Source organism: Ursus arctos, unplaced genomic scaffold (genome assembly GCF_023065955.2).
Source record: "Ursus arctos isolate Adak ecotype North America unplaced genomic scaffold, UrsArc2.0 scaffold_31, whole genome shotgun sequence".
NCBI lineage: Eukaryota > Metazoa > Chordata > Mammalia > Carnivora > Ursidae > Ursus > Ursus arctos.
The window spans coordinates 27,984,557-28,056,645 of NW_026622997.1; the positions used below are offsets into that span (position 1 = coordinate 27,984,557).

At 36.5% G+C, this 72,089-nt stretch overlaps 1 protein-coding gene and 1 pseudogene across 1 annotated transcript; both read right to left on the minus strand.

Moving 5' to 3' along the window:
• Positions 1-6,503: 6,503 nt before the first annotated feature.
• Positions 6,504-51,504, minus strand: LOC130542237 (butyrophilin subfamily 2 member A2-like). The gene is made up of 9 exons (XM_057304956.1): positions 51,268-51,504; positions 43,620-43,718; positions 38,161-38,202; positions 27,110-27,154; positions 25,849-25,869; positions 25,476-25,502; positions 24,829-24,855; positions 7,398-7,424; positions 6,504-7,173 (listed from the first exon to the last, which is right to left on the minus strand). The coding sequence occupies exons 1-9, from the start codon at positions 51,326-51,328 to the stop codon at positions 6,644-6,646; spliced, it is 879 nt and encodes a 292-aa protein (XP_057160939.1). The 5' UTR covers positions 51,329-51,504; the 3' UTR covers positions 6,504-6,643.
• LOC123000237 (deoxyribonuclease TATDN1-like) lies at positions 36,898-37,484 on the minus strand (annotated as a pseudogene).
• Positions 51,505-72,089: the final 20,585 nt, after the last annotated feature.

Consider the following 72,089-nt stretch of genomic DNA (forward strand, 5'->3'; position numbering starts at 1 on the left):
TTCCAGAGTGGAAGTGGGTGGAGGATTGGGGTAACCAGGTGGGTATTAAGGACGGTACGAGCGGTGATGAACACTGGGTGTTATATGCAACTGATGAATTGTTTAACACTACATCAAAAACTAATGGTGTATTATATGTTGGTTAATTGAACATAATAAAAATAAATAAATAAATCCTTTCTGGAGATAAAAGAAAGAATTAGAGAATCCTCATTTTCAAATTTATAATTTTAAATACATATATTAATTTATAACCAAATAGAGGAATTAGGTTTATTTGTTAAAAACAAATAAACAAACAAACAAAAACCTTCTTTTCTATAATTACTTTAAATTAGGAGAATCAGGATATATGAATTTTTAAGTACTTATAGCAGAAAATGTAGAAATTAAATCCTCCAATGATTCACATATCTCTTTTGAGGATTGCTTTTTTGGCTTCCTTGTATTACTCCCCTGAATGTAGCTCTGCCCCCTGAAGCTTCATTTTCCTCCAAGGAATCTCTATGTGGGCCACAAGCAAACCTTAATGTCTTTCTCTTCATCTTCCTTTGTTCTGATTGCTGATCTGTACCCAAGTGTCTCACCGACTGGTTGTCTCAGTGAAGTTATTGGTTTATTCAGTCTGAAGCACTATAAAATGATGAAATGGCTACTGTTGTTTCAATAATTAGGAATTCAGAATATTGTAGCTTTGCCCTAAAGGATATTTGTTTATCCATAATTAGTCACGCAGGAATTCAAGCCGTTAGTACTGCTATTAGGTATTGCACAGGAAATGGGAATCTGGTGGACTTTCTGCCAAATCACCCCAGGATGTTGCCATCCTTGAGAAGTAGATCATTTCGTTCAACCAGCTGCTCCAAGCCACCAGATCACATAGTGAAAGTTCTTAAGGGGTACCTGTGTATGATGGTTCCCTTGTTAGGAATGTCTGATGTGGTTCAATGAAATGAAATATTGGATTCATAACTTCACAAGCTAGGACACATACGTGCCTTCTGGTGTTAGTAAGTTTTAATACCTCATTAATAAGAGCATGCACCTAAATCTTTTAAAATATTGCCTCAATTGGTGAGGTATTCCACATTGGTTGGCCTAAGCAACTTACTCGATCCTTGCAGCTTTTATTAAAATAATGTTTTTATTTCAGGGATATCATGTATCATATAAATTTCAAAGAGATAAAAAAAGTTCAGATAGGTGATCAGTTTTGCCATGGTAAGTTAACAAATGTCAGCACTATCAAAAATAATATGTCAAAGCATATTGGGAGAGATGTCTGGGACATGATACCAGGAAATCTAATAATTAAAAATATTTTCTAGCTGGATAGGGCAAGACAATAATAATTAGATGCCAGTGAGGAGGAACAGGAAAAGATCGAAGGCCCTAACTGCTTGATTATGGCTCATATTAAGAGGTTTTGAAGAGTCTAGGTTCCAAAGCCTCCTTGTGAGTAATGAGCAGGAATGAAGTAGAGACATACACTCAGTTGAGAATAACATTCCGTCTACCCTTTCCCCTGATCTGCCCTCATGGGTTCACTACACCTCACTGCGTCATGGGCCCCACACATATTTAAACTAGAAAATCAAGCTAAAAGCTTTCTTCTTTAAAGCAAAGTACCTCCTTGGTTCTTATCCTTTCTTTTTTTTAATGAGGTGTATCACATTGATTGATTTGTGAGTACTGAACCACGCCTGCAGCCCAGGAATAGATCCTACTTGATTGTGGTAAATAAGTCTCTTAAGGTACTATTGTCTTTGATTTGTTAGTAACTTGGTGAGAATTTTTGCATCCATGTTCATCGCAGATATTGGCCTGTAATTCTTCTTTTGAATGGGGTCTTTGTCTGGTTTTGGAATCAAGGTTATGCTGGCCTAATAGAAAGAGTTTGGAAGTTTCCCTTCCCTTTCTATATTTTAGAACAGTTTCAGAAAAATAGGTATTAACTCTTCTTTAAAAGTCTGGTAGAATTCCCCTGGGAAGCCATCTGACCCTGAACTCTGTTGGGAGATTTTTGATTACTGATTCAATTTTTTTTTTTTTTTTTTTTGCTCCTTATGGTTCTGTGCAAATTTTCTATTTCTCCCTATTTCAGTTTTGGTAGTTTATATGTTTCTATGAATTTGTCAATTTCTTCCAGATTGTCCAGTTTGTTGGCATATTATATTCCTGCCCCTGAGAGAAATGGCTATATTGAGTGAAGGTCCTGTACTTTCTTGGGCCTGGTGCTTCAGAAGGTGTTTCAGAGTGTGCACTCTGGTGGTGTGTTTTGACTGCTCTTTCACTCAGGTCAGTCCTCTGAGGAATTTCTCCTTGTCTGTAATGGGGAGTGTTGTCCAGTATGTGGCAAGTTTGAACTCGATGTGTTTGGCTTACTTGTTAAAGGAAGCTAGATTCTATTTCTCCTATAGGTGAAGATTTGCACTAGTTTCTGATCACTTGACTTGGTACATGTGAGGGGTCTGTGCTGGTCTTCTTGTGTGTGTGTGTGTGGGGGGGGAACTGTTGCACTCATTCTCAGGCAGACTTGCCCTAGTAAAGATGTAGGGCACAGGGGGGCAGGTCTTGGAATAGGTAGCTCCAGCCTCCACTGGGGGGCATGGTGTTGCTCACTGAAGTCTGTCAGTGTTGATGAGTTGAGGCAAAATGGTGTTGGCCCCGCTCTCTCTCCTCCCTGAAGCAGAAAGTTCTCACCTGCCACTGTTCAAGAAGCACTCACAGAATCCTGGCTTCCATCACATCCCTGCCTTCATCCTGTCTGTGTCTGAGCTATCTGCCTGCTAGGTGGCACAGTACCCTTGTGTTTTATCTCAGTCATGTGGCTGATTTTTAAAACTTCAGAGCTGCATTTCTAGTTTTGCCAATGTTTGTAAGATAAGGAAAGTTGCTTTCAATTTTTTCAAAGAATGGATTGTAACTTAAAATGGCATCATAGTCTGATCTACTTATCCAACTATAATATCCTCAACTTGCTTCTTTTCCTCTAGGTACACAGTTTTAATTCTAAATATTTCTGGCAATATTGGATAACCCCCACGGGGTATAAGAGGAGTGTTCAAAGAGGGTGCAAAGGAGATTGATTACCTTCCCAAAGTGCAGAGTCATTTCCAATGACAACCAAAAGAAAGAACGAACAGTCTGCATGTTCCAGAGAGGAAGAAAAGCAACCTCAGTTACACAAAAATGAGACAAATGCGAAAGTAATAACTATCCCCGGGAGAGAAAAGGTAAATAGCCAGTGGAACAATATGAAATTTTATTTTCCTCTCTTGACTGGGCACTACAGATAGAGATTCGGAAGAAGCTGATTTTGGCTGCCAGTTTTTCTGGGCTATGTTCTGCAGGCTCTGGTATTTACCAGTCTCTCCTTGGTTGTTTAAGGGAATAAAATTGTAGTTTACCAGAAAATGCCTGTTTCTTCAACTGTGGGGGGGCACAGATGGGATCCGTCTTTTGAAGGTAGATATGAAGGTGTTTGAAAGACCATTAACTTGGTGGGTTTTGTTTACAGTTCTGTAGTCTTTTCAGAGCGGAAAAACAATTCAGATAGAATTGGTGGAGTGAATACTCAAAGGAGAAAAGAGGAGAGCAGTAGCAGTTCTATCAGTCTTACACAAAAATTTTCTTGTGGTTGACAAGTGATTTAATGTCAGTCTAACCCATTCTGTGACCAACTTATCCTATTACAGAGTCTTCTTGAGATGGCAAGCATTCTAGCAGCCTTTAAATACTCAACCTACATTCACAAATTTTTGTGGCTTTTTGGTTTCCAAGATCCCCACTAGCAATAGCCTTTATCCACACAAAATAAGACAAACATGTGCACCTTAATTATTGGCAGTAACTAAGAGATGTTATTGTGTCCTCGCCAAGTCTTGTGTATACCACTGACAATTCCTATGGCTTGCTGAGGTTTTCCACCTGGGAAATTGTGGTCTGAAAAGCTAGGGGCTTGGTTCTGTGCAGACCCTTCTACCAGCACAGTTGGGGTCCAGGCAAAACTGCTGACTCAACTGGCTACAGGCAGAACTGCCAACTCAGTTGTGCTCCAAGCATAATCATCAGCCAGCTCTAGCTTACCTGCTCTGTAAAGGAAAGCCGATTAAATTGGGAACTAGAACGCAATAAGAGCAGAGCTCAGAACTGAGGGGAGCTTACCCACAGCCCTCAGAAACACGAGAAAGACAGTGAACTCAGTGGGTTTGCGAGTACCAAGCCTGTGTTTCTTGTTGCTTCCAAATGCTGCCGGAAGTTCATTTTGAATCCCACCACTGCCCCAAATCTGTCAAATAACAAAAAACCAATCAAGTAAATATTAAATCATGCAGCATCCCATCTAGCAAGTAGAGGGGAGCTTCAAAAGGCTACAGAAAAGGAAAAGCTTTTAAAGATAGAGAAGAAGTGAAAAAAAGAAATTACCAGCAAAGAAATCCATCGTTTTAGACAAGGTCACCACCTGAGGGGAACAGTAGGGGTCTAACAGTAAATTTGATACTGCTGAACAAAAAATTCCATGTCACATTTCTGGGGTGTTAAAACTATGGCTAAGTAAGGTATTAAGTCTTAGTTGACTGATTTGGGCCCTTAAACTAAGTGACACCATTTTGGGCTGTTTCTTTATTTTGAACAGTAAGATAAACTAGAAACTAACAATTTTGACTAGCTATGGAGGTGGGGTGGGATCAGAAAGAAGAATGCTGTGTGTAGATGGAATTATTGGGAGGGTGTGAACCTCCTCCTCATATACCTTTTGTATAGTTTTGACTGCTTGAAAACATGTTACTCCCTTGTATATTTAAAAACAAATCAACAAAGATGAGAAAACAACCCTAAAATACAGGCAGTAACAAATACAATTAACCATATTTCTCATGAACAATAGAAGCACACTGAAAGGAAATAAAATTCATCCAATTAACTCCTAAATACAGTTATTTTGAGTATAAACTCAGGCTAAAAATGAGGAGAGGTATAAAGATTTATTAAACTTCAGTTAACAGGTTTGTTTTTCTTTGTTGTATGGGTGAGCAATTCTGAACCTTTTCTGTTTTTGTATTATAGCATTGAACAATAAGTAAACATATTCTGGATAATCAAACCAAGTAATTTCATAAACATGTTTTCATATTTTTGGATAAATACCTGGTGGAGATATTGATGGATCATAGGTTGGCATATATTCAATCATAGGATAGGCATATATTCAATAGGCACATATTGTCCAAACTGGTTGTATCATTTAAACACTCCTTTCATCAATGTATGGAAGTTTTCATTGTCTCACAGTCTCTCAACATTTGGTGCTGTCACTCTTTTTAATTCCATCTACTGGTGGGTGTATAGTGGTATCTCATTCTGGTAGTGTGTAGTGGTATCTCACTGTGGTTTTAATTTGCATGGTACTAAATACTTTTTTTAAAGGGATATATGCACTCCTATGTTTACAGGAGCATTATTTATAATTGTCAAGGTATGGAAACAGCCTGTGTCCATTGATTGATGAATGGATAAAGAAGATTCCACAATGCAATATTAGCCATAAAAAAGAATGAAATCTTGCCATTTTCAATGACGTGAATGGAGCTAGAGAGTATAATGTCAAGTGAAATGTCAGAGAAAGTCAAATACCATATGATTTCACTCATATGTGGAATTTAAGAAACAAACAAAAATGAGCAAAGGGAAAAAAGAGAGAGAGACAAACCAAGAAACAGATTTTTAATTGTAGAGAACAGACTGGTGGTTACCAGAAGGGAGTGGGTGGAGGGATGGGTGAAATAGATGATGAGAATTAAGGAGTGCACTTGGCATGATGTGATGGATGGAATTGTTGAATCGCTTTATTGTACAATTGAAACTAATATAATACTGTATACTAACTACCTGGAATTAAAATAAAAATTTAAAAAAAAACAGTTTTTAATGTGTTTATTGGCCATTTGTATATATATCCTTTGTATATAATGTGTTTATTGGCCATTTGTATATATGGCATCCTTTGTTACATGTATTATTTGGCAGTGTATGTTTCTTATGTCCTGTTAAATTATATTGCATTTAATTTCACTTTTAAATTACCCGTTAGTGGGATACTATATATATAAAATTTGTTTTGTATAATGATGATGCATCTCATGTTCTTTCCAAAGGTCTGTGAAGACCCTACTTTCAAATAAGGTCACATTCACAGGTACCAGGGATTGGGATTTTAACATATCTTTTTTGGGGACACAATCCAATCCATAACAGATATCCATATGCAAAAAAGTTAAACTTGACTCAAACTCTATACCTTACAAAAATCTAATTCAAAGTAGATTATAGATCTGAATATAAAATGTTAAATAGTTATAATTTTTTTAAAAACATAGCAGAAACTCTTTGATTTCTTTAAGCCAAATAGTGTTTGAAACACCGCAAAAATCATGATCCATAAAATAAAGGATAAGTTGAACTTAAAATAAAAACTTTTATCTGCAAAATATACTGTTAAGAGAATGAAAAAACAAGCTTCAGGCCAGTAAAAAATATTTGTAAATTACATATCCAACAAATTCATGTCATGTCCTCATGCTTCAGTCCACACTGAAGGTCTTGGGATGCTCCGAATACAGGGGAGGGACCACAGTAAGGGTTATGCTTTAGGTGCTGGACAGATGGTCAAATGTTTTGAATCATTGAGCCAAAGCCTGAAAAAAGGCCTTACGGACCCATTAAAGGAACCTTGAGAGAAGGTGTGCATGTGGGATTCATCTGTCATATTATAGAATGAGATACGTCCATTCTCATATTCTAAGAAAATACATACTCTGGTAGGGTGCTCTTTGAGAGTAAGTTGCATTTCTGGAGAGGTGAGTGCCCAGTACTCATCTTTATAAAACCTGATGGCCCAGAAACCATCCTCAGGTTTTACACAAATCCTTCCCTGCCTCATTACATTATGCCTGCATATTCCTAGGTCCCAAGCTCCACTGTCTCTGATGTCTACTTCCCAGTAGAACCTCCCTGAGGTGACGACAGGGTGACCCAGAACACAGGGAAGGGAATTAAATCTCTGTGGGTCCTTAGGTAGATCTTGAGACTTTTCTCCACAGGTTACACATCTGTTCTCTTCAGACAAGATGAGGGCAGGATGGGCGGTAGCTGGATCTAGAATAACATTTGCTGCAAAGACAATAATATTCTCTGAAAGACAGAATAATATTCTCTGAAAAAATTAGAGTGATCCTGGAAGCAGAGATAGCTGTGTTAGCCTGAGATATCTTGGGGCTGTGGGAGGTGTATATATTCTCACTGGAGTTTTTCATCTGCCCTCCAGCAACTTCTCCTCAGACTGAGCTGGAGCATAAAGAGTAGAGGCCCTCGTAGACCATCAGGGAATGACTCACCAGCTTGGAAAAATTCTTTCCTCCAGTCTGAAAAGAACATAAATATGCATTATCAGACCTAATAGTTGAATTTATTGGCACAAGAGGTAATTTCTTCCCTCTAATACTTATTTTGTTAATGTCCCAAATTTATTCAGTAACTTTTTCTTGACCTAAAGTTTCCACTGCTTTTCTTATTAAATATTCCCATAAGAATTAATTCTTCTAACTTGTATTTTCTTTGGTATACACTAGAGATATTCCTAAGATAGTTATCCTCTTTTTAAATAGGCAGTGAAATTACATGTCTCCATTCTCCACCCCATTGCATTTAGGTGAGTTTATGTGACTGAGTTATGGTCAATAAAATGTACACAGCAGGAACCACAAAATTTATACTTTTGACAATAAAATAGTTCATATGATTTTTTAAAAATTATTTTTAAATGATTTTTATTATATTATGTTAGTCACCATACAGTACATCCCCGGTTTCCGATATAAAGTTCGATGATTCATTAGTTGCGTATAACCCCCAGTGCACCATGCAATACGTGCCCTCCTTACTACCCATCACCAGTCTATCCCATTCCCCCACCCACCTCCCCTCTGAGGCCCTCAGTTTGTTTCTCATAGTCCATAGTCTCTCATGTTTCATTCCCCCTTCTGATTACCCCCCTCTCTTTATCCCTTTCTTCCCCTACCGATCATCCTAGTTCTTATGTTCCATAGATGAGAGAAATCATATGATAGTTGTGTTTCTCTGCTTGACTTATTTCACTTAGCATTATCTCCTCCAGTGCCGTCCATGTTGCAGCAAATGTTGAGAATTCGTTCTTTCTGATAGCTGAGTAACATTCCATTGTATATATGGACCACAACTTCTTAATCCAGTCATCTGTTGAAGGGCATCTCGGTTCCTTCCACAATTTAGCTATCGTGGACAATGCTGCTATGAACATTGGGGTGCATATGGCCCTTCTCTTCACTACGTCTGTATCTTTGGGGTAAACACCCAGTAGTGCAATGGCTGGATCATAGGGTAGCTCAATTTTTAACTTTTTAAGGGACCTCCACACTGTTTTCCAGAGTGGCTGTACCAACTTGCATTCCCACCAACAATGTAGGAGGGATCCCCTTTCTCCACATCCTCTCCAACAATTGTTGTTTCCTGCCTTGTCAGTTTTTGCCATTCTAACTGGAGTAAGGTGGTATCTCAGTGTGGTTTTGATTTGAATTTCCCTGATGGCTAATGATTTTGAACATTTTTTCATGTGTCTGTTAGCCATTTGTATGTCTTCATTGGAAAAGTGTCTGTTCATATCTTTTGCCCATTTTTTGATTTGTTTATTTGTTTCTCATGTATTGAGTTTGAGAAATTCTTTATAGATCTTGGATACCAGTCTTTTATCTGTAGTGTCATTTGCAAATATATTCTCCCATTCTGTGGGCTGCCTCTTAGTTTTTCTGACTGTTTCCTTGGCTGTGCAGAAGCTTTTTATCTTGATGAAGTCCCATAAGTTCATTTTATCTTTTGTTTCTCTTGCCTTTGGAGATGTGTCATGAAAAAGATTGCTTTGGCCAATGTCGTAGAGGTTGTTGCCTATGTTCTCCTCTAGAATTTTGATGGATTCCTGTCTCACATCGAGGTCTTTCATCCATTTGGAGTTTATTTTTGTGTATGGTGTGAGATAGTGGTCAAGTTTCATTCTTTTGCATGTAGCTGTCCAATTTTCCCAGCACCATTTATTGAAGAGACTGTCTTTTTCCCACCGGATGTTTTTTCCTGCTTTATCAAATATTAGTTGCCCAAAGAGCCGAGGGTCCATTTCTGGGCTCTCTATTCTGTTCCATTGGTCTATGTGTCTGTTTTTGTGCCAGTACCATGCTGTCTTTGTGATCACCACTTTGTAGTACAGCTCGAAATCCGGCATTGTGATGCCCCAGGCTTTGTTTTTCCTTTTCAACAGTTCCTTGGAGATTCGGGGCCTTTTCTCGTTCCATACAAATTTAAGGACTATTTGTTCCAGTTCTTTGAAAAATGCCCTTGGTATTTTGATCGGGATAGCATTGAAAGTGTAGATTGCTCTGGGTAGCATGCACATTTTAACTATGTTAATTCTTCCGATCCATGAGCATGGAATATCTTTCCATCTTTTTATGTCTTCTTCAATGTCTTTCAAGAGTGATTTATAGTTTCTAGAATGTAAGTCCTTTACGTCTCTGGTTAAGTTAATTCCGAGGTAACATATGATTTTTGGTGCTATTGTAAATGGGATGGATTCCCTAATTTCTCTTTCTTCAGTCTCATTATTCATGTATAGAAATGCAACTGATTTCTGAGCATTGATTTTGTATCCCGCCACATTACTGAATTGCTCTATAACTTCTAATAGTTTGGGAGTGGATTCTTTTGGGTTTTCCATATAGAGTACCATGTCATCTGTGAAGAGAGACATTTTGACTTCTTCCTTGCTGATTTGGATACCTTTTATCCTTTTTGTTGTCTGATTGCTGTTGCAAGGACTTCTAGTACTATGTTGAATAATAATGGCGAGAGTGGACATCCTTGTCGTGTTCCTGATCTTAAGGGAAAGGCTTCTAGCTTTTCCCCATTGAGAATAATATTTGCTGTAGGCTTTTCATAGATGGTTTTTATGAGTATGAGAAATGTACCCTCTATTCCTGCACTCTGAAGGGTTTTAATCAGGAAAGGATGCTGTATTTTGTCAAATGCTTTTTCTGCATCAATTGAGAGGATCATATGGCTCCTGAGTCTTTTCTTGTTGATATGATGTATCACGCTGATCGATTTGCAAATGTTGAACCACACTTGCATCCCAGATATGAATCCCACTTGGTCATGATGGATAATCCTTTTAATGTATTGTTGGATTCTATTAGCAAGGATCTTGTTGAGGATTTTGGCGTCCATATTCATTAGGGAGATTGGTCTGTAATTCTCCTTTTTGAGGGGGTCTTTGCCTGGTTTGGGGATGAAGGTAATATTGGCCTCATAGAATGAGTTTGGTAGCTTTCCTTCTGTTTCTATTTTTTGAAATAGCTTTAGGAGAATAGGTATTATTTCTTTGAATGTTTGGTAGAATTCCCCAAGAAAACCATCTGGGCCTGGAGTTTTGTTATTTGGAATGTTGTTTATCACTGACTCAATCTCTTCATAATTAATTGGCCGGTTTAAGAAATCAATTTCTTCCTGTTTCAGTCTTGGTAGTTTATAGGTTTCCAGGATGGCCTCCATCTCTTCCAGATTGCTTAATTTATTGGCATATAGCTATTGATAAAAGTTTCTAATAATCCTTCCAATTTCAATGGTGTTCGTTGTGACCTCTCCTTTTTCATTCATAATTTTATTGATTTGGGTCCTTTCTCTTTTCTTTTGGATAAGTCTTGCCAGTGGTCTGTCAATTTTATTGATTCTCTCAAAGAACCAGCTTCTTTTTTTTTTTTTTTGCTAATAAATATTTTATTGTTTTTGATGCTATGTAGATGGAATAGATTTCCCATATAATTTTCAGATTGTTCATTGCAAGTGTATAGAAATACAATTGATTTTTGTATATTGATTTTGTATCCTGCTACCTTGCTGAACTCATTTATTAGCTCTAATATAGTGTTTTCCTTAGAATTTTCCACATGATGGATGATGTCATCTGCCAATAGAGAGAATTTTTATCTTCCTTTCCATTATGGCTGACTTTTTTTCCTAGCCTGAATACACTGGCTGGAACCTCCAGTACAATGCTGAATAGAAAACAAGTACTGACATCCTTCGTTTTTTCCCGATCTTAAGGAAAAAGATTTCAGTCTTTCATTGTTAAGTATGATGTTAGCTTTGGGTTTTTCGTTCATTTACTTTATGTGAGGAACTTCCCTTCTATTTTTTTTTTTAATGATTTTTTATTATATTATGTTAGTCACCATACAGTACATCCCCGGTTTCCGATGTAAGGCTCGATGATTCATTAGTTGTGTATAACACCCAGTGCACCATGCAATACGTGCCCTCCTTACTACCCATCACCAGTCTATCCCATTCCCCCACTCCCCTCCCCTCTGAAGTCCTCAGTTTGTTTCTCATAGTCCATAGTCTCTCATGTTTCATTCCCCCTTCTGATTACCCCCCCTTTCTTTATCCCTTTCTTCCCCTACTGATCATCCTAGTTCTTATGTTCCATAGATGAGAGAAATCATATGATAGTTGTCTTTCTCTGCTTGACTTATTTCACTTAGCATTATCTCCTCCAGTGCTGTCCATGTTGTAGCAAATGTTAAGAACTCGTTCTTTCTGATAGCTGAGTAATATTCCATTGTATATATGGACCACAACTTCTTAATCCAGTCATCTGTTGAAGGGCATCTCGGCTCCTTCCACAATTTAGCTATTGTGGACATTGCTGCTATGAACATTGGGGTGCATATGGCCCTTCTCTTCACTACGTCTGTATCTTTGGGGTAAATACCCAGTAGTGCAATGGCTGGATCATAGGGTAGCTCAATTTTTAACTTTTTAAGGGACCTCCACACTGTTTTCCAGAGTGGCTGTACCAACTTGCATTCCCACCAACAATGTAGGAGGGATCCCCTTTCTCCACATCCTCTCCAACAATTGTTGTTTCTTGCCTTGTCTATTTTTGCCATTCTAACTGGTGTAAGGTGGTATCTCAGTGTGGTTTTGATTTGAATTTCCTTGATGGCTAATGATTTTGAACATTTTTTCATGTGTCTGTTAGCCATTTGTATGTCTTCATTGGAAAAGTGTCTGTTCATATCTTCTGCCCATTTTTTGATTTGTTTATTTGTTTCTCGTGTATTGAGTTTGAGAAGTTCTTTATAGATCTTGGATACCAGTCCTTTATCTGTAGTGTCATTTGCAAATATATTCTCCCATTCCGTGGGCTGCCTCTTAGTTTTTCTGACTGTTTCCTTGGATGTGCAGAAACTTTTAATCTTGATGAAGTCCCATAAATTCATTTTATCTTTTGTTTCTCTTGCCTTTGGGGATGTGTCATGAAAAAGATTGCTTTGGCCGATGTCGTAGAGGTTGTTGCCTATGTTCTCCTCTAGAATTTTGATGGATTCCTGTCTCACATCGAGGTCTTTCATCCATTTGGAGTTTATTTTTGTGTATGGTGTGAGATAGTGGTCAAGTTTCATTCTCTTGCATGTAGCTGTCCAATTTTCCCAGCACCATTTATTGAAGAGACTGTCTTTTTCCCACCGGATGTTTTTTCCTGCTTTATCAAATATTAGTTGCCCAAAGAGCCGAGGGTCCATTTCTGGGCTCTCTATTCTGTTCCATTGGTCTATGTGTCTGTTTTTGTGCCAGTACCATGCTGTCTTTGTGATCACAGCTTTGTAGTACAGCTCGAAATCTGGCATTGTGATGCCCCCAGCTTTGTTTTTCCTTTTCAACAGTTCCTTGGAGATTCGGGGCCTTTTCTGGTTCCATACAAATTTAAGGACTGTTTGTTCCAGTTCTTTGAAAAATGTCCTTGGTATTTTGATCGGGATAGCATTGAAAGTGTAGATTGCTCTGGGTAGCATGGACATTTTAACTATGTTAATTCTTCCGATCCATGAGCATGGAATATCTTTCCATCTTTTTATGTCTTCCTCAATGTCTTTTAAGAGTGATTTATAGTTTCTAGAATATAGGTCCTTTACGTCTCTGGTTAAGTTAATTCCAAGGTAACGTATGGTTTTTGGTGCTATTGTAAATGGGATGGATTCCCTAATTTCTCTTTCTTCGGTCTCGTTATTCGTGTATAGAAATGCAACTGATTTCTGAGCATTTATTTTGTATCCTGCCACGTTACTGAATTGCTCTATAACTTCTAATAGTTTGGGAGTGGCTTCTTTTGGGTTTTCCATATAGAGTATCATGTCATCTGCAAAGAGAGACATTTTGACTTCTTCTTTGCCAATTTGAATACCTTTGATCCCTTTTTGTCGTCTGATTGCTGTTGCAAGGACTTCTAGTACTATGTTGAATAATAGTGGCGAGAGTGGGCATCCTTGTCGAGTTCCTGATCTTAAGGGAAAGGTTTCCAGCTTTTCCCCATTGAGAATAATATTTGCAGTAGGCTTTTCATAGATGGCTTTTGTGAGATTGAGAAATGTACCTTCCATTCCTACACTCTGAAGGGTTTTAATCAGGAAAGGATTCTGTATTTTGTCAAATGCTTTTTCGGCATCGATTGAGAGGATCATATGGTTCCTGAGTCTTTTCTTGTTGATATGATGTATCACGCTGATTGATTTGCGAATATTGAACCACGCTTGCATCCCAGGTATGAATCCCACTTGATCGTGATGGATAATCCTTTTAATGTATTGTTGGATTCTATTAGCAAGTATCTTGTTGAGGATTTTGGCGTCCATATTCATTAGGGAAATCGGTCTGTAATTCTCCTTTTTGATGGGGTCTTTGCCTGGTTTGGGGATCAAGGTAATATTGGCCTCATAGAATGAGTTTGGTAGCTTTCCTTCTGTTTCTATTTTTTGAAATAGCTTTAGGAGAATAGGTATTATTTCTTCTTTGAATGTTTGGTAGAATTCCCCAGGAAAACCGTCTGGGCCTGGAGTTTTGTTATTTGGAAGGTTGTTTATCACTGACTCAATTTCTTCATAATTAATTGGCCTGTTTAAGGAATCAATTTCTTCCGGTTTCAATCTTGGTAGTTTATAGGTTTCCAGGAAGGATTCCATCTCTTCCAGATTGCTTAGTTTATTGGCATATAGCTGTTGATAAAAATTTCTAATAATCCTTCCAATTTCAATGGTGTTCGTCGTGACCTCTCCTTTTTCGTTCATAATTTTAATAATCTGGGTCCTTTCTCTTTTCTTTTGGATAAGTCTTGCCAGGGGTCTGTCAATTTTATTGATTCTCTCAAAGAACCAGCTTCTAGTCCTGTTGATCTGCTCTACTGTACTTCTGGTTTCTGCTTGATTGATTTCAGCTCTAATTTTGGTCAACTGCTTCCTCGTGCGTGGATTAGGCCTGTCCCTCTGTTGCTGTTCCAGCTTCTTGAGGTGAAAATATAAAAAGTGCATTTTAGATTTTTCTATTCTTTTGAGTGAGGCTTGGATGGCTATGTATTTCCCCCTTAGGACTGCCTTTGCAGTATCCCATAGGTTTTGGACCATTGTGTTTTCATTCTTGTTGGTCTCCATAAATTGTTTAATTTGATTTTTGATTTCCTGGTTTATTGAATCATTCCTGAGCAGGATGGTTCTTAGTCTCCAAGTGTTTGAGTTTCTTCCAAATTTTTCCTTGTGGTTGAGTTCCAATTTCAGAGCTTTGTCGTAAGAAAATATGCAGGGGATAATTTCAATCTTTTGGTATCTGTTGAGACCTGTTTTGTGTCCAAGAACATGGTCTATTCTTGAGAATGTCCCATGGGAATTAGAATAGAATGAGTATTCTTTGGTTCTGGGGTGTAGTGTTCTATATATATCTATGAGGTCCAACTCATTGAGTATGGCATTTAAAGCCTTTGATTCTTTGCTTAGTTTTTGCCAGGGTGTTCTGTCTATTTCTGATAGTGGGGTGTTGAGGTCCCCTACTATTAATATATTTTTACCTATATTTCTATTTATTCTGGTTAAGAGTTGGCTTGTGTATCTTGCTGCTCCCCTGTTGGGGGCGTAGATATTTATAATTGTCATCTCCACTTGTTGGATACATCCTTTAAGAATAATATAGTGTCCTTCTGTATCTCTAACTACAGTCTGTAGTTTAAAATCCAATCTGTCTGATATGAGAATTGCTATCCCAGCTTTCTTTTGAGGTCCATTGGCATGAAAAATGGTTTTCCTTCCCTTCACTTTCAGTCTGGTTGTATCTTTGGGTTCAAAATGAGTCTCTTGTAGACAGCAAATGGATAGATCATTTCTTTTTATCCAATCTGCAACCCTGTGGCATTTTATGGGAGCATTGAAGCCATTTGCATTGAGAGTGATTATTGAGAGATATGATTTTAATGATGCCATGTTGCCAGTAAAGTCTTTGTTTGTATCGGTTGTGACTTTCTGTTCTGTATCACTCTTGGGGCCTTTTTATCTTTATAGAACCCCCCTTAATATCTCCTGTAGGGCTGGTTTTGTGGTTACGAAATTGGTTAATGACTGGCGATTCTGGAGGGTTTTTATTTCTCCATCAATTCTGAATGACAGCCTTGCTAGATAAAGGATTCTTGGCTGCATGTTTTTCTCTGAAAGAGGTTTAAAAATGCCCCCCCCCTTCTCTCATTCCAGGTCTGTGTAGCAGGTCTGACATAATTCTGATACCTTTGCCTTGGTACCTGAGAAATTTCTTTGCCCTGGCTGCTTTCAATACTGTATCCTTGGATCTAATATTTGCGAATTGTACTATGACGTGACATGGTGTAGGTTTGTCATGGTTGAGCTTGGGAGGGGTCCTCTCTGTCTCTTGGACACGAATGTTTGTTTCCCTCGCTAGATTAGGGAAGTTTTCAGCTACAATTTGTTCAAATATCTCTTCTAGACCTCTGTTTATCTCCACCCCCTCGGGGATGCCGATTATTCTGACATTGGATTGTTTCATTGAGTCAGTAATCTCCTGTAATCTACATTCATGGGCATGGATTTTTTTAAGTCCAGCTTCTATTTTTGTTTTTTCTTCTACTAACCCATCCTCCAATTCGCTAATACGTTCCTCTGCCTCATTTACCCTGGCCGTCAGAGCCTGTAGTTTTGACCGCATTTGGCTCATAGAATTTTTAATTTCTGCCAGATTCACTCTCATTTCGCCCTTAGAGATTCTATATTCTCCTTAACATTTTTGTTAATACTTTTTTCAAGTCTACACATCATTTTGACCATCGTTACTCTGAATTCCATTTCTGATAATTTGGTTACATCCATATCCATTAGTTCTGTGGCAGAGGCCACAGACTCATTGTCTTTTCTTTGCTGGGGGGGGACTTCTCCTTCTCGTCATTCTGATGAGAGGTTGTGGGGTTGTCCAGAGCCCAAATTATTGACCGGGACCCGGGCTTTGTGCCCTTGTTTTATAGGGATCTTAGGGATGTGGGCTTCTTCTTTAAAGATTTTATTTATTTATGTGGCAGAGAGACAACCAGCGAGAGATGGAACACAAGCAGGTGAGTGGGAGAGGAAGAAGCAGGCTCCCAGCGGAGAAGCCTGATGAGGGACTCCTTTCCGGAACGCCGGGATCAAGCCCTGAGCAAAAGACAGACGCTCAATGACTACGCCACCCAGGCGCCCCGGGATGTGGGCTTCTTGATTTTTCAGCCTGCCTTCTGGGGGAGGGGCCTGCTGCACCGATACTCAGGCAACCTTGTTTGGGTAGAGTCTCCGTGTCCCCTGTGAGAGGGGATGGGGATGGGCACGCTGTGAGCTGGTATTTCCAGGCTTTTGTTTTCTAGTGGCTTTCCCTGGCGGTTTGCTGTGCCTCTTCTGAGAGTCAAAGCAGCAGTAGCCAAATCCCAGCCTCTGTCTCAGAATAGAGGGATTGCAGACCGCTCTCCACTGGGCTCTTCTGGTGACTTTAACTCTGTTTCTGTTGGTGCTGCTCAACCCTACAGTGTCCCCTGATGTGCGCCCCACACCCGGCGTCCCAGCCCTCACTCCCAGGGCGGCGCGTCTCTGTCCTTTGTGTTTCTAACACCACCAGCCGCCAGCCGCCACCACGTGCACCGGAGCTCCCCGTCTCAGTCTGCTTCCAGTGAGCACACCGGAGTTCCAGAGTTTCGTGAGAAGTCTGGTGGCCCGCGCTCCCCACTCACGGTCCCAGTCTGTTTTCTCGTGGGTGCCGGTCTGCGAGTCCACCCGCTCCCCCGTGCAAGTGGCTACCGCTTCCCGGCACCCAAACGCGGCGGCTCCCTCCCCCTTTCGTTTATCTTCTGATATCTGTGTGCGGTTTCATGGCTCCCCGCTTTGTACCTCAATACTCAATGCTAGAGATGTTCATTTGTAGAGATCCAGATGTATCTTCCTGCGTCTCAGGCTGTTTCCGTGGATGTTCAGGCTGGTCTGGTACCTATCCAGCTTGACTCAGGGGACCGGCTGAAAAAGGGGTCCCCTACTCCTCCGCCATCTTAACTCCTCCCCCAATGTTCATATGATATTTTTTCATTCTCATTCCCATTATAACACTTTCCCACTCCTCCGCTAGGTACAAGGCTAAGAGTAAAAATGGAGAATACAGGATTCTCCTAAAAATGGAGAATACAGGACAGAAGAAAATTCTTGGTTCTCAGAGTTACTATTTTGAAGAGAGTTGCCCAGGAGAGCCACAGAACCATACATTTTCATATTATCATTTGCAGGAGTGAGGAATACCAAGCAGTTGTGTTAACGATGGAGATATAGGAGTTGCTTTTTATAAAAACCAAAGTTAATTATACCTACTCAATGCAGAAAGTACTGCCTAAAGGTGTTTCTTATTAAACAAGAAAATGTGTGGTCTGGTTTAGTGCTTAGACAATAGACATGACAAAACTACAAATACAGACATCCATAATAAGCAGAGAAAACATTTGCTAAAACTGTTGCCTGTGATCATTTGGAAAGCATATCATATGTCCTAAACAGACTGCAGATATGAAGAAATGTTTTTGAAAAGACAGCATTCTTTGAATCTGTCATTGACATCCTAATGAAAAAACTATTCATTTTCAAAATAACTATTTACCTTTTTTTCTGGCATAAATCAAAATAAATACAAAACCTCCAAAAAAATGGGCAATTATCAGAGTTTAAAAAGGTGATCTTTTCTAGACCAAGAATTAGCCCACCAACTGTTTTTGTAAATACAGTCTTATTGGAAGACAACCACGCTAATTTTTTATGTATTGCTTATGGCTCCTTAGTGTACAAGGCACCATTGAGTAATCGTGAGGATACCATATGGCCCACAAACCCTAAACTATTTACAATATGGATCCTTACAGAACAAGTATGGCAATCATTTTTCTAGACCACCCCAGAGAAGAGATGAAGTTAGTGTATTTTTAGCACAAAGGAATAGTGCGATTTCTTTATTGAACAAGGTGACTTAAAGAAAAGAACAAGTTAAGATGATGGATTTTTCAGAGTTGCTTCAGGTAGCTTCAAGAAACCAACCATAAAAGGAGATGCATAAGAAAATAAATCAGATTGGCAAATATGTCTACAGTTACTTTGGATATAGTCATTGCTACATGAAACTAACTGGGAAGAATTGTATGAGAAGCCTATGAAATTTGGAGGAAAATGTTGTCAAAAATAACATGAAGCAAAGGGCTTCTGTAATGGCTGAATGAAGGCTTGGTAAATCCTCTCCCCCAAAGCAACAATAAGACTGGAAAAGCTCTCAAATGGGAACTTTTGAATTCTAGAAATTCACAAAGGGAATCAACAAGGACACACAGCAAATTGAGAAACACTCACTTAGGAAAAACTAAAATGATGAATAAAAAAATGTCCATAAAAGTATCTTCTCTCATTACAATGGAATCAAGTTGAAAATAAAAAACAGGAATAAATTTTAGAAATAAAGAAAAATTTGGTTTCAAATAATATATTTATAAATAATCTGTGGAATAAAAAGGAAATCAAAAGAGAATTTAGAAGATATTTTGAGTTGAATAAAAATGAAAACATTACATACCAAAATTTATTGGATTCAGCTAAAAGCAGTGCCTAAAGGGAAATGTAAGTCTTTAAATGTCTGATATAGAAAAGGAGAATTAAATCAATTACTAATTAAACCAATAAACTAAGCTTCTCCTTAAAAAGACTAAAAAGTGAATAATAAACTGAGCTTGAAACAATCAAAAGTAAGGAAATAATGAAATTAGAAACCAAGGAAGAAGGGACGCCTGGGTGGCTAAGTCAGTTAAGTGTCTGCCTTTGGTTCAGGTCATGATCTCAGGGTCTTGGGATCGAGCCATGCTGGGGACTCTCTGCTCAGTGGGGAGTCAGCTTCTCTCTCTCCTTCTGTGCCTCCCCACCCCAGCTTCATGCTCTCTCTCTCTCTAAAAAATAAATAAAATCTTAAAAAAAAGAAAAGAAATCATTAAAAAAACCCTAAATTCAATATTTTACTGTCTCAGTCAGTTAAATAAATTTTCCTTCTTAGAAAAGTCAGCAAAGTTCAATAATAAGAAACACAGGCACTTGTTATGTTGAGCACCAGGTGTTGTATGGAAGTGTTGAATCACTAAACTGTACACCTGAAACTAATATTACACTGTATGTGAACAAACTGGAATTTAAATTAAAAAAAATAAAAAAAAATTAAAAGCCACAATAATCAACACACACACACACACGGGGGTTTTGCAAGACAGGACATCACTATTAAACTCTCAGAAATTAGAAGGCTAAAATGGGAATTCTATGAAAATCCTTATGCCACTAAATTAGACTTCAATGAAATGAACAATTCTTTAAAATATGAATTACTGAAAACAACTCAAGAAATAGAAAATCTAGATAGATCTCTAGCAACTAAGATATCAATTATTAATTATACAGTTACAAGAATTACTAATTTTAAACTTTCTACAAAGAAATTAACAGGCCCAGTTGGCTTTACTGGTGTACTTTACCAAAAATTTTAAAAATAAATAATAACAATATTCAACAAAATTCTCTAGAAAATAAAGGAAGAGGGATATTTCTCAACTCATTCTAGTATGTTAGTATCACACTGATATCAAAGCCAGAAAAGACATCACAAATATCCTTCATGAATACAAATGCAAAAACTCTCAATAAAAATTAACAAACGGAATATAACAACACATATAAAAAAAGATTATAGACACCATCAAGTGGGGTTTGTGCCCAGAATGTAAGATCAGCTTAATGTGTTAATCAATTAATGTAACAAGCCATACTAATAAAATAATCAACAAAATGACATAATCCTCTCAGTAGGCACAGAAAATGCATTTGGTAAAATCTAATATACATCATGATACAAAAAATCAATAAACTAGAAACAGAAGGGCAATTTTCAACCTGATAAAGTGTATCTATGAAAAATATAAAACAGATGAAATACTTAATAATAAATAATGATTTTTTTCACTTCATGGTAGGGCTCAAGGCAAGGATGTCTGCTTTTGCTATTTCTATTCAACACTGTAATTGAGATTCTATGCAGTTAGTTTAAAAAAAAAGAATTCAGATTTGAAAAAAGAGGCAAATCTTCTTTTATTAACAGTTGACTCATCATTTCTGTAGAAAATCAAACAAATGTCCACAAAAGTCTACTAGAACTAGATCAATGAATTCAGCAAGGTTAGGGAATAAAAAAGTCAATTTAATCATGTCTAAAATGAAATTATACTATTTCATTCACTGTTTCAAAGAATGTCAAAAAGGAAGAAATTTTATGAAAAAGTATAAGATTTGCACACTGAAACTACAAAACATTACTGAGACAACACAGATGATATAAGTAAAAAGAGAAGCATTCTATGCTCATAGAAAGTCTAATATTAAAATGGCAATTCAGGGTGCCTGGGTGACTTAGATGGTTGTGTCTGCCTCGGCCCAGGTCATGATCTCAAGGTCCTGGGATTGAGTCCCGCATCGGGATTCCTGCTCAATGGGGAGTCTGCTTCTCCCTCTGCTGCCTGTTCCCCCTGCTTGTGCATGCTCTCTCTTTCTCTCTGACAAATAAATAAATAAATAAATAAATAAATAAGTCTTTAAAATGGCAATTCACCCCAGCTTTATCTATAGATGCAACACAATTCCTAACAGAATTATGCCAGGTTTTTTTGCTTTTGTTTTTTGAGAACTTTTCAAGTAGATTCTAGAATTCAGATGAAATGCAAAGGAACCAGAATAGCCAAAACAATTTTTTTTAAAGAAGATCAAAATAAGAAAACTTACATTTTCAAATTTCAAAACATACTATGAAACTATAGTAATGAAGAGAATGTGAAGGGAATGGCATGAAGACAGACAAATAAATCAGTGGAACAAAATTTTAAATCCAGAAATCAACTCATGATCAATTGATAGTTTCAAAAGAAGTTAGTGCTGACACATCAGATATCCACATGCAAAGAGATGTATTGGGATCTTTCCCTCACCCCACACAAAATATGAACTCAAAATGTGTCATAAACCTAAAGGCAAGAGCTAAAGCTATAAAACTTTCAGTACAAAAAATTGGAGAAAAATATTTGAAACCTCAAATTATGGAAGGTCTTCTGAAATATGAAGCCAAAAGCTTGTGATAAAATAAACAAACTGATAAATCGGACCTCATCAAAATAAGAACTTCTGTATTTCAAAATACACCATTAAGAAAATGAAAGGACAATACACAGACTAGAAAAAAATATGTTCAACTTATCTGATAAAAGATTTATATTCAAATATGTAAGATTTCTTAAAAGTCAAAAATGGGATGACAAACATTCCAATTGAAAAATGGCAAAATAGGGTTACCTGGGTGGCGTAGTTATTTAAGCATTTGCTCAGGTCATGATCTCAAGATCCTGGGATGGAGCCCCATATTGGGATCCCTGCTTAGTGGGGAATCTGCTTCTTCCTTTCCCTCTTCCTCTTCCCCTCCCCTGTTCATGCACGTTGGCTCGCTCTCTCTCTCACTTGCTCTCTCTCTCAAATTAATAAATAAATTCTTTTAAAAAATAAAAAAATAAATTAAAAATGGCAAAATAATAAATAGATATTTCATCAAGGAAGGAATACAAATGGCTATAAACCACATGAAATAATACTCAACATCATTTTACATCAGAGAAATTCAAATTAATATGACAAAGAGATACACTTCACATCCACTAGGAAGACCATAATAAGAATTATAAATAATAAACGTTGTCATGTACTTCTGCCCAAAATGTAAAATGATACAGATGCTTTGGTTAACAGTTTGACAATTTCATTAAATGTTAAACATAAATTTATCATATGATTTAGAATTTCCACTCCTAAGTCTATAACCAAGAAAAAATAAAACACATTTTCACTCAGAGATGTGTATGTGAATGTTCTTAGTAGAATTGTTCATAAGGCTTCAAAAGTGGAAACTGGTGCAGCCATTCTGGAAAACAGTATAGAGTTTTCTCAAAAAGTTAAAAATAGAACTAACTACCCTATGATCCAGCAATTGTGTTACTAGGTATTTACCCAAAAGATACAAAAATACTGGTTTGAAGGGGCACATGCATCCTGATGTTTATAGCAGCATTATTTATAATAGCCAAATTATGGAAAGAGCCCATATATTCATTGACTGTTGAATGGATAAAGAAATTGTGTGTGTATGTGTGTGTGTGTGTGTGTGTGTGTGTGTGTGTGTAATGGAATGATATTCAGCCATAAGAAAGAATGAAATCTTGCCATTTTGCAACAACGTGGGTGGAGCTAGAGTGTATTATGCTAAGTGAAATAAGTCAGTCAGAGAAAGACAAATACCATATGATTTCCCTCATATGTGGAATTTAAGAAATGAAATAGATGCAGATGGGGAAGAAAAAAGAGAGAGAGAAACCATAAAACAGCTTCTTAACTACACAGAACAAACTGAGATTGCTGGAGAGGTGGTGGGTGGGGAAATGGACTAAATGGGTGATGGGTATTAAGGAGGGCAATTGCTGTGGTGAGTATATCACTAAATTCTATCCCTGAAACTAATATTATACTATATGTTAACTAACTAGAATTTAAATTAAAACTTAAAACTATAAAAAAAGTGGAAGTATTGTAAACATCTATTATCTGGGGAATGAATAAGCATAATATGGCATATCCTTACAATGGAATACTATCTGGCAATATAAAGGAACAGAGTACCAAAACGTGCTAAAAGGAGAGTCTCAAAAACATGTTAAAAAAAAAAAAACCCAAGAAAGACCATATATTACATGATTCCAATTATACATGTCCAAAAGGCAAAGCTGTAAGAGAGAGTAAGTAGCCTAAGGATTGCCCGAGCCTGGGAAAGAGTTGGCAGAAAATGGAAACAAAAGATCTTTTGGGGTGATAGAAATCTGGATTTGATGATTGTTGCCCAACTGCATAAATGTATTAACAAATCATTGAACTGATTTTCAAAAAATGAGTGAACACTTAATTAAATAAATGTATGGTATGTAAATTATATGCAATAACACTTTTTCCAAAAAAAAAAGGAGCTTGGAGTAAGAAATTCTGTAAGTATGAAAGCTGCAAAGCATATTTTGTAACAGTAAATTGGCACAAACCAGAAGAGTGCTATGCCACTATCCGTTTGAAGTGGGGGAGAGCCAAGGGCTACTGAAGAAAACAGGGAGCAAATTATATCTCAAGAGCAAAATAAGGGTCTACATTATCAGGAAAATTCTTCCACTCTCAGAATAGGGGGCCTTCACAATATGGCCTGCTGGGAATTCTTCCTTCTGTTGGTAAATGATGCCTGTGGTGCTTTCTCCTTATCCTTACTCTAAACAGAAATTTTTATTCCATGTTTTATTGCATTGTCTAAGTATGGAATGGAGGGTGCAGACGACTCCTGTCTTTGAGTACACAGATTTCAAGATCCATAAGAGTTACATCCACTGACAGAAGAGGAGTGGGCATTTCCTAGAGATCTTGGCCTTAGAGTTAGTTGCAGTGACTCCATGGACCCTTGGCTTCTCTTTTTGGAAAAGGACCAAGTTAGATAGATACAGAAAAGAAGCATTAATTGATATTGGTTACCTTGAAAGACAGCTTGTTGTAGGGATGGCAAAACTCTAACAATACTCATTGCTTTTCTGTTTTCTGGGCAAACAGCTAAACAATCTTTCCCAGCTCCCATTATGCCTAGGTGAAACCACATGACAGAACTGGCCTATGTAGGTGTAAGTGGTGAATGCCCTTTCAACCCTTCCGCAAAACACTATATATTTTGGTGAACTTCACATTTCTTTTTCTCAAAAAATTTTGACTGGCATTGAAGGACATCTAGAATATTAGGAAGTTACACAATGAAAGAGTCCAGATCAAAGTCGTTGCTTAGGAGACGTATTCCAAGTAGGGATTCTTAACCAGGAATATCTGTATACACATTAGAAATACACTTGCTTGCTAACCTATTTCACATTTTGATGTTTATTTGAAAGAGTAGCTAGAATTAATTCAGATAAATACAAAACTTTAAAACTTCCTTGGAATATGAAAAAGGAAAAAGGAAATTTATTAAACTGACAACTTACTATTTTAATTTCTTAATATCTTCTTTAATTAACTTGTAAGTGTCCTGTGAGACACAGGTTAGAAAAAGATGGAAAGAAAAGTAATTTATATTTCTTGGTAGGTTTTCTATGGAACAGAAGTTATGTACAACACATTTTTCTCTGTCAGTGGTAGTAACATGATATCTTGCAGAACTTAGGAGCTTAATTATATATCTTAGAATCAGGAAAAATTATCATGGTCAGAACAATGTACTCACCAGGGTACAATGATGTGTTCTGCCAGTCTGCAAGTGAAAAAGATGATGAAATATTATTACCCTTTCCTGGTTCTTCACATATCTTTTTCTCTCTTCTCATCACTGGTGTTCTCTAAGTATTCAGTTGCATATTTATCTCTCTGTCGCTTTCCTTCCTCACAAGCATGCAACCCATTTCTTTCCTGAACTAGAAAATGGTTGAGTTGTGTATGTGTGTGGAAAAATATAAAGTCAGGAAAAAAAGGCAAACTAAAAACAATAAAAAGAAGAAAGGAAATAAGGGAGATAGAAAATGAAGGAGTGATGATAGGAAGACGGATAGTTTGAGATAAAGATAGAAAAGAAGGATGGAAAAATGGAAGGAAAGAAGAGAGAGGAAGGACAAAGAAAAAGAAGGAAGTAGGAAGAACAGAGTGAAGGAATAAAGAATTGAGAAAGTGAGACAAAGTGAAAAGCATACTCCAAATTAGGGGAAAATGAGTTAACTAACTTTACAGATTCTCTTCCATTTATGCTCCTACACAGTGAACACAGGCAATGGTATCGTATGCCTGACTCTTTCTGGGAACTGGGTTTAGAGTAGAGTTAGGAGTCTTATTATTTGTGGAATTTAAGAAATGCCATGAAAGAACTTCTGAGCTACTTACCATTCCGAAATAGGGCTCTTCTCTTATCTGAAAGGAAATGTACACAGAAGACTAGGACTCTCAAAGAGATAAAAATGCAAAAAAAAAGACATGCGTTCTTTGATTCTCTCATTATCACTATCATATTAGTCAAACCATTGCTCCCTTATAAATTATTTCTTATGGATATAATAAAGCTGACTCACATGATTTGTAGGATTTAATCAAGGTAAACAAGTAAATTATTCCTAGCATGATAACTGCAATATAAAGAGGCAACAGGAAAATGTAAAAGACACCCAAAATAAAGACATAAAGGAACAGGATAAAGTGAAGCATGGGATTTCCACAATATAACATCTTGCAAATATTTTAACTATTGGAATACAATTACCGATTTCCTTTTGCAATTCTCCTGAAATACAAAAGTGAAAACCCCATTTTAATGTCACAGGGAAAAGAAAAATTAAAGTTCCTTAAATGAATTACATGTGAAATAAGTTACTTTATTGAAGTTAAAAAAAAAAAACCCTCACTTTTCCAGAACACTTATTGAAAACAAAACAAAACAAAACAAAAATATATCACATGCTTATATGGATAAATTATTTTACAGTTGAAATTCAAGGGAAAATTGCCAAAGTCCCCAGTGGTAGATTGTGTTTGAACTAGTTTAGAATGTTGATATTAACGAATATCATCACCTGTAATGTCATACTATTCATCATCTGTGCAGTAACAGCTACAATTTATTCAATGCTTCCACTGAGATAGGTATTATTTAATGGCTTTATATAATTACTCAATTGAATGTTAGCAAAATAATGGTGAAACAGGACTCCTCTGTTTACAGAATAAAGATCTGAGGATCAAAGGTCAATAACATGATGAAGTTTCTGTTGGTAAATGGGCAAATCAATGATTTAAACCCAGGTATATTCAACTGCAAATTAAAGACTCAATCACTATGCCATAATCTTCCAGTTTTGGTCCAGCCAGCTGAGGCTTCGGTCAAAAGGTAGAGAGAGTAGTATTGTTTGTTCTGTATAAGGAACAACCTATTGCACATTTTTTGAAAAAATGGTGCCTTATTGAGAAGAGCTTCAGTTTAGAGAAAAAAAGATTATATATTTTCTAGGTGTTTTACTGAAAAACTTATGGGGTTCCACATTGCTTTATGTTAAATGGTAAAGCAGAAAAATAATTTTAAATTTCTTGTGACTGAACTTAACACCCCCCAAAATAATTTCCCAAAGTCTTCTTTCGGCATGCTATCTTTGTCATCATAATCATCATCATCACCATCATCACTATCATTGCCACCATCATCACCAGCATGCCCACTGACATTCATTAAGTGCTTTCTCTGCACTAAGCTCTGTGATACATGCTTCACAAACCAAGTGGCATCACACTTGATCACCAAAAGTGCTTCAGAAATCACGATGCTTATGCAAAAGAGTAAACTGAAATTAGAGCAATAGAAGTGATCTGCAAATGAAGTAACAGAAGGTCAAATCAATTCATTTACTAACAGACAATGTCCCTGGCTCACCACAATGCCAAGATGCCCAGTGTTGCTCTCATACAGTTAAGAGAGCTGACATTGCTTAAATTCCATGATTTGTACTTAAACGTGAAAATAAAATGCCTACCTTGCTCTTGCTGAGTTTCTTCCTTCCTTTCCTCTGAAAAAGAAACTAGACAAAAATTTGAACACTTTAGAAAAAAACAAACAGGAAAACTTTAGTACATATTAAGTTGAAACAAATTGCACATGTAGCCTTAGAGTTGCAAGTAGACTGGTGTACTAGGAAGAAAGTTTTATTTGGTATAATGTGAAGATACTGAATGCCTTTTCTTTTTATTGTCAGAAACTGAGTTTGCTGCAATGATATCCTTTCTAAATGATTTAAGATTTGAAACTCATCATCTTTCATTTTCTCTGCAAATCAAATGAGAAATATTGATTAAAATAATTGAAGTAATTAATAAATAAAGGTATAAAGGATCAAATATTGTTCTTTTAGGGGCAAACCCTATTTTTACAAAATGCCAAAGTGCCAAGAGCATTGCTTTTATATAATCCAGGACAGGGTTTCCTTCAATAATATATTTTCTATTTTGGTGGAGATAAATTTCCCTTTGACTTCCTCCTTTTTCTCTGAATAAATTCATTAAACTAATATATTTCAAATAATGGATACAACATGAATTAAAAGAGAGTAAAATTTGGGGCGCCTGGGTGGCTCAGTTGGTTAAGTGTCCAACTCTTGATGTTGGCTCAGGTCATTATCTCAGGGTCGTGAGATCGAGCCCCACATTGGGCTCCATTCTCAGTGTGGAGTCTGCTTGAGATTCTCTGTCCTTCTCCCTCTGTCCCTCCCTTCTCTTGTGCGCTCTCTGTCTAAAATAAATAAAATAAAAGAGGGTAAAATTTATTAGGTCATTAATTAATTAAATATTCTGTCTATGGATGAAGAGAAAACACCTTTGTTCATATTTTCAAAACAAAATAGAAGAAATTTTTGATTTTCAGAATTTACAATCTCTTATTTCTAGCCACGTGTTTTCCCCTGCTTCTTATTTTCTCCTTCTGTTATTTCCCTTATGCCTGCAGAATTTTCTTTAGTATTTCCTATGAGACAACTCTGGCAACTAATTTCTTTCTTTCCTTGACTTTTCTTTCTTCCATGCATTAAAGTTTTTCTTTTGTCTTTTTGTTGAAGTCTGTTTTCAGTGAATATATAGACTAGTGCATTGACAGTCTTATAGTATTTTAATGATTTTGCTTTATTGTATTCTTGCTCTTATGATTTCTAGTGTGATAAAACCTGGTTTTCAATAATTTTTCTTCTGTTGTTTTACTTTAGATACCTTCAAGAGTCATTTATCTTTGGCTTTCAAAATTATGATCATAATATTTCTAGGCATGTAGGTATTCTTTGAGTTTATTCTGCTCATACTTTGCCAAGCATTTTGTGTCCTTAAATTTAAATACTTTACCAAGTTTGAGAAAATTTTGACACTCTTCTTCAAATACATTTTATGCTCCAATTTTTCTCCTTTCTTCCTGGGAATCTCTTCATTTGTGTGCTAAAACTTTTTAAAATTACCAATTGTCTTTATTCATAAAACTTTTACACACTGTAAATATTTCCACTTTTTAAAATTAAGTTTTCTACTTTAATTCTAATAAAGTTAACATACAGTGTTATATTAGTTTCAGAGGTATAATATAGTGATTCAGGAATTCTACAAACTATTCAGTGCTCATAATGTTAAGCGTACTCTTAATCCCCATCACCTATTTCACCTATAGTAAAGAGTCCCTTTTTGCGTTGTCTCTTTTTTCCTTTGTTCATTTATTTTGTTCCTTAAATTCCACATGTGACTGATATCTTATAGTATTTGTCTTTGAATGTCTTTTCCTTTAGCATTACACTCTCTAGCTCCATCCACATTGTTGTGAATGGCAAGAATTCATTTTTTATGGCTGAATAATATTCTATTTTGTATATATTCCTTTTCTTCTTTATCCATTTATCTATCGATAGAGACTTGGGCTGCTTCCATAATCTGGCTATTGTAGATAATGTTGCAAGAAATATATGGATGCCTATATCCTTTTGAATTAGTGTTTTTGTATTCAAAGGGGGTAAATAGCCAGTAGCACAGTTGCTAGGTCCTAGGGTAGTTCCATTTTTAGCTTTTGAGGAACCTCCATACTGTTTTCCAGAGCGGCTGCACCAGTTTGCATTCCCACCAATAGCGCATGAGGGTTCCCTTTTTTCTCCATCCTCACCAACCCTTGTTGCTTCCTGTGTTTTTGATTTTAGCAATTCCATTTTCTGGTCTTTTTGCTTATTGTCGACATTTTCCTATTGTGCTAATGCAGTAATATTTAAATTTCAGATATATTTTTCAGTTCTAAAATTTTTATTTATTTTTTCTAGTTTCTATTTGTTGTGAATTTTCATTCTTTTTATTTCTAATCTCTTTTATTTTACCTGATGTAGCACAGTGACCCTAGTTTTTCTCTCTTTTTAACATTTTTATATAAAGCCCTATATCTCCTTTACCCAGATCCCCCTAATGAAAGAAAACATTTTGTATAACTGTAGTAAAATATCGAAGCCAAGAAACTGACATGGTTATAATACTGTTAACTATACAATATACCTCATTCAGATTTCATCATTTTCGTATGCATTGATGTGCGTGTGTGTGTTTATGCAATTTCTCCCTTCTATAGACTCAAGAAACCACAATCAAGATACAAAACTAGTCCATAACCGCAAAGAAAATCTTTTAGGTAATTTCTTTACATTCCCACTCTCCACCCCTGCTCTTCCTTTGTCCACTGGCAGCCACTACTCTATACTCCATCTCTACAGTTTTGTCAACTTTCAGTTATACCAATGGAATCATACAGTACATAATCTCTTGAGACGCACTTTTTTTCCCACCAAGCACAATGCTATTAAAGCCCACCACATTTGTTGTATGAATCAATAGTCTGCTCCATTTTATTGCTGAATAGTATTCTATTATAATCATTTACCACAGTTTATGTAACCATTCATTGAAGGGTATTTGTTTTGTTTCTAGTTTTTTGCTAATACAAGTAAAATTGTTCTACATAGAAGACTCTGTGTGTGCATAAGTTTTTCTCTCTTTATTCTTTAGAACAAATGCCTAAAAGTGTGTGATTGTTGATTTATACAGCAAGTGCATACTCATTCTTGTAAGAAAATGCCACATTATTGAATAGAACAGCTGTACCACTTTATATTCTTACCAGCAATTTTAGAAATCCAGTTTCCTCATGTTCTCACCACCACTGAGATTTTTTTTCTGTTTTGTTTCTAAATTTTAGCCATTCTAAAAGATGTGCAGTGATATCTCATTGTGGGTTTCCTTAGGTTTCTCCCATTTGTGGACATTTCAGTATCTTGAATCTGTAGAGTTTTGCATTTCACCATTATCTCTGCAATTTATCTGAGGACTCTGATAACACAAATGATGGATTATTTTTATATTGTCCACACATTCCTGGTCTCTGTTTCTTTTTGTGTCTATTTTCTTACTTATTTCCTGATTAGGTAATGTCTACTGATTTAAGTTTAGTTTCCTTCCTCTGTTATCTTCAATTGGTATGCTTTGAGATCATCAAGTAACTTTTCTATTTCAGTTTTAATTTTTAGTTCTGGAATTTTCCTTTGGTTATTTATAAAATCTATATATTTCCTAAATTTTTTCATTTTTCTTTGTTTCAGGAGTTTCTAAAATTGCTCATTGAATCTTTTTTATCATTGCAGCTTTACCATCCATGTCAGATACTTCCAAAATCTGTGTCATTTCAATGTTGGTTTCTGACAATTGTCCACTGTCATTCAGGTGGTGATTGTCTTTGATTGTGACACGATGAATGAATTTTTTATTTTATTCTAGACACATTGGGTATTATGTTGTGAGACTGTAGATCTTATCTATTCTTTATTAACAGGCAGTCATGTGGTTTATATATAGTGAGTGTTTCCAGGATGAGCATGGATATTCAGCTCCCTGCTGGTTGCTAGTAGAAACAGAAGGCTAACTATTACTGCCACATTGGCTACTAGTGGAAGTGTAATTCACCTTGCCCCTTTGCCCCACTGATATTTTCCTGGAGAAAGCAGAGCATGGCCTCACATCACCTCCTCACTCTGTATAGGGATGAAAGTTTAGCTGGAACCTACAGACACCAGGGTAGAATGAAAACAGAAAGCCACCTAACACAGCCTTGCACTGCCTCCTTCTGCTTCATGCTGCCAGCAAGGAGTGGAAACTTAGTTATTCTCTAAGGCTGAAACTATGGGAAGTTGGGGAAAACAGTTGTTATTTGTCCTGGAGTAAGGCAGGTGTTCTCAAAAAGCTCTTCTGTTCTGGTAGGTCATCCTTTTCCTAGTCCTTTTTCTAAACAAATTCAGCTAAACTGCAGAATATGAGATCAACATACAAATAGTTTTATCCTACATAAAAGCAATGAGCTTTCCAAAAATGAGATTAAGAAAACAATTCCGTTAATAATAGTTCCTAAAAGAATAAAAAGGTTAGGAATAAATTTAACAAAGAGGGCAAAGGTTTTGTACCTTTTTTTTAAAATGATTTTTTATTATATTATGTTAGTCACCATACAGTACATCCCCGGTTTCCGATGTAAGGCTCGATGATTCATTAGTTGTGTATAACACCCAGTGCACCATGCAATACGTGCCCTCCTTACTACCCATCACCAGCCTATCCCATTCCCCCACGCCCCTCCCCTCTGTAGCCCTCAGTTTGTTTCTCATAGTCCATAGTCTCTCATGTTTCATTCCCCCTTCTGATTACCCCCCTTTCTTTATCCCTTTCTTCCCCTACCGATCATCCTAGTTCTTATGTTCCATAGATGAGAGAAATCATATGATAGTTGTGTTTCTCTGCTTGACTTATTTCACTTAGCATTATCTCCTCCAGTGCTGTCCATGTTGTAGCAAATGTTGAGAACTCGTTCTTTCTGATAGCTGAGTAATATTCCATTGTATATATGGACCACAACTTCTTAATCCAGTCATCTGTTGAAGGGCATCTCAGCTCCTTCCACGATTTAGCTGTTGTGGACATTGCTGCTATGAACATTGGGGTGCATATGGCCCTTCTCTTCACTACGTCTGTATCTTTGGGGTAAACACCCAGTAGTGCAATGGCTGGATCATAGGGCAGCTCAATTTTTAACTTTTCAAGGGACCTCCACACTGTTTTCCAGAGTGGCTGTACCAACTTGCATTCCCACCAACAATGTAGGAGGGATCCCCTTTCTCCACATCCTCTCCAACAATTGTTGTCTCTTGCCTTGTCTATTTTTGCCATTCTAACTGGCGTAAGGTGGTATCTCAGTGTGGTTTTGATTTGAATTTCCTTGATGGCTAATGATTTTGAACATTTTTTCATGTGTCAGCCATTTGTATGTCTTCATTGGAAAAGTGTCTGTTCATATCTTCTGCCCATTTTTTGATTTGTTTATTTGTTTCTCGTGTATTGAGTTTGAGAAGTTCTTTGTAGATCTTGGATACCAGTCCTTTATCTGTAGTGTCATTTGCAAATATATTCTCCCATTCTGTGGGCTGCCTCTTAGTTTTTCTGACTGTTTCCTTGGCTGTGCAGAAGCTTTTTATTTTGATGAAGTCCCACATGTTCATTTTATCTTTTGTTTCTCTTGCCTTTGGGGATGTGTCATGAAAAAGATTGCTTTGGCCATGTCGTAGAGGTTGCTGCCTATGTTCTCCTCTAGAATTTTGATGGATTCCTGTCTCACATCGAGGTCTTTCATCCATTTGGAGTTTATTTTTGTGTATGGTGTGAGAGAGTGGTCAAGTTTCATTCTTTTGCATGTAGCTGTCTAATTTTACCAGCACCATTTATTGAAGAGACTGTCTTTTTCCCACCGGATGTTTTTTCCTGCTTTATCAAATATTAGTTGCCCAAAGAGCCGAGGGTCCATTTCTGGGTTCTCTATTCTGTTCCATTGGTCTATGTGTCTGTTTTTGTGCCAGTACCATGCTGTCTTTGTGATCACAGCTTTGTAGTACAGCTCGAAATCTGGCATTGTGATGCCCCAGGCTTTGTTTTTCCTTTTCAACAGTTCCTTGGAGATTCGGGGCCTTTTCTGGTTCCATACAAATTTAAGGACTATTTGTTCCAGTTCTTTGAAAAATGTCCTCGGTATTTTGATCGGGATAGCATTGAAAGTGTAGATTGCTCTGGGTAGCATGGACATTTTAACTATGTTAATTCTTCCGATCCATGAGCATGGAATATCTTTCCATCTTTTTATGTCTTCCCCAATGTCTTTCAAGAGTGATTTATACTTTCTAGAATACAGGTCCTTTACATCTCTGGTTAAGTTAATTCCAAGGTAACCTATGGTTTTTGGTGCTACTGTAAATGGGATGGATTCCCTAATTTCTCTTTCTTCGGTCTCGTTATTCGTGTATAGAAACGCAACTGATTTCTGAGCATTGATTTTGTATCCCGCCACATTACTGAATTGCTCTATAACTTCTAATAGTTTGGGAGTGGCTTCTTTTGGGTTTTCCATATAGAGTATCATGTCATCTGCGAAAAGAGACATTTTGACTTCTTTTTTGCTGATTTGAATACCTTTTATCGCTTTTTGTCATCTGATTGCTGTTGCAAGGACTTCTAGTACTATGTTGAATAGTAGTGGTGAGAGTGGGCATCCTTGTCGAGTTCCTGATCTTAAGGGAAAGGCTTCCAGCTTTTCCCCATTGAGAATAATATTTGCAGTAGGCTTTTCATAGATGGCTTTTATGAGATTGAGAAATGTACCTTCTATTCCTACACTCTGAAGGGTTTTAATTAGGAAAGGATGCTGTATTTTGTCAAATGCTTTTTCGGCATCGATTGAGAGGATCACATGGTTCCTGAGTCTTTTCTTGTTGATATGATGTATCACGCTGATTGATTTGCGAATATTGAACCACGCTTGCATCCCAGGTATGAATCCCACTTGATCGTGATGGATAATCCTTTTAATGTACTGTTGGATTCTATTAGCAAGTATCTTGTTGAGGATTTTGGCGTCCATATTCATTAGGGAAATCGGTCTGTAATTCTCCTTTTTGATGGGGTCTTTGCCTGGTTTGGGGATCAAGGTAATATTGGCCTCATAGAATGAGTTTGGTAGCTTTCCTTCTGTTTCTATTTTTTGAAATAGCTTTAGGAGAATAGGTATTATTTCTTCTTTGAATGTTTGGTAGAATTCCCCAGGAAAACCGTCCTGGCCTGGAGTTTTGTTATTTGGAAGGTTGTTTATCACTGACTCAATTTCTTCATAATTAATTGGCCTGTTTAAGAAATCAATTTCTTCCTGTTTCAATATTGGTAGTTTATAGGTTTCCAGGAAGGATTCCATCTCTTCCAGATTGCTTAGTTTATTGGCATATAGCTGTTGATAAAAGTTTCTAATAATCCTCCAATTTCAATGGTGTTCGTTGTGACCTCTCCTTTTTCATTCATAATTTTAATAATCTGGGTCCTTTCTCTTTTCTTTTGGATAAGTCTTGCCAGTGGTCTGTCAATTTTATTGATTCTCTCAAAGAACCAGCTTCTAGTCCTGTTGATTTGCTCTACTGTGCTTCTGGTTTCTAATTCATTGATTTCTGCTCTCATCTTGGTCAACTGCTTCCTCGTGAGTGGATTAGGCCTGTACCTCTGTTGCTGTTCCAGCTTCTTGAGGTGAGAATATATAAACTGCATTTTAGATTTTTCTATTCTTTTGAGTGAGGCTTGGATGGCTATGTATTTCCCCCCTAGGACTGCCTTTGCAGTATCCCATGGGTTTTGGACTGTTGTATTTTCATTCTCATTGGTCTCCATAAATTGTTTAATTTGATTTTTGATTTCCTGGTTTATCGAGTCATTCCTGAGCAGGATGGTTCTTAGTCTCCAAGTGTTTGAGTTTCTTCCAAAATTTTCCTCGTGGTTGAGTTCCAATTTCAGAGCGTTGTGGTCTGAGAATATGCAGGGGTAATTTCAATCTTTTGGTATCGGTTGAGACCTGTTTTGTGTCCCAGAACATGGTCTATTCTTGAGAATGTTCCATGGGCATTAGAATAGAATGAGTATTCTTTGGTTCTGGGGTGTAGTGTTCTATATATATCTATGAGGTCCAACTCGTCGAGTATGGCATTCAAAGCCTTTGATTCTTTGCTTAGTTTTTGCCAGGGTGTTCTGTCTATTTCTGATAGTGGAGTGTTGAGGTCCCCTACTATTAATGTATTTTTATTTATATGTCTCTTTATTCTGGTTAAGAGTTGGCTTGTGTATCTTGCTGCTCCCTTGTTGGGGGCATATATATTTATAATTGTCATATCCACTTGTTGAATACTTCCCTTAAGAATAATATAGTGCCCTTCTGCGTCTCTAACTATAGTCTGTAGTTTAAAATCCAATCTATCTGATATGAGAATTGCTACCCCAGCTTTCTTTTGAGGTCCATTTGCGTGAAAGATGGTACTCCATCCCCTTACTCTCAGTCTGAATGCATCTTTGGGTTCGAAATGAGTCTCTTGTAGACAGCAAATGGATGGGTCATTTCTTTTTATCCAATCTGCAACCCTGTGGCGTTTTATGGCAAAATTTAATCCATTAACATTAAGACTGAGTACGGAGAGATATCATTTTAATGATGCCATGTTGCCAGGAAAGTCTTTGTTTGTATTGGCTGTGACTTTCTGTTCTGTATCACTCTTGGGGCCTTTTTACTTTTATAGAACCCCCCGTAATATCTCCCATAGGGCTGGTTTCATGGTTACGAAATTGGTTAATGACTGGCGATTCTGAAATGTCTTTATTTCTCCATCCATTCTGAATGACAGCCTTGCTGGATAAAGGATCCTTGGCTGCATGTTTTTCTCTGAAAGAGCTTTAAAAATGCCCCCCCCCAACCCTTTCTCTCATTCCTGGTCTGTGTAGACAGCTCTGACATAATTCTGATGCCTGTGCCTTGGTACGTGAGAGATTTCTTTGCCCTGGCCACTTCCAATACTGTATCCTTGGATCTAATATTTGCGAAATGCGCTATGACGTGACGTGGCGTAGGTTTGTCGTGGTTGAGCTTGGGAGGGGTCCTCTCTGCCTCTTGGACACGAATGTTTGTTTCCCTCGCTAGATTAGGGAAGTTTTCAGCTACAATTTGTTCAAATATCTCTTTTAGACCTTTGTTTTTCTCCACCCCCTCGGGGATGCCGATGATTCTAACATTGGATCGTTTCATTGAGTCAGTAATCTCCCGTAACCTACATTCGTGGGCTTGGAATTTTTTAAGAGCAGCTTCTATTTTGTTTTTTTCCTCTATTAACCCACCCTCCAATTCACTAACCCGTTCCTCTGCTTCTGTGACCCTGGCCGTCAGAGCCTCTAGTTTTGCCTGCATTTGGCTCATAGAATTTTTAATTTCTGTCAGATTCGCTCTCATTTCTGTCCTTAGGGATTCTATATTCTCAGTAACCTTTTCGTTAATAGTTTTTTCAATTCTACTCATCATTTTGACCATCGTTACTCTGAATTCCATTTCTGATACTTTGGTTACATCCATATCCATTATTTCTGTGGCAGAGGCCACAGACTCACTGTCTTTTCTTTGCTGGGGGGGGGGGCTTTTCCTTCTTGTCATTCTGATGAGGAGAGGTTGCGGGGTTGTCCAGAGCCCATATTATTGACTGGGTCCCAGGCCGTGCCCCTTGTTTTATAGGGATCTTAGGGATGTGGGCTTCTTCTTTAAAGATTTTATTTATTTATTTATGTGGCAGCCAACCAGCGAGAGAGGGAACAGAAGCAGGGGAGTGGGAGAGGAAGAAGCAGGCTCCCAGAGGAGGAGCCCGATGAGGGACTCCTTTCTGGAATGCCGGGATCACGCCCAACCATTAAATCCTATGTAGAGATCCAAGTCAATCAAGGCAGCTGCTGCTTCCTTCGTACCATCAAATGAATGCACTTGAGTTGAGTATCTTTGGGACAGAACTGTAGTCGGTCAAAATCCAGTCCACACTCCCCTACTGCTACAAATTTCCCCTTATTGTTTTCAGCAAGATGTAACAACTCCGTTAAGTAAAGATCAGGGTCATTCTTTTCAAATTCATCACATCTTGTAGGATGACATCCAACTGTACTGAAAAACATATCATTTGTTTGTGCCAAATGAAGTGCCTCTTTACTGTCCTGTAGATTTCCACCTGTAATCATAAACTTTTTAACACCAATCTGGACAGCTCTCTCTATTACATCTTGTAAGTCATCTTGATGCTTCTGAACTCCCCTATAAATTCCTCTGAACATAGGATCTGTCAAGTTGATACCAATATCATGGACAATGGTTAGGAGTGGACTTGGTGTGTAGTTCTTCTACTCATTTCCTCTTTGTGCAGCAAAGAGGTGAGTATTTTCTTAAAGCAATCTTTTTACCATGAACTTGAAGTGACTCATGTCTGCAGCGCCGGCTCCTCCCCGGCGGAAGCAGAAGTGCAGTTTTGTACATTTTAAAGTCAAAAGCATTTCTAAAAGAAATTAACATCTGCCTAAATAAATGGAAAGATCTCCCACGTTCCCTGATTGGAAGACTTCATATTACTAATATGGCTACATTCCCCAAAGAGAGGTACAGATTCAGTGCAATTGTTATCAAATCCCAAGAATCTTTTTTTTTTTGACAGAAATGGCAAAGCTGATGAAAATGTATTTTTATGAAACTTAATTAAAGTGTAAAGGATGCAAAATAGCCAAAACAATCTTGAAAAAGAAAAATAAACTTGGAGGATTAAAACTTCCTGATTTTAATACCAACTACAAACCAGCAGTAGTCAAAGAATCTGGTACTGGAATAAGGATGGACATATAGACAAATGGAACACAACTGAAAATTCAGAAATGAACCTAAAAATAAATCTATTGTCAATTAACTTTTAATAAAGATGCCAGGGCAATTCTATGAGGAAAGAATAATTTCTTCAACAAATGGTGTTGGAATAACTAGATATCCACATGCAAAAGAGTGAAGTTGGACTCTGATCTCCCTAAATACAAAATATTAACCTAAAATGGATCAAAGACCTAAATGCAGGAGCTAAAATTATAAGGCTTTTATAAGAAAACATAGAGGTACCTCTTTGCAGCTTTGGTTTTGACCGTGGATCCTTAGAAATGGCTGAAAAAGCACAAATAAGAGAAAAAATAGATAAATTAGACTTCATTTAAAAAATGTGCATAACAGGATGCTGTCAAAAAAGTTAAAAAACAATCTACAGAAGGAAAGAAAATATTTGGAAATTATGTATCTGATAAAGGTTTTGTAGTAAAAATGTATAACGAACTCTTACAACTCAACAACAACAACAAAACAACAATAATAATAATTTTAAAAAAATAGCCCTTTAACAAATGGGAAAAGGACTTGACTAGACATTTGTCCAAGAAGGCTATATGAAGGATCAGTAAGCACACATAGATATGCTCAATATCATTAGTCATTAGGAAGACACAAATCAAAAATACAATGAGTTACCACTTCATATGCAATTGGGTTATTGTAATTTTTTGTAAAATGGAGAATAACAGGTATTGGTGAGGATGTTGGGAAATCTAAACTCTAGTACGTCATTGGTGGGAATGTAAAGTGGTTCTGCTGCTGTGAAAAACACTTTGATGTTTCTCCAAAATATTAAACCTAGAACACCTTATGGCCCAGTAAACAACTCCTCAGTATATTCCTCTGAGGTATTAAACACAGGTATTCAAACAAATACTTGTGCAGAAATATTCATAGCAGCATTGTTTATGGTAGGCAAAAGATGTAGGAAGAACCCAAGAATCTAGCAACAGAGGAATAGATACACCAAATACCTTATACTCGTACAATGGAGTATTATTCAGTCATGAAACTGAATGATGTGTTTTTTTATTTTTATTCAAATGAAAATATTTTATTTTCCTTGTAATGTCTTCTTTTTATCCATTGATTATTTTAAAAACTTATGTGCCTAGTATATGTACCCAAATTTCCTTCTGTCACTAATTTGTAAAATAACTTCAGTATGGTCAAAGAACATATATGATATGATTTCATCTTTTAAAATGTATTAGCACTTGTTTTATGGACTAGCATAAAGTCTATTTTTCAGAATATTCATGTGCACTTGAAAAATGTGTATTATTTTTGTACTTTCCAACAAAAAGTTTCTATGTGGTTATCTTCAGTAATCTCTCTTTACTGTCTATCTCCTTATTTTCTGTTTGATGGACATCACTATCATATTTGCCTTTAATTCTTTAATTCAAAGAATTGGTTTCCTTGCATGCTTTGATATATTTATAATAACTCATTTAAAAATCTTTGTCTAATAAGTCCAACATTTGACTCCCCAGCCCCCAGATACAGCGTCTGCCTTTTTTTTCTGTGTATGGTCCATACTTTCCTATTTATTTGCATGTCTCCAAATTTTTGGATAAAAACTAGAAGTTTTAGAAAATATACTGTGTCAACTGGAAATCCAGTTCCTCTGCCTCCCCCAAGGCATGGTGTTGCTGCTGCTCTTGACTTGGTTGCTGGTTCTCCTAACTCTGTGAAGTCTGACTTCCCTGTAGTGTGCAGCCACTGATTACTTAGCTTGTTGGTCAGCTAATGACTAGTCAGAGATTTTGTAACTGCCTTGAGCCAAAACATTTCCTACCTTTGCTAAGGGGTTCTGTGTGTGTTAGGATAAGCCTGTGTGCTCAGAAAGTTTACAACTTTGCTTTAGCTTTCACTTTCTGCTTCTAGTTTCAGTCAGCCAGAAGTGAGAGGTTGGAGCCCTCTTAGACTCTCCCAAGCACGCACATAGCCCTGCACATGTATGCAGTTCTCTAGATTTCCAAGTCAGAATTTCTCAAAGTCCCCTTTGGACACCTCATTGCCCAGATCTTCTTTTGAAAGTTTTGTTCTGACTCTTATTTCCCTAACTGATTTCATATTTTTAGGTAGATGTAAAAATATGCAGTTGATTGTTTTTGACGAATTCCCTGAGAATAGGGTTTTTCCCATTAAGGAGCTTGTAAACCGGATCAAATACTGGCAATGTCCTGTGAAAGGTGCTTTTCCAGGGAGCTGTGAGACTGGGAAATATGGCGATACTCTGGCTGCGGCAAGGCTTCCTGTTTCACAGCTACCATGGTCGCAAGGGGGCTGTTTTAAAGGCTACCACAGTTGGAAAGACAGGGACAGGAGCCGGCCAACTTACAATGCACAAACTTGTACTGTTCTTATGAAGTTCAGCAGTTCTTCCTGAATAAATATCCCTGAATTGTTGCGCAACATTGTTTAATTTCCAGAGTTCTGATTTTGACAAACCAGTCCGTATTTTCGTTGCTTTTTTTGAGAAGTGTATTTATGGAGATTCTCACCCTGCCATTCAGGAAGTTCTTCCCTTAAAGGTAAATTTAAGCAATGGCATTTTCCGAGATGCCCTGCAACAGATGACTGGATTAAGAAGTTGTGGTCCATATATACAATGGAATATTACTCAGCAATCAGAAAGAATGAGTTCTCAACATTTGCTACAACATGGATGGCACTGGAGGAGATAATGCTTAGTGAAATAAGTCAAGCAGAGAAAGACAACTATCATATGATTTCTCTCATCTATGGAACATAAGAACTAAAATGATCAGTAGGGGAAGAAAGGGATAAAGAAAGGGGGGGTAATCAGAAGGGGGAATGAAACATGAGAGACTATGGACTATGAGAAACAAACTGAGGGCTACAGAGGGGAGGGGGGTGGGGGAATGGGATAGACCGGTGATGGGTAGTAAGGAGGGCACATATTGCATGGTGCACTGGGTGTTATACACAACTAATGAATCATCGAGCCTTACATCGAAAACCGGGGATGTACTGTATGGTGACTAACATAATATAATAAAAAATCATTATTAAAAAAAAATAATAATAATAAAAAATAATAATAAAAAAAAAAAAAGCAATGGCATTTTGATGTTTCTCTGATATTTCCAGTAACTTGCATATGCTTTACAAGAAAATGAAAGTGACTTTGGTATTTGTTTATAACTCAAAATGGTTTTTTATGTAACATAATGCTAAATCTTTGATTACAAGGTAAATTAACTTAAAAATAGTCTTCTTCATTAATAACTGGGGTTCATCCAAAGCTTTGTATAAACAAAGTGTTGCATGGTGCACTGGGTGTTATACGCAAGTAATGAATCATGGAACTTTACAACAAAAACTAGGGATGTACTGTATGGTGACTAACATAATATAATAAAAAAATATTATTAAAAAAACAAAGTGTTGTTTTATAAATTGAATATGACAATTTTTAACTTTAATTAGTATTTGCAAGCCTCTGAATATTGCTGTGCATTGCTTTAGTAGTTTTTCAAAAACCAACCGTTTGAAGAATTCTAACATTCACCTATGAATCACTGCAATGTCCACTTGTACCTTTTATTTTGAAATTATTTACTGACAATGTGTACTGACTAATCTCTGGCAGTTCCTCTCCCAGCACCCAGACAGAGCTAATATTTGTGCAGATACCTTAAGTTTTGGCTTTGGGGACAGATGGACAAACTGGCCTCCCATGGCAGGCCGTCTCCCTGCACGCATGAAAACCTTCTCTTCGCTTCCCGCAGCTATAGCCACTAATACCACTTCGGCTGCTGCCGCCAATGCCACTGTCACATATCTAGGCCCATCTCAAAACCTGGTCACTTTCTTGGCCCCGTGGTGTTCTGTCCTGCCACAGGCATTTCGGTATGCATTGGGCCAATCACAGTGTTTGTGCACTGCCAGTGTTACCCAGAGGCCTGAGCCCACTGCATGTGGACTGCTGCTGGAACACAACTGTTTGCATGCATTGCCAATCAAAGTGCTGCTTTCTCTGCTCATATGCGTGGTCTGTTGTCTCACTGGACTTCACTTGTAAAACAGATATTCAAAGATAAATTACTAAAAATTCAACATAATGAAAAGAGAGCATTATACCAAGCAGAGGACGTTCTCAGCACCAGGCCCTGAGCAGCTGCATAAGCTGCATACCTATGAAGCCAGCCCTGCACGCATCCATTTCATGAATAATGTCATTGCAGGATTTTAGTGGTTCCATATCTAGTACATGTGTAGCATTGTGAGGACTAATGCAAGAACACATAGATATAACTAGCTGAATGTCACACCTGGGGCTAACCACGCAGAACCTTCACAATTCTGTAGGTCTGAATATTCCCCATTAGAGTTATAATGAATTATAGATGCAAGAGTCACACAAAGAAAAACTAGTCCATCTCTTTTAACACCCATGAGATTAGAAGAGCAGCTTTCTGGTTGCCTGTTCTATAAACAGTCTCCAGTGAAATATTTGCAATTAGCCCTTATACAGATTTTGTATCTGAATTTCTTAAATTGGATTGCATGACTATATACTTTTACCAGATTCTAATAGTATATAGATTGTTTCAATGCATGATTAGGAACTTTAAAAGATATTTGTTCAAATTTTGCTTCTGTTTTGTACGAATATCCATTTTTATTGTTGGGTTGACTACATTATATTCATTTAAATTGATTTTTTTTAAAAATCTGTCTTGCTTTTATTTAACAGCATTTATTTAAATCCAGTGTGTTTGTTTTCAGAATAAAATATATTTCATAGGATTTCATTCATTAATAATCATTTATTCCTTCTAAGAACACTGAAAAAAATCCCAATTTATTTATTTGGATATCTCTACATGTTCAGATTTTTTAAAATTTGTAGGCACTGCATAGTATATTTTTCTAAGGAGGTAATTTTTTTTTTTTACAAAACAATGTTAAAAATTTTGAAAAAAAATGTGTGGTAAAAATTTCTTAACATTTCCCCATAAATGTTGCTTGAGAATTAAGATTTCTTTCTTATACTTTCACATTATTTATGATAAAATATATTATATTTTTATCCTCCATCTAACAGGATTCATTCTCTAATATAAGAATCTATTCCCTAATTAAAAAAACAAGTCCTTTATATGACCATTAAGATTTTGATTAAATGCTATCAGTGGTAGTGAACTCATGACTTCCTTTGCAAAAATACTCAATAAGGAGAAAGATCTCATAATTAAAATTCTTCTTTATATAGAGCTCAAATATGACTCTTTACAACTTCAACCAGGTATTTCTAATCCTAAAAGTTGAGATAAAGGGAGAGAGAGAGAAAATCTTCTTTTAGTGACAAGTTATCAAAATAATCAAATATTTAACAAGTAACTCAAATACTGTAGATTTCCCTGTTAAATAGTATTTATTTATACTGTTAGTTTTAGAGATATGTTTTCAGAACATTTACAGTTTTGGGAATAATATACTTGATGAATTTCAGTTTGTCAAAATCTCTCTGAAATATGTTGCTCAGAAGTAAATGTGGAAAAGTGAAAAGTAAACAATAAAGTAAGACTGTCACATCTCTCACCTCCAATTCTGTTTTTATAATAAGAAAATCAGATCCCACTTATCTCTGTTATAATCACCACTTAGGAACCATGTCAAAATAAGTCAGAGTAGTGAACTTTACATATTTACTAACTTACCATGATAATAACAGTCCATAGTCCACATAAAAATAATAAAGATGATGATGCTTAGGTGAAGGGAATCATAGCCATTTTTATCTACTTCAGGGTGGAATTCTGAAAAATGAATGCCAGAGAATTCCCTTATTAACATCCAAACCAACCTTATTACTGTTTCTGCTGTAGAAGTTTTATTCTATACTTCCAGTAACTCATAGGTCTGTGACCAAGTCTCAATTTTCAGAGATAAAGCTGAGGGATCCCATTACTCTTAAACACCACAGTAGCAGATCACAGCAGCTACTTATAAGACAACACGGGATTGAATATCTCAAAAGTTAGGGAGATGCTTATCCCATGGGTTGTGAAGAATTCTTGGGGGTGGACACCTCACAGTAAATGAGGAAATCTCTGTCAAGTTCCAGCCTCTCCTCATCACTTTGCTATACGCTATGAAGCCAAAACTGATATAGCCAGACTTTGGTCCACCAACCAAATCAAGTCTGACATGTGTTTTTGGAAGACTTGTGATTTCAGGATAGATTTCACATTTTAAAATCATTGAAAAAAAGAAAAAAATCATGTGATGCAAAAATAATATGAAATTCAAATTTCAATGTCCACAGAACTCAGCTATGTTTAATCTTAGTGTATAGTCTATAGCTGTTTTTCACTATAATAACAAAGATGAGGAGCTGCAGTCAAGACTGTAGCACAGTGATACAGTTATAACAACATCATTTGAGTGGCTTAACTATCACAGCACAGCTGCACTTTATTTTATATTTTTGTTTTATTACTAGGAAATACCAGTCATGCCAAAACAAGAAAATAAGAACAAAGTAGAATTTGAATAAAACATCTTAAATTATATTGGAGTGTGGATTCTTTTCTTACTGAATTACATGTATTCATTACACAATGGCACTATAGTGGTTCTACAGGAAAACAACAGAGAGGGAAGTTAGTGACAGACTAGGAGGACCCTAGGCTTTCTTTCACCTATGAACACAACTAGGGAACTATCAAGTCATTTTAAATACTCCAGAAGCTGACCTGAGTGGAACAAACTCCACAACTAAAGGTAGAGAAAAGACTACACTGGAAAGTTAGGAAGCGCAGAGACATGGTTTAGGGGGGAAATGGTTCTTGGATGCTATGGAGGGGAGGGAGCTCGGGTCATGAAGAAGGGTGAGAGAGAGAGAAGAGCACACAGGGGAATGAACAAGGAAAACTTTCCCCATACCATTGGCTTGTAAAGTGAAATGATTCCATTCCAAGTGGCTAAATTTCAACCAGAGAAATTTAAATTTTAAATGTCAGGAAGCTTGGCTCCAGGAGACCCTGGAGGCATTAGAGCTGCTCTTGGAAAGAAGGCAAACAATCAAGTCCCAAAAGAAGAAGAGAGAGAAAAGGGAGAATATTAATTTGAAGAAAAAATAACTGGAAACTTTCCTAATCTGGGGAAGGAAAAAGACATCCAGATACAAGAGGCACAGAGAACCCCCATTAAATTCAACAAAAGCAGACCAACACCAACACATATTGTCATTAAACTGGCAAAATACAGTAATAAAGTAAAAAAATTTTAAAGCAGCAAGACAAAAGAATAAGTAACATAGAAGGAAAAACCCAAGACTAGCAGGAGATTCAGCAGAAACTTTCCAAACCAGAAGGCAGTGGCATGATATTTTCAAAGTGCTGAATGAGAAAAATCTGTAGCCAAGTATACTTTATCCAGCAAGGCTATCATTCAGAAAAGAAGGAGAGATGCAGAGTTCCCCAGGCAAACAAAAACTAAAGGATTCATGACCACTAAACCACCTCTGCAAGAAATATTAAAGGGGACTCTTTGATTGGAAAGGAGAGACCAAAAGTGACAGTATAAAAGTAGAAAACACAAAAGCAGTAAAAAATGAGTATATCTATAAAAAAAAGTAAAGGAACTCACAAAAAAAAGATATAAAATATAATAGCATATACCTATAATGTGGGGAGGACAGGAGAAAAGAATGTATTCAAACTAAAATGACCATGAACTTAATACAGACTGCAGTATGCAAAAGAGGTTATATGAAAAACTAATGGTTACCATATATCAAAAACCACTGATAAACATGCAAAGAAAACAGAGAAAGAAATCTAAATATATAACTAAAAATATCACCAAAACATGAAAGGGAGAAAGACAAGAAAGGTTCAGAGAAAATCTCCAGAAACAATGACAAAACAAGTAATAAAATGGCAATAAATACATATCTCTCAATAATTATTTTGAATGTAAATGGACTAAATGCTCCAACCCAAAGACATAGCGTATCAGATTGTATAGAAAAACAAGAGTGATCCATATGCTGCCTACAAGAGACTCATTTTAGACCTAAAGTCACCTGCAGATTGAAAGTGAGGGGATGGAGAAACATTTATCAAGCAAATAGATGTCAAAAGAAACCCGGAGTAAAAATATTTATATAAAAAAAATGAGACTTAAAACAAAGACTATTAACAAGGGACAAAGAAGGACACAATATAATAATGAAGGGGACAATACAACAAGAAGATACAACTGTTGTAAATATTCATGCACCCAACATGGGAGGACCCAAAAACATAAAACAACTAATAACAAACATAAAGGATAAAATACCATAATAGTAGGGGACCTTAACACCCCACATACATCAATGGACAGATCATCTGAGCAGAAAATCAACAAGGAGACAATGGCTTTGAATGACACACTGAACCAGATGGACTTAACATATATATTCAAAATATTTGATCCTAAAGAAGCAGAAAACACATTCTTTTCAAGTGCACATGGGGCATTCTCCAGAACAGATCACATCTTGGGTCACAAATCAGCCCCCAACAAGGACAAAAAGATTAAGATTATACCATGCATATTTTTGACCACAGTATTCTGAAACTTGAAGTGACCCACAAGAAAAAATCTGGAAGACCACAAATACATGGAGGTTAAATAACATGCTACTAAACAATGGTGTGTCGACCAGAAAATCAAAGGAAAAAATTAAAATATACGTAGAAACAATTGAAAATAAAAACAAGATGGTCCAAAACCTTTGGGATGCAGCAAAAGCAAACCTAAAAGGGAAGTCTATAGCAATACAGGCCAACTCAAGAAGCAAGAAAAATCTCAAATAAACATCCTATCCTTGCACCTAAAGGAGCTGGACAAAGAATGAAAAACAGAGCCTCAAATCATCAGAAGAAAGGAAATAATAAAGATTGGACAATATATAAATAATATAGAAACTAAAAAAAAAAAAAAGAACAGATCAATCAAACCAGGAGCTGGTTTATTGAAAAAATTAATAAAATTGATAAACCTTAGCCAGATTTATCAAAAATAAAAGAGAAAGGACCAGAATAAAGAAAATCACAAATGAGAGAGGAGAAATAAGAACCAACATCACGGAAATATAAACAAATGTAAGAGAATATTATGAAAAACTAACATCATAACAAGTTCGGCAACTTGGAAGAAATAGATAAATTCCTAGAAACATATAAACTACCAAAGCTCAAACAAGAAGAAATAGAAAACTTGAATAGACTGATAACCAGCAAAGAAATTCAATCAGTCATCAAAAATCTCCCAAAAACCAGAAGTCCAGGGCCAGATGGCTTCCCAGGTGAATTGTACTAAACCTTTAAAAAAGAGTTAATATCTGGGGGCGCCTGGGTAGCGCAGTCGTTAAGGCGTCTGCCTTCGGCTCAGGGCGTGATCCCGGCGTTCCGGGATCGAGTCCGGGATCGAGTCCGGGATCGAGTCCGGGATCGAGTCCGGGATCGAGTCCGGGATCGAGTCCGGGATCGAGTCCCACATCGGGCTCCTCCGGTGGGAGCCTGCTTCTTTCTCTCTCACTCGCCTGCTGTGTTCCCTCTCTCGCTGGCTGTCTCTCTGTCACATAAATAAATAAAATCTTTAAAAAAAAAAAAAAAGAGTTAATATCTGTTCTTCTCAAACCATCCCCCAAAATAGAAATGGAACGAGAACTTCCAAATTTATTCTACAAGGCAATTATTACCCTGATAACAAAACCAGAGAAAGACTCCATTAAAAGGGAAATTATAGGCCAACATCCCTGATGAACATGGATGGAAAAATTTTCAGCAAAATGAATCCAACAATACATTGAAAGAATCATTCACCACAATCAAGTGAGATTTATTCCTGGGCTGTGAGGGTGGTTCAACATTTGCAAATCAATCACTATGATATGTCACAATTAATTTAAAAAAAAGGATAAGAACTATATGATCCTCTCAATAGATGCACAAAAACCATTTGACAAAGTACAACATCCACTCATGATAAAAACCCTCAATAAAGCAGGGATAGAAAGAACATACCTCATAAAAATAAGGCAATATATGAAAGACCCACAGTAATATCATCCTCAATGGGGGGAAAACTGAGAGCTTTTCCTCTACAGTAGGGAACAAGAAAAGGATGTCCATTCTCACCACTGCTATTTAAGGTAGTACTGGAAGTCCTAGCCTGAGCAATCAGACAACAAAAAGAAATGAAAGACATCCAAATCAGCAAGGAAGAAACCAAACTTTCACTATTTGTAGATGACATGATACTCCAAACAGAATACCCAAAAGACTCCACCAAAGAATTGCTAGACCTGATACATGAATTCGGGAAAATCACAGGACACAAAATCAAAGAACAGAACTTTGTTTCATATCTACACACTAATAATAAAGCAACAGAAAGAGATATCAGGAACCAATCTCACTTATAATTACATCAAAACCATAAGATACCTCAAAATATACCTAGCCAAAAGGGTAAAAGATCTGTACTCTGAAAACTATAAAACACCACAGAAATACAAAGTATTATAAGATAATGTTATGAAAACTAATATTCCAAAAAAAATGGACAGCTCGAAGAAATGGATAAATTACTAGAAACTTAGAAAATTCCAAAACTAAACACAGAATAAATTGAAAAAATTTGAACAGACTAATTACTAACAATGAAGTTGAAAAAAACTCCCCCCAAAAAGTCAAGGACCAGATGGCCTCAGAGGTAAAATCCACCGAACATTTAAAAGGAAGTTAATATCTATTCTCAAGCTATTCCAAAAAGTAGAAGAGGAAGGAAAACTTCTAAATTTATCCTACAAGGGAAGCACTACTCTGATATCGAAACCAGGAAGGCACTACATAAAAAGAAAACTACAGACCCATATCTCTAACGAACACAGAAACAAAAATCCTCAACAAAATAGTAGCAAACTGAATCCAACAATATGTTAAAAAAATTATTCACCATGATTAAGTGGGATTTGTTCCATAAACACAAGGGTGGTACAATATTTGCAAATCAATCAACATGATACACCAAATTAACTAGAAAAGAATAAAAATCATATGATCATCTCAATAGATGTAAGATAAAGCATTTGACAAAGTACAACATCCATTCATGACAAAAACTCTCAACAAAGTAGGTGTAGAGGGAACATACCACGACACAATAAAGGCCATATATGAAAAACTAACAGCTATCATCATACTCAATGGTGAAATCCTCTAAGATCAAGTACAAAACAAGGATGTCCACTCTCACCCTTTTTATTCAACATGGTACTGGAAGTTCTAAGCACAGCAATCAATCAAGAAAAGGAAATAAAAGGTATCCAAATTGGTAAGGAAGAAGTAAAACTCACCATTTGCAGATCACATAATATTAGAGAGAGAGAACCCTAAAGACCACACTATAAAACTACAGTGATTTATCAATTAATTCAGTAACATCACAGGATACACTATGCTTATTTAATTGATCTGGCTATAATATGACTCCATTAAGTCCTCATTTATTTTAGCTTTATGTTTTCACCTTTCTTCTTGCTAGAGACAATTCTTTGTTTATTTCCCAGCCAAATGCCTGACAGGGAGAGCTGGATTTATTTACATAATCACTATTGGTACTATTTGAGCAGGAAATTCTTGTCCAGCTGTCCTCCTAAGTACTTTGGTCATCTTATGGATTGGTACTTTTGGTGTTGCATCTCATCTTTTTCCTCTAAACCAGGAAAACCCGACTAACTGCTTTTGTCTTAGCTGTCATGTACAGTAACACTTATTTTCCCATCATTATGTTGTAAATACCCTAGTAGAGGTCATTAACAGTGACTTACTGCTAAATCAGTGGCTCATTTTTCAATGTCCTTAAAATTTCTACAGTAAGTATAATGTTTACCACTCCATTCTTTTTTTAAATATAACTTGATTTGCATTTCTATAAAACATTGTTTCCTATCTCCTCACCCCCTCATTTGACTCTCATTCTCTTACTTATTTTTGTCCTCATATTTTTCCACTACTGAATATTACTTTGACATTAAGCAAAGCATTACATATATGACATATACATAAAATCATACTAAGTGAGGCAATGAGAAAAATTGTCTTAAATTTCAAAAGTGGTATGGTATTATCATTGAGGAAGAGAATATGACAAACTATATTTTCTATCCTGTTATATTTGCCTAAGATTCTAAATAGATTAGTCAGTAGTAGCAAGAGTGCCTCTGTGTAAGATATGGTCTTATATATATATAAAATAAAACAGGAGAAATGTTACACCACTATATTTCACACAACTTATTGGGGAAAAAAGGAAACAAATTTGTTTTTTTTTAATATTACAAAGCAAATAAAATTTTAAAGTTATCATCAAAGTAGTCCAATGCCATATTCTTGCCTGAAGCATAATTAGAGCATAATGTAAATCTTATGGAAGTATAACTTGAATGATACTCCACTGATGAACATTTTTTTCATTCTGTATCTGGATAGTCCTTGATTATTTTTTTCCAACCATAAAAAGTTATTCACTCACAATCTTATTATACATCAATTTTTAAAGAACTTACTGTGAATCAGAACTATAGCCAGTATAAGTTGGATCTTTACTCTAATTCTAAAAGCCCCAGTTGGTGCATATTAAATTGTATTCACCATGAATATTTATAGCTTTTTAGAATCCCACAGTGATATGTTCCTTCAAAAATCTTTTATTTCATTATTACACAGAGTGGCCAGGATGAGAGTTTTGGTTTTTAATTCTATTAGGTCATCTTTCTCAACTTTTAGAATGTAAATATCACATATATTAAAAACTAATTCCTGGACATATTTTTGAAATAAATGACATTCTAATGACATATAGAAAAGGATGAATTAGAGTGAGCCAGGTCTTGGAATTGTGAAGTTAGAGTAGAGAATGGAAAATAATTTAAACTAAGCAGAAAGCATCTGACCCAGGAGCATTACTGGTAGAAGAGGAGAAATATAGAGACAGAGAGACCCTTCAAAATAAGAGTGCATGGGCAAAAATGAGAAAGGAGAATCAGCAGGAAAAAAAAGGTATATCTAATGAGAGAGGTTACTGAACTGAGAACTTTGGAACCATTTATAATTAGGGAGTGAGAAGAAATGAGAAGTCAGGTTGACTAGACCTGAGAGAATAACAGATCCAACTCTTAGCCATTGCACCTTGGTGTCTGCTCTATCTTTGTGGCACAAATACTTTTCTTAGGGACATTAGACATGTGGGCTCAAACACACACACACACACACCCACACTAATAGCAGTAACAAAAGTAAAACTTACTTTTACATGTCTCATTATTCACATATGAATTTGTATCTTGAACTATTTTCTGAGTCACCATTTCGGAAAGGAGTCCTTTTCAGGTTGGTCACTCGTGGTCTAAAGGAAATTCCCAACTCTGTTCTGCCCTGTGTTGGCAGGATTCTGAAATGTATTTGCGTTCCTTATACAAGCACAGAGATGAGTGATTATACCATTCAGGGCAATATCCTGGGTCAGACAGAAGCCTCAGTCACATGCACCAGTAGCATGAAGGTATCTTGATCCTGCTCGCTAGGTGAAATATGGACTTATTCCAGAAGCAAGGAGACTCTGGACCTTATAGAATCATAAAACATATTTTAGCTGTGGTTGTTCATTTACTCACTTGAATACATGCACAATTTTTTTTCTTGTCTCTGTCTAAATCTCCAGTGCATTGTTGAATAGAAGTGGTAAGGGTGGATATCTTTTTTGTTCCTGAACTTAGAGGAAAGATTTGAGACTTTCATCATTCAAGATGATGTTATTTTCATAAATGGCCTTCATTAGTTTGAAAACATTCCCCTCTATTCCTAGTGTGTTAAGTGTTTTGTTTTGTTTAATTAGGAGAAGACATTGGATTTTGTCAAAAATTTTTTTTTACATCGAGATGGTAATGTGTTTTTTTCTCTTCATTCTCTTAAAATGGTGTATTATATTGATTGGTTTTTGTATGCTGAACCAACTTTGCATTCTTGGGTAAATCCCACTTTGTTATCATGTTGAATCCTTTTAATATGCTGCTGGATTAAGTTTAATAGTATTTTGTTGAGGATTTTTGCATCTGTATTCATGAGGGCTATTGGTCTGTAGTCTTCTTGTGATGTCTTTCTCTGCCTTTGGTATCTGGATTCATAGATTGAGTTAAAAAGTGTTCCCTCTGGGGAGCCTGGGCGGCTCAGTCGTTAAGTGTCAGCCCTCAGCTCAGGGCATGATCCCAGGGTCCTGGGATTGAGCCCCACATCAGGATCCTCCGCTGGGAGCCTGCTTCTTCCTCTCCCACTCCCCCTGCTTGTGTTCCCTCTCTCGCTGGCTGTCTCTCTCTGTCAAATAAATAAATAAAATCTTAAAAAAAAAAAGTGTTCCCTCCTTTTCTGTTTTTTGGAAGAGTTTGAGAAAGATTGCTGTTAATTTTTCTTCAAAACTTTGGTAGAATTCACTAGCAAAACCATCTGGGCTGGGCTTTTTTTTTTCTTTTATAGTTTTTTTTTAATACTAACTCAATCTATTATCATAGATATATCCATATTTTCTATTTCTTCATGAGTCACTTTAGTAGTTTGTGTGTTTCTAAGAATTTGTTTACTTCATCATTTGTTTACTTCATACTTATCGTTTATCAGCATTTGTTCTTAGTATTAATCCTTTCTACTCTAAAGCTTTTAGTAATGTCTCCTCCTTCTTTCCTGATTTTAGTGTTTTGAGTCCTCTCTTTTTTGCTAAATGTTTGTCACTTCTGTTGATCTTCAGAAACCCAGCTTCTGTTTCTATTATTTTCTCCATTGTTTTTCTGTTCTGTTGCCTCTCCACTCTAAGCTTTATTATTTCCTTTTTCCTGTTTGCTTTATGTTTAGTTTGTTCTTCCCCCTGCCCCCCCCGCGCCCCCCCCCCCGCCCCGTGCCTTAAGGTGGAAGTTTAGGCTATTGGTTTGAGATCTTACTTTTTTTTCCCTTTTTAATAGATGTTTATAGCTATAAATTTCTCTCTTGGCTCTGATTTTGCTGTATGCCATAAATTTTGGTGTTTTGCATTTTAATTTTTGTTCATGTCAAAGTATTTCCTAACTTCTTACAATTTCTTCTCCACCCCATGGATTGTTTATGAGTGTGTTGTTTAATTCTCACATATTTGTAAGTTTCCCAAATTTGATTTTGATATTGATTTTTCATTTCATTTCATTGTGATAAAAGAAAATACTTTTTATGACTTTAATTTTTTTTATTTATTAAGGCATGTTCTAACATACTGCTTATCTTGAGAATGTATATTCTGCTGTTGTTGGGTGGAGTGTTCGGTAGATGTCTGTTACATCTAGTTAGTTTATAAAGTCTTCTATTTCTTTATTAGTATTAAATCTAGTTGTTTTACCTATCTATTGAAAGTGGGGCATTGAAATCTCCAACTACTATTGTTGAACTATTTTTTTTCTCCCTTTAATTATGTCAGTTTCTCTTTGATGTATTTTGGGACTCTTTTGTTAGGTACATATATATTTATAAATGCTATATCTTATTTATGGACTGGCACTTTTTCATTATATAATGTTTTTCTTTATCTCTTGTAACAACTTTTGTCTTAAAGTATATTTTGTGTGATATAAGTATAACCACTCTAGCTCTCCTTTTGTTATTGTCCACATGGTCTTTTATTTTCAGTTTATGTCCTTGAATCCAAAGTGAGTCTCTTATTGAAAATATGTAACTGGATCATGTTTTTTTTTTAATCCTTTCTGCCAATTTGCCTTTTATTGAAGAGTTTAATCATCTACATTTAATGTAATTACTAATAAAAAAGACTTTCTGAAATTTTGCTTTTTCTTCAGTGTGTATTATTTCTTCCATCAATGTCTTCTTTGTGTAAAACTAATATTGCCTAGAGTGCCATTTCAGTTCTTTTTTTGTTATCATAGTATATAATTTTATCCTATATTCTTAATTATTTCAATGGGAATTACAACTAACATGTTAACTTATAAAAATCTGGTTTATTATAACAGCAATTTTATCTCAATAGTGTACAAAAATTTGGGCCTTACATACCTCCACCCTTCTTTTATACTGTTACTGTGATAAACCATATCTTTATGCATTATGTGTCCATCAATTTAATTTATAATTATTGCTTTATGCAGTTGCTTTTTAAAGTCAGATAGGAAAAAACGAATTAAAGGAAAAGTACATGTATATTTGTGTCTTATATTTACCTAGAATTTGCTTGTGAAGACATCTGGCCCTGGGCTTTTATTTCTTGGGAGTTTTTTTTTTACTACTGATTCAATTTCTTTGCTGCTTATCAGTCTTCAAGTTTTCTATTTCTTCCTATTTCAGCTTTGGTAGTTGATATGTTTCTAGGGATTCATCCTTTTCTTCTAAGTTGTCCAGCTTGTTGGCATATATTTCTTCATGATATTCTCTTATGCTTATTTTTATTTCTGTGGTGTTGGTTGTTATTTCTCCTCTTTCATTTGTGATTTTATTTATTTGGGTCCTTTCTCTTTTCTTTGATAAGAATGGATAGAGGTTTTTCAATTTTATTAATTTTGTAAGGAACAAGCTCTGGGTTTCATTGATCTGTTTTATTATTATTATTTAGTTTCTATATCATTTATTTCTCCTCTAATCTTTATTATTTCCCTCCTGCTGCTGGCTTTAGGCTTTGTTTATTGTTCTTGTACTAGCTCCTTTAGGTGCTGTTTATTTGATTAGGTTGTTTATTTGAGATTTTTCTTGCTTCTTGAAGTAAGCCTGTATTACTATATACTTCACTCTTTGGACTGCTTTTGCTGCAACCCAAAGGTTTTGGACCATTGTGTTTTCATTTTCATTTGTTTCCATGTATTTTTTAAATTTCTTCTTTGGCTTCCTGGTCGACTCATTCATTGTTTATTAATATGTTAAACCTTCATGAATTTGTGGTCATTCCTAATTTTTTCTTGTGGTCGACTTCAAGTTTCATAGTGTTGTGGTCTGAAAATATACACAATATTATTGCAACTTTTTTTGTTGTTGTTGAGGCCTGATTTGTAACCTAATATGTCATCTGTTCTGGAGAATGTCCCATATGCACTTAAAAAAATGTGTATTCTGGTGTTTTAGGATGTAATGTTATGATATATCTGTTTAGTCCATCTAGCCAAGTGTGTTATTCAAAGTCATTGTTTCCATGTTTGTTTTCTGTTAGATGATTTGTCTATTGATGTAAATGAGTGTTAAGTTTCTCTACTATTATTGTATTATTATCAATTAGTTCCTTTATGTTTGTTTTTAATTGTTTTATATATTTGGGTGCTCCATGTTGGATGCATAAATATTTAAATTGTTAGATCTTCTTTTTGGATTGTTTCCTTTATTATGGTGTAGTGTCCCTCTTCATCTCCTGTTACAATCTGTGTTAAGTCTAGTTTTTCCCATACAAGTATTGCTACTCTAGCTTTCTTTTGACATCCATTTGCATGACATATATTTCCATCTCACTTTCAATCTGCATGCGTCCTTAGATCTAAAATGAATCTCTTGTAGGCAGCATATAGATGGGTTTTATTTTTTTATCCATTCTGACACCCTGTATCTTTTGACTGGAGTGTTTTAGTCCATTTGCATTCAGAGTACTATTGATAGATATGTATTTAGTGCCTTTATAAAAAATATTTTATTTATTTATTTGAGAGACAGAAAAAGAGAGAGCATGAGCAGAGAGGAGGGGCAGAGGGAGAAGAAGACTCCCTGATGAGCAGGGAGCCTGACACAGGGCCCCATCCCAGGACTCTGAGATCATGACCTGACCAAAGGCAGATGCTTAAGTGACTGAGCCTCCCAGGTGCTCCTATTTAGGGTTATTTTATTACTTGTTTTGTCATTGTTTCTGGAGATTTTCTCTGATCCTCTTGTCTTTGTCACTTTGGGTCTTTCCTTTCCATTCAAAGAATTCCTTTAAAATTTATTGCAGAGCAGGTTTAGTGGTCACAAACTCCTTTAGTTTTTCTTTGTCTGGGAAACTCTTTATCTCTCATTCTATTTGAGTGTTAGGCTTGCTGGATAGACTATTCTTTTTTTTTTTTTTAAGATTTTATTTATTTATTTGACAGAGAGAGAGAGAGCACAAGCAGGGGTAATAGTAGAGGGAGAGGGAGAAGCAGGCTCCCCACCAAGCAGGGAGCCCGACATGGGGCTTGATCTCAGGACACTGGGATCATGACCTGAGCTGAAGGCAGACGCTTAACCATCTGAGCCACCCAAGCGCCTCTGGATAGACTATTCTTGACTGCAGATTTGTCCCATGTAGCACTTTGAATAATTATGCTATTCCTTTCTCACTTGCCACGTTTCTATTGAGCAATCTCCAGCCAGCCTTATGGGTCTTGCCTTGTAAGTTAAGGACTTCTTACATCTTGCTGCTTTTAAGAATTTTTCTTTACCATTACATTTTGCAAATTGAATCATAATATGTCTTGTTGTTGATGGAAGTTCTCTGTGCCTACTGAATCTGGCTGCCTGTTTCCTTCCCCAGATTAGGAAAATTTTCAGCTATTATTTCTTCAAATATATTTTCTGACCCCTTTTCTCTCTCTTCCTTTGGGACTCCTATAACACAAATGTAGTCACTGAGTTCTTGTCTTTTCTCATGTTGCATAATTCTTCTTTCTCTATTTTGTTCAGCTTATTTTCCATTATTTTTTCTTCTATATCTCTAATTCATTTCTCTGCTTCTTCCAACCTCTTGTGCATTGAATCAAGCCTGTTTCCAATCTCAGTAGTTGCATTCAATTCTGACTGATGATTTTTTAGCTCTTTTATCTCTGTGGTAAGTGTCTCCCTGATGTCTTCCATTTTTTTCTCAAGCCCAGTGAGTATTCTTATGATTGTTGCTTTAAATTATCCATCAGGCATGGTACTTAAATTTGTTTTGCTTAGACTTCTGTCCATGGCCTTATCTTGTTCATTCATTTTGGATGAATTCCTCCATCTTGGCATTTTCTAGGTCTCTGCCTTCTTGTCTGTTAGAAAAGCCAGTTATGTTTCTTGCTCATGAGAGTAATGAAACTTTACGAAGTAAAGGTCATACAGTGTCCAGCGCCTGACACTTCAGAGAATGTCTGTGGTGTGTGTGTGCTCTGCTATTGTGTTTTGGCTGCTCTCTCCTTTAGGCTAGTCATCTACAGAGGCTCTCCTTGCCTGCAGTGGGTAGTGTTTGGCCCCTGGCCAGAATGTAACAAGTGTTAAATGAGACCTGATGCTACTTCCGCTAGAACTAAAGCCCTGCAGGACTTTCTGGTTGGTAGAGGTGTTATAAGCAGGGGTTTTCCTGGTCTTATGGCTAAGAGGCCCACTGTGCTGGGACTAAGCAAGTCCAATTAAAAGGGGTGTATTGGCAGAGCACAGAGGTGTGGGACTTGGTGTAAGCAAGCTAAGTAGCCTGTGTTAATGCTGTCTTGCTTCCCATGGGTGGTTCTTTGTGAATGTTGAGGGTTGGGAAGGGTAATGGTGCCAGCCAGGTCCTTTGTCCCCAAACAGGTGTCTCCAAGAACACTGCCTCTCAGGGATATGCTCCAAGAAGAGAGAATAATCTCACCTCTGTGTGCCCCAGGCATTCTTCAAATTACTATTCCCATGCCATCTGTACTTAGGTTGTTTGCCTGCCTTATATCCACAAGCAGCACAGTGCCTGCTGGGCTCTATCCCAGCTAAGCCCACTGACTTTTAACTCCAGGCTTTAAGCCCTACTGGTTACAAGAACTCATGAAATTCAGCACCTGTCATTTTCCCAGCCAATGACTTTGGGGAAATGTTCTCCTTGTTCATTTCCCTCTGTGCTCTACTCTTTTTTTACTTTATCTACATTGATGGCTCCCTCCCCTCTGTAACATATCATTTTCTCCCATAAATCACCATCTCTTCTACCTTCTTCAATGTGACCTCCTCTCTCCCTTTAGTTGTGGAATTTGTTCTGTCAGTCTTCAGATTGATTCCTGGGGTATTTAGGATGATTTAATAGTTATCTTGCTGTCTTTGTAGGATGAGATGAGCTTAGGGTCTTCCAACACCACTGCCATCTTCCCATCAAAACCCTTAAACACTTTGATTTCTAACCTGTATTTTAAAATTAAATATCACAGCCTATATAACTTTTCTTGAGTAACAATTATTTTCTTCTTTTCTCCTACACCAACATTCTATGGAATGTAGAGGAGAATTGGTGTTTTGCAAATCATGGGCCTGACCTTTAACTTGGCATTCAAAAATTTTGTCAAATAATTTATCAGTGTCTTTTATGCCCACTACATCCCTTTTAAGCCTTCAGTAACACCTTCCAAAACTTATGTCCTTAATTATTCAGTCTCCATGCCTTTGGCCTTATAATCCATATAGCAGTTTCTCTTTTTACACAGTGAAAATACACATTAGTGTAAAATTCTTAAACATTCTGTACTTCTATTACAAATCCATGTCTTCTTTTGATTTTTATTTCCTTTCATAGTGAAAATGATGTTCTACTTCCTATAAATTTTCTTTCCCTCTCTTGATTAAAAATCTTATTCCCTTAGATTATTTTCTCTGTAAAAATTTGCTTTATCACTTAGCACTCCCTCTCAAATTTTTTCCATTTCCCCTTTAATCTTCTTTCTTCATATAAAAGTACTCAGTTCACACCATTATTTAAAAAAAAAAACCAACTACACTTATGGTGTAAAAGTCAAAATCAACAGAAAAAAGCAAAATCAAGTTTTTTATTATATGTAGTGGCTCCATACATTTTTATCATCAAGACACTCAGAGAGGGGGAAAAAAAGCACTATGAATAATTAGGTTAAAGAAAATGGGACACATGACAATCTAATCATATGCCAATTTATGTTTTTTTTTTAAATCTAATCCTTACATTTTTATTCAAACTCCTTGAAGTAGTTGACTATAATGGCAGCTCTCAATGGAGGTGATTTTGCCCACCAAGAGACGTTAGTCAATTTCTGTCGATATTTTTGCTTCTTATAATGGGGCATTGCTATTGGCATCTGGTGGGTAGAGACCATGGAAGTCGTTGAATATCTGCAGTATACAGGGCATTCTCCCACAACAAAGAATTATCCAGACCGATATGTCAATAGTGGTGATGATGAGAAACCCTGATCTATAATAGTTTATATTTTCCCAGACTAATCAGTTGCTAAGATTTCAATGAAGGCTTTGAACATGTTTCTATACATAACTTCTGAAATATAAACCATCCTTGTTTTCTGTGATACTGCATATTCTTGTCAGTTTTCTTTCTTTCACCAGAGCAGCCCTTCTCAATCAAAATTTTAAGAGAAAATTAAGCCCTAGTGACTTAAAACATCCATTATATGTAATGAATTAACTTTTCTCCTATATATCTAGAATATTACTAGTTATTTATATTCCTTTGAGAATGGACAGAATAACCACTCAAATAATTTTCTGTAGGGCCTAATTCTTTTGTGGAACCTCAGCCAAGAAAGGGTGTACTAGAACATTACAAAGGGACATATTGAAGAAAAAATTCAGTAAGAAAAATAAAAAACAAATATGAAATGCTTAGAAAAAGAAAATGACACCAAAAACTAAGTGTAATTTAACTGAACTCTCCAGATAAAAGACAATTATATCTATATTGGATTAAAAAATCAAGCTCCTATAATGTTACATTGTATAATATTAATAATTATAATCATAAGACTAAAGAGGCAGAAAGTTATAAGATAAAGGAATACGCATGGTTATATTATTTAAAGAAAAGAGTTGTATGAAGACTTGTAAATGATTATACTATATACCAAAGTAAAGCAGTTGTAACTTTATTAAATAAATGGAACAAATTAATCTTTAAGGCAAAAGCATTTTGAAAAATAAATGGACACAATACATATTAAGAATTCAATTCACTAGGAATGAACACAGTTCTAAACTTGTATGTGTCAAATAATACATGTAAAATTTATAAAACCAGTATTATTGTGACACATTTTATTAAAATTAACTCTGCACTTATAAATTGGAGAGATTTTACTTAGTTGAAGATGTAGGAAGATTTCAGTAAAACATATAACAACTTAGATATTGTAATTTTATTGATTTAGTTTACATCTAAAATAACATTCTTATATTTTTGAGTTTTGACAAATATGTACAACTCTGTTTCTACCAACCGAATAAAGGAATAGAATTTTGGTCATTCCAGAAAGCTTCCTTATGTCCTTTTCAGTCCACTTTTCTACCCTGAAGCAAATATTGTTTTGATTTCATTCACTATAATGGTTTAATGTTGTTGAGTCTATCAGAAATGTGTTTCTTTTATTGCTATTGTTTCATTATGCAAATATATGACAAATGTTTATCCATTTACCTATTGATAGATATTTTCGTTATTTCTAGTATTTGGCCTTTATGAATAATTCTGCTTTCACATTGTTGTACAACTCTTTTGTGGATATTTGTTTACATTTTGCTTGAGTAAATATCATGAGTGAAATTATTACCTCATGCCAGAGAAATAAGTTTAAATTTATAAGAAACTGACAAATTGAATTCCAACTGGTTTTACGATTTTATATTCCCTCCATTGGTGTTTCAATATATCATAGTACAATGCAAAAACCAGGGAATTACCATGTATACAACTCAGATATTATTCAGATAGCGCCAGTTTTACAGGCACTTGTATTTGTGTGTGTGTGGTTCCATGCAATTTTATCACATGTATGCATTCATATAGCCACCAGCTCAATCACAACACAGAGCTGCTGCATCACTACCAAAGATTTCCCTCATGCTATCCCTTCGTATCCATACTATATAGCCATACTCATTCTTTCCCTGGTTGCTAACTCCTGCCAATAGCTAAACTGTTCTCCATCTCTTTAATGTCATCATTTTGAGAGGAAGTTTTTCTAGGATACATATAGAGAAAGATGAAGAATTTGGACCATTAATGAAATTAGCATACCACTCAGGAATACAGCACATTAGAAAGTGTTAACTTCTAAAGGAAAAGAAAACATGGCAGTAAATGGGGACCACTGACAGCTGCAGGCGGGGGTGGGGTTCAATTTGAGCGGGTCTGCCTAGACCGGACTTTGTGAGAAGATAATATTTGGGTAAGAACTGGAGGAGGTAAGGGAGTTATCTAAGTGGACTTCTAGAAGAGGAAGTTTCCAGTCAGAGGAAACAACTACAACAAAGCCCATAAGACAGGAACGTGCCTGGTGTTTTTAGGGAATAGAAAGAAGCCGATGTGACTGGTGTGAAGGAGCCAGGAGTACAGTAATTGGAGAAGAGGTCAGAAAATTAACAGATCATATGACATCTAGTAAGCCATTAACATAACTTTGATTTTAATTTGAGTGAAATAGAGAGATGCTATTGATCATTGAGTAGAAAAATGACATATTCCAATTTATGTCTCTAGTAAAATATTCAACAGTTATTGTTGCTGTTGTATTAAGATTAGTAAGAGGAGGAAAAGAACAAGGGGACTATTGTTAAAGTGATCCAGGCAATAACTGATGGTATCTCTGTCTAGTCTGTGAGCTACTAAAGTGGTGAAATGTGGTTGAATCTGGAGCAGTTTTTTCCCCTGGGGCTAAGGGATGATTGTAGAGGAATGTCAATGCCTAGGCATTAAGGAGAACATAAATGTGGGGATGAGATATCATGCAGATCAGAGGTAAAAACACTAAGAATGTATCTGAGACAATGTCTGAAAACCAGAGAGAGGAAGAAAGGTGAACAGAAAGAGAATGGGAGGGGTTATCAGAAAAGAAACCTCTATCTAATTGCATAGTTGTTTATTGATTAATCAGAGGGAGGGCTCCTAAGTGGCAGTTATTTACATAAGAATTTGTTAGATGAGAGTGTAACTTGGCCTAGTGCGGTAGATCATAATCTTAAATCCTTTGCTTTGGGTATTTGCTTTCCTCGTTGATTGTTTTTAATCCATACTCTGTACGTGCACACACCTTTTCCTTCCCTTCAATTTCCAGAATTCTGGTCTCAAGCTCACATGGCTTACCATGGTCTAACAAGAAAAGTCAGTCACATGATTGAGATATCTGGGTCCAAACAATTGGCAAGCCTTTGCTCTGATTCTGTCTCCCAACTTTTGGAAAACGGGAACATGGCATATCTTAGTATTTCAATAATAAATTCTGATAAAAGGATATATTTTAAAGTTGGGGAGTTTCAGTGAATATTGGGATAAAGGGAATAAAACTCATGTGCAAGTGGAATAATTGTATATTAAGCCAATGCAAAAAATTCCATAGTTAAATTGTTGGAATTCATGAATTTCCCAAGGTTATTAGATATAAGAATAATATTTAAGAACTAAGGCATTTCTTTAGAACCAAAACATACAGAACATACAATTGTAACCTCCCACATATATGGTAAAATAATTTTCAATAAGGTTGCCAAGACCATTCAATGTGAAAAGAATAGTCACATGGTATTGTGAAAATTTGACATCCATATATAAAAGAATGAAGTTGGACCCCTACCTTACACCATATACAAAAATTAATTTAAAATGTACCAAAACCTTAAGTTTAAGAGCTAAAACTATAAAACTATTGAAAGAAAAGAAGATAAAATCACCATGACTTTGGATTTGGCAATGGTTTCTTCAATTTGACATCCACAGCACAGGCAACAAAAGAACAATTACATAAATTAGACTATTTGAATTTTTGTACATGAAAGGTCACTATCAAGAAAAAGAAAACACAACCCACAGAATGGGTTGCATAGATGAAAAAAATCTAATTAAAATAGTAGTAAGTCAAAGCCGATAATAAATCAAAATCATAGTACGTAACAAACAAATATAGTTTAATTCACTATATTAACAGAATAAAGCAAAAACAACCTAGATGGTGCAAAAATTTTTTGACAAAAAATGACAAGAAATGAAAATAAAATTATAGGAGAAATGAAATATGTCCACAATAGACTTGAAAGTTCATGTCTTTAGCAACTTATTCATAATACCCAAAACCTAGAACCATCCCAAATGCCCATCAGCAGGAAAATGGGTGGAAAAAATGTGGCATATTCATATAATGAAATTCAACTCAAAAATATAAAAGGAATAAACTATTGACATATACAATAGTTTATACCATATACATGGTCTCAACAACATTATACTGAGTGAGAGAAATTAAATACAATAGTGTATTATTACAATTATAATAAGTTCATGAAAAGGCAAAACTAAAAACCTTGATGATAGAGATTAGCCCAAAGGGGCGCCTGGGTGGCACAGCAGTTAAGCGTCTGCCTTCAGCTCAGGGCATGATCCCTGTGCTCTGGGATTGAGCCCCACATCAGGCTCCTCCGCTAGGAGCCTGCTTCTTCCTCTCCCACTCCCCCTGCTTGTGCTCCCCCTGCTTGTGTTCCCTCTTTCGCTGGCTGTCTCCCTCTGTCAAATAAATAAATAAAATCTTAAAAAAAAAAAAAAAAAGAAATTAGCCCATGGTCGCCTGGGGAAAATTGATATTTTAAATCTTGATTGAGGTATGTGTTATTTGAGTATGTACATTTGTCAACATTTGTCAAAGTTATACTTAAGATCTGGGCTTATAAAATGTATGCCTGTAAATTATACCTCAATCATAAAAAAAAAAAAGGAGGCATTTCAACAATTTTTAGTATGTGGTAGGAAACCCTACTAGACCTTTAAGACTACTGAATTGTAAGGAATACACATCCTAGTTCACTTTATAATGTTAATGTATGGGTTGGAAGAGAGAAAAAAAATATTTTTCACCCTTTCATTGTAACCACGCCTTCTTATATCCACAATTTCTTCAGTCTCATATTTTTGAAAATTCTGCTTCACAAATATGGAACAAAAGCCTTAAAATTCTCCCCTAGGAATATCATGTTTTCAAAATAAGGAAATCCTATTTTACTACTATATTCCCATAGCAGTAAGATATAATTTTCTCTGGAAAATATGATGATTCCTCTATTTTAGGTGAGAAACAGAATTAGAAACAGGGAGAATAAGGTTGATTTTTAAAAAATGCAAAACCACTGTCAGCACTGGGGCAGCAAATAATGAAAATGTTTTGCTTTCTGGGAAGATATGATAATCAGCTTACACAATGGCCCTCAGCCCACAGTAATTACACTCTCATGCAGTCCTCTCCCACATTTTATCAGAATTAGTCTGGACATCACTATGATCGACGGAAACAGCGGAAGTGATGGTATATCACTTCCAAAAATAGGCTATGGAAGACATTGCAGCTCTGATCCCTTTCTTTTCTTTTCTTTTCTTTTCTTTTCTTTTCTTTTCTTTTCTTTTCTTTTCTTTTCTTTTCTTTCTTTTCTTTTCTTTTTTCTTTTCTTTTCTTTTCTTTTCTTTTCTTTTTTTCTTTCTCTCTCTCTCCCTCTTTCTTTCTTTCTTTCTTTCTTTTTCTTTCTTTCTTTCTTTTTTAAGATTTTATTTGTTTATTTGACAGAGAGAGACAGCCAGCGAGAGAGGGAACACAAGCAGGGGGAGTGGGAGAGGAAGAAGCAGGCTCCTAGCAGAGAAGCCTGATGTGGGGCTCGATCCCAGAACGCTGGGATCACGCCCTGAGCTGAAGGCAGACGCTTAAGGACTGCACCACCCAGCCCCCCACCCCAGATCCCTTTCTTTCATTGCTTGCTCAGTTGCATGTGTTGAAGATATTAGGTGGCTCAGTGGAAAGGTGCACAAGATGAGGAACTGAGGCCTGCAGTCAACAGCCATGTGAATGAACTTTCTTGCAAGTAGATCCACCAGCCCCAGTCAAACCTTTAGATGACTGCGGCTTTAACCAAATCTTAACTGCAACCTTATGACAGACTATAAGCCAAACTACCCAGCTAAATTTCTCCCCAGTTTCTGACATGAGAAATAATATGCATTTGTTGTTTTAAGATACTAAGTTTTGGGGTAATTTGCTATATAGTAGTAGATAGCTAATTCACTAGGACCCTGTCATAATCTCTGTGGATTACAGTTACTCACTTACCACCATGGTCCCAGAAATACATGCCTATGTCCAGAATTCACCCAGTAGTTTTTCTTTAAATGTATCAGCTTTTCACTTAATATATCACTTTCTTTCAGGTTGATTACATTACATATTCAAAGACACAGAATAACCTGTCTTGACCCTCAAAATTAGTCCCCATCTTCTCTGATACAAGAATCTGGCTGCTGTTCTGAAGATATTCCTCATCATGGCATTATCCTAGCTCAAAGTTTAATTGATAAATCATAGATATTTACTCCATTATAGAGAACTAGTAATTTCCATGTGAGATTTTGCCTCCACAAATGCCATTTTCCCTTGTTCTACCTGCCTACGCAAGAGCATAAGTCAATAATGGGAAGGAAGTGAGAAGAACAAACTAAGGACACCACGTTCTTATACGACTATTAGGTATTTCTGCCTTGTACCTCATTCTATCCTGGTTATGGATGCCTTGGGCCTAGGTGCAGGGTAATTTTGGACAGCACAATCCTGTGCTTTACCCCATATAAATTGGCAATCAAAAGTATGGAAAATGTTTTAAGTCTCTTGAAAATACCTGAAGGAGAAAGGGGGTTTTCCCTCTTTTCCTTCAAGGTCTCTACTATTGATGGGAAGAGAAAACTTGCCTGGAAGGAATGTCCTCACCAGTGTTATTTTCCAAGAATGTTCACCCAATGCCTAAAACAGAATTATCTATGCTACTTGCCTCAATCTTTCTTAGGTAGTGACAACTGGAGCCTTATCTTCTTCAAACTTTCTCACCTGTCCAGCTTTATGGAAAGAAGTTTTATTTTCTCCTCTCTTCCTCAACCTTATAGAAAGACCAGGAATAATCCTAATAGAGGAAGTCCTTATTATATGCTAGCTATTGTTCTTGAATTAGTATAATTCATAGCATTTCTTTACTGTCTTGGGTGGAGTGAGAGAGCAGGCAGAGGCAATGGGGTTGGGAAAAGAACTACAGACTTCTTTTATATCACAACCACCAAAAGTATAAAATTGATCCCAAATTCTGCTTAGTAAAAACACAAAAATTTAAAAATTTTTGGTCAGCCAAAAGCCATATACCAATTCTCATTGTCCTTGCTTAGAAATATATATTCTAAGTGGCACGGCACAATAAAGACTGGCATGAAAGTTCATTTGGCTACACAACTGGTTTGAAATATTCACCCTAATTCTTGATCAGCAGTGCTCAAGTCCAGCTTCCTGCTAGGACTACCTGAAGAGCTTTATAAAAAAGTACCATTACCAAGGTCCCACCTCAGACTAATCAAATAGAAATTTCTTGGGAGTGGGGAGAAGAACAGAAGGTAGGGTTATGAATCAATAATTTAAAAAATATTCTCAAGTGATTATACTGTGCACCCAGGATTAAGAATCACAGGCCTAGGTGGACATCCCCATGTCTCCTATTCCCTATCTAGTAGCTCAGGCTGAGTCTTCAAGGCAGGGTGAAGTGGAAGGGAGTGCATTGTTCAAGAACCCTCTTTCACATCTACCACAGGGGATAAGACAGGAAATATGTGAACTCTATCCTTTGTCATTAAGAGTTTCACCCACAATTAACTGAGTGTTCTTTATCAACATCACTATCTTCAGAAGTATAAAGATACTGAGGTACCTCATAAAACTTTTCTATGTTGCTAAAAATCATAAGGGTAATTAAAGTATAACTGGCCTTGGAGTAAAGCTATGGTGGAGTCCTTTAGTTCTATCCTGAATGTGTTATTTCATTTTCTTTATCTTCTAAATACTCTGACTTCAAATAATATATTAGGCAAGAGTGATCTTTGAAATGAAATGGCAAGCATAAGAGCTTGCTTATGAAGAAATTGAAGGTCATTACTCTTAATTACACCAAATAAAATTTATAGCCATCTTATAAATGTACAGAAGCCAGCCCCGATTTCCTTATGATGTGGAAAACGAAGGCAAAAGAAATATAGAAAAAGTTAAACTGTTTTATAACTTACAGACAGCCCATTGACAAGTACTTGGGACAGGCAGGTTGACCTTCCTCCAGAAACCCAACTGCCTAGATGTTAATAATTTGCTGGAGGTTTTGAAAACTATACAGGGCCCCAACTGTCCAGATCCTGTAAAAGTCTGTTAGGAAACTTCCTTTATCTCTACTCCCCCAAGATATATATTAGCAATTATTCTCTAAACATATGGTCAACTGATATACATCCAAAGGTCTTCATGACTAAGGTTTTAATAGGCCGTAGTAGGGGAGCCTGGGTGACGCAGTCGTTGGGCGTCTGCCTTCGGCTCAGGGCGTGATCCCGGAGTTCCAGGATCGAGTCCCACATTGGGCTCCTCCGCTGGGAGCCTGCTTCTTCCTCTCCCACTCCCCTGCTGTGTTCCCTCTCTCGCTGGCTGTCCCTCTGTCAAATAAATAAAATCTTTAAAAAAAAATAGACAGTAGTAAATGACCTCAAGGTGTTGGAAACTTTGCTTCCAAATTCCTTAGAGACTTATGCTAACCCCAACCCCCTCCCAACTTGAAAGTGTATAATCAGCCACTCTTCACAACCCCGGTGCAGCTCTTTCTGCCCATGGGTCCTGTCCCCATGCTTTTATAAAACCACCCTTTTTGCACCAAAGACATCTCAAGAACTCCTTCTTGACTGTTTGCTCCCAAACCCCAACTTTTACATCACTTATATCTGCCATATTAACTAGTCCATTTAATATTTTTTTTCTGAGTTGTTCATAGATAAATTAGAGAATTGTGAGTTCTACCTGTCATTCTAGCATGTAAATTTATAAATTCAATATAGATAAACTTCGGGTCAGAACTCTCATTGTTTCTGACTCTAAATATTCTGTAAATCTCAGTATACCGGAGTATCTAGTTTTTCTTTTTTTTTCTTTTTTTTTAAAGATTTTATTTATTTATTTATTTGACAGAGAGAGACACAGCCAGTGAGAGAGGGAACACAAGCAGGGGGAGTGGGAGAGGAAGAAGCAGGCTCCCAGCGGAGGAGCCTGATGTGGGGCTCGATCCCAGAATGCTGGGATCACGCCCTGAGCCAAAGGCAGACATTTAACGATAGAGCCACCCAGGTGCCCCAGGAGTATCTAGTTTTTCATTTCAACTTGTAATCTTTAGAAAAATCTTCTCATGGTTTCAAGTCTATTGGTAACCACTTAAAGGTCATCTCAACATCCAAATTGTGGGACTTTGAAATATAGCCTGTTGAACATTTTAGACATCCTTTTTGTGTCTGTGAGCTCACAAAGGCATTTCTAGTAAAGAAGAAGAAGAAAAGAAGAAGGAGAAGAAGAAGAAGAAATTCTAACTCCAGCCAGGCTACTAGCGTCTTAGGTAACATTTTTAAATCTCCAAACAAATGGCTTGGTTTTATCCTTTGTGGGTTTTCCAAAATAAATGTAGCCTCGTCATTACTTAATAAGAGGTAACTTCTGGTGTTTTTTGTATTGTTTTTAATAGTCCACAATGAATGCTTGAGTATAGGAGGGAGCAGTGCATAGATGGTCATAAGAGAAGTACCCTCAATAAAGAGGACTGCAATATAAGAGGATTTGGATGGCAATGCCAGAAAAACATTTGTCTGCACAGCATCCTGACATTTAGAATTACTAGTGTCAGGACAGCTGCATGCTCTGTGTTTTAAACACTGTAGTGGATTGTGAATGCTGGAGCTGACCTAGAGTTTGAAATCTAGATTTACCATTTTCCAGTTTATACATTTTAAGTCTTGCTTTTCTCACCTGTAAAATGGGAATGATATCAAATCTACAAGGTATTGTAAAGATCTAATAAGATGCCATACATGAAATTCAGTGTAATGTATATTGGGCACTATGAAAACACTCATTATTAGTTTTGGTTTTGATTATTAATTGTCAAAGGATACTGGTGTTTAACCAGAAGGCCAGGCCTAAGATGGACTCACATGGCCCACACAGCAAACCAAGATTAATTGCAGTTTCAGCTTGCCAGGAGTGGAATTTTAACCCAATCCATCTGGAATTTTCTGGACAGTACCAATCAGGTGATTTGTCACAGGGGTCATCCATCTCCCAAAAGAAGATGAGGTAATCCACCTAGTAAGACCCCTGCCTTTATCCCTCCAGAACATGACCATACCTGAAACAATTCCTTCTTTTCTTTTGATAGTAGCCTTTTCAGCACATCTCTTCCATTGATCTTTATAACAAAGTACTAAAGCATTTTTGTAAGCAGTTGTCTGAGACCACATATAAATGCCATTTTTATTTTATTTTTTAAGTTTATTTTATTATTATTAATTTTTTTATGTTGTGTTAGTCACCATACAATACATCCCTAGTTTTTGATGTAAAGTTCCATGATTCATTACTTGCGTGTAACACCCAGTGCACCGTGCAATATGTGCCCTCCTTAATACCCATCACCAGTCTATCCCATTCCCCCACCCTCCTCCCCTCTGAGGCCCTCAGTTTGTTTCCCAGAGTCCATAGTCTCTCATGGTCATTCCCCCTTCTGTTTACCCCCCCCCTTTCTTCTTCCCTTTCTTCTCCTACCGATCTTCCTAGTTCTTATGTTCCATAAATGAGTGAAACCATATGATAATTGTCCTTCTCTGCTTAACTTATTTCACTTAGCATTATCTCCTCCAGCCCCGTCCATGTTGCATCAAATGTTGAGAAATCGTTCTTTTTGATGGCTGAGTAATATTCCATTGTATATATGTGCCACAACTTCTTAATCCAGTCATCTGTTGAAGGGCATCTCGGTTCCTTCCACGATTTAGCTATTGTGGACAATGCTGCTATGATCATTGGGGTGCATAAGGCCCTTCTCTTCACTACGTCTGTATCTTTGGGATAAATACCCAGTAGTACAATTGCTGGGTCATAGGGTAGCTCAATTTTTAACTTTTTAAGGAACCTCCACACTGTTTTCCAGAGTGGCTGTACCAACTTGCATTCCCACCAACAATGTAAGAGAGATCCCCTTTATCCACATCCTCTCCAACAATTGTTGTTTCCTGCCTTGTCAATTTTTGCCATTCTAACTGGCATAAAGTGGTATCTCAATGTGGTTTTGATTTGAATTTCCCTGATGGCTAATGATTTTGAACATTCTTTCATGTGTCTGTTAGCCATTTGTATGTCTTCATTGGAAAGTGTCTGTTCTTTCTTCTTCCCATTTTATGATTTGTTTATTTGTTTCTTGTGTATTGAGCTTGAGATGTTCTTTGTAGATCTTGTATACCAGTCTTTTATCTGTAGTGTCATTCACAAATATCGTCTCCCATTCTGTGGGCTGCCTCTTAGTTTTTCTGACTGTTTCCTTGGCTGTGCAGAAGGTTTTTATCTTGATGAAGTCCCACAAGTTCATTTTTTCTTTTGTTTCTCTTGCCTTTGGAGATGTGTCATGAAAACAGTTGCTGTGGTCGATGTCAAAGAGGTTGCTGCCTATGTTCTCTTCTACGATTTTGATGGATTCCTGTCTCACATTGGGGTCTTTCATCCATTTGGAGTTTATCTTTGTGTATGGTGTGAGATAGTGGTCAAGTTTCATTCTTTTGTGTGTAGCTGTCCAATTTTCCCAGCACCATTTATTGAAGAGACTGTCTTTTCCACTGGATTTTTTTTCCTGCTTTGTCAAAGATTAGTTGCCCAAAGAGCCGAGGGTCCATTTCCGGGTTCTCTATTCTGTTCCATTGGTCTATGTGTCTGTTTTTGTGCCAGTACCATGCTGTCTTTGTGATCACAGCTTTGTAGTATAGCTTGAAATCTGGCAACGTGATGTCACCAGCTTTGTTTTTCCTTTTCAACAATTCCTTGGCGATTCGGGGCCTTTTCTGGTTCCACACAAATTTAAGGGCTGTTTGTTCCAGTTCTTTGAAAAATGTCTTTGGTATTTTGATCAGGATAGCATTGAAAGTGTAGATTGCTCTGGGTTGCATGGACATTTTAACTATGTTAATTCTTCCGATCCATGAGCATGGAATATTTTTCCATCTTTTTGTGTCTTCTTCAATGTCTTTCAGGAGTGATTTGTAGTTTTTAGAATATAGATCCTTTATGTCTCTGGTAAAGTTAATTCCGAGGTAACGTATGATTTTTGGTGCTATTGTAAATGGAATGGATTCCCTAATTTCTCTTTCTTCAGTCTCATTGTTTGTGTATAGAAATGCAACTGATTTCTGAGCATCGATTTTGTATCCCACCACATTACTGAACTGCTCTATAACTTCTAGTAGTTTGGGGGTGGATTCCTTTGGGTTTTCCATATAAAGTATCATGTCATGTGTGAAGGGAGACAGTTTGACTTCTTCTTTGCCAATTTGGATACCGTTTATCCCTTTTTGTTGTCTGATTGCTCTGCAAGGACTTCTAGTACTATGTTGAATAATGACAGTGAGAGTGGGCATCCTTGTCGTGTTCCTAATCTTAAAGGAAAGGCTTCCAGCTTTTCCCCATTGAGAATAATATTTGCTGTAGGCTTTTCATAGATGGTTTTTATGAAATTGAGGAATGTGCCCTCTATCCCTACACTCTGAAGGGTTTTAATCAGGAAAGGATGCTGTATTTTGTCAAATGCTTTTTCTGCCTCTATTGAGAGGCTCATATGATTCTTGACTCTTTTCTTGTTGATATGATGTATCACACTGATAGATTCGTGAATGTTGAACCACCCTTGTATCCCACGGATGAATCCCACTTGGTCATGATGGATAATCCTTTTAAGGTATTGTTGGATCCTATTAGCTAGGATCTTGTTGAGAATTGTGGCGTCCATATTCATCAGGGATATTGGTCTGTAATTCTCCTTTTTGATGGGGTCTTTGCCTGGTTTGGGGATCAAGGTAATACTGGCCTCATAGAATGAATTTGGTAGTTTTCCTTCTGTTTCTATTTTTTGAAACAGCTTCAGGAGAATAGGTATTATTTCTTCTTTGAATGCTTGGTAGAATTCCCCAGGGAATCCATCAGGCCCTGGAGTCTTGTTTTTCCAGAGGTTTTTGATAACTGCTTCAATCTCTTCGCAATTAATCAGTCTGTTTAAAAAATCAATTTCTTCCTGTTTTAGTCT

Coding starts and splice junctions, on each gene's coding strand:
- LOC130542237 (XM_057304956.1), bottom strand. CDS start 51,328: ATGGTGACTCAGAAAATAGTTCAAGATACAAATTCATATGTGAATAAT. Junction 25,870..27,109: donor AGAAACTCAGCAAGAGCAAG/GTAGGCATTTTA, acceptor TTTGTATTTCAG/GAGAATTGCAAAAGGAAATC. Junction 25,503..25,848: donor AGAATTGCAAAAGGAAATCG/GTAATTGTATTC, acceptor ATTTCCTTTCAG/ATAAGAGAAGAGCCCTATTT.